Here is a 69652-nt window from a genome sequence, read left to right as displayed (position 1 = left end):
GAAAGCTTTGATGCGGTTCTTGGGGTTTACGAATTATTATAGAAAATGTATTTCAAATTATTCTACCATAGTAAAACCTCTCACTGATATGACCAAGAAGGGCGCTGATGTCTCTGTCTGGTCGGATGAGGCATTGCAGGCCTTTTCGGCTATTAAGGAGCGTTTTGCGTCTGCTCCCATTCTGGCTCAGCCGGATGTGTCTCAGCCATTCGTAGTGGAGGTTGATGTATCAGAGGTGGGGGTTGGAGCGGTGCTGTTACAGGGTTCATCTCCTGGCAAGTGGGTCCCGTGTGCCTTTTTCTCCAAGAAGCTCTCGGTCGCCGAGAGGAATTATGATGTTGGAGATAGAGAGTTGTTGGCTATCAAGTTGGCCTTTGAGGAATGGCGTCACTGGTTAGAGGGGGCGTCTCACCCCGTTACGGTATATACAGACCATAAGAATTTGGCTTACCTGCAATCTGCCAAGCGTCTGAACCCTAGGCAGGCCAGATGGTCACTGTTTTTTACCAGGTTCAATTTTGTGGTTACCTTTCGCCCAGGGGTCAAGAACGTCAAGGCAGATGCCTTGTCTCGCAGCTTTCCTGGGGGAGGTGATTCAGAGGATCCTGTGCCGATTTTAGAGGATGGGGTGGTGGTCTCCGCTCTGTACCGTGAATTGGAGATGGAGGTGTTGGGAGCCCAGGAGGGGGCTCCTGGTTCTTGTCCCCCAGGGAGGTTGTTTGTTCCTGAGGGCCTGTGATACAAGGTGTTCAAGGAACATCCAGATACTGTCCTCACTGGACATCCTGGTGGTAAGTCCACCTGTGATCTAGTATCCCGGAGGTTCTGGTGGCCAGGGTTACGTAAGAGCATTGAGAATTACGTGACAGCTTGTGAAACCTGCGCTCGGTCAAAGGTTGCTCATACTCGACCGGCTGGTTCACTTCTTCCATTGTCTATCCTGTCTCGTCCTTGGACGCATTTGTCTATGGACTTTATTACGGATCTGCCGAGTTCCTCCGGGAGAACAGTGGTTTTGGTGGTAGTTGACCGTTTTAGTAAAATGGCTCACTTTATACCACTAACTAGTCTGCCTAACGCTAAGACTCTTGCGCAGATTTTTTTGGATAATATTGTGAAATTGCATGGTATTCCTTCGGATGTGGTCTCTGATAGGGGCACACAGTTTGTCTCCAGGTTTTGGAGGGCGTTCTGCTCTCGGCTTGGCATTCAAATTTCATTCTCTTCGGCTTTTCATCCGCAGTCGACTGGTCAGATGGAGCGTACTAATCAAAACCTGGAGACCTACTTGAGGTGCTTTGTGGCTGATAATCAGGAGGACTGGTCCTCATTCTTGTCCTTAGCAGAATTTGCGTTGAATAACCGTAGGCAGGAGTCCACGGGTAAGTCGCCATTTATTTGGTACCTTTTCTGGGACTAGTTCCTCTGGGATGCCAGATTCTCTTCTGCCTTATCCTCCATCTAGCGGAGGATTCAAGGGAATTTGGAGAAGATGGGTGAGAGGTATAAAAGAAAGGCTGACAAGAGACATGTGACTGGTCCGGACTTGTGTGTGGGTGATCTGGTGTGGTTGTCCACTAAGAATATCAGATTGAGAGTGCCATCTTGGAAACTGGGTCCAAGATTTATTGGTCCGTATAAAATTTCTGCGGTGATCAATCCTGTAGCGTTTCGGTTGGATCTTCCTGCAGACTTGGAGGATCCATGATGTGTTCCACAGGTCTTTACTAAAAAAATACATGAGACCAGTGGAACCATCGCCATTGCCTCCTCCTCCTGTTCTAGTCGAGGGAAACTTGGAGTTTGAGATCTCCAGGATTCTCGACTTTAGAGTTCTTTGGGGTTCCCTTCAATACCTAGTGCACTGGATGGGATAAGGCCCTGAGGAGAGGATGTGGGTTCCGGCGTTGGATGTCAACGCCAGCCGACTGGTGAGGGCTTTTCATAGGTCCCATCCAGGTAGGGTTGGTCCGGGGTGTCCGGAGGTCACCCGTAGAAGAGGGGGTACTGTCATGCCCCACTCTGACGATGTGCGGAGGTCGGCTAGGATAGCAGCACGAGTTTAGTGTTTGTTTTGGAGCCGTGCTGGATCTGCCTCTCATCAGGTGCACTGGGTGGGGTCATTAGTTTAAATAGCACACCATCCCAGTGCTCTAAGCGGATTATAGGAATCATTGTGGTCTTGGAAGCTAGGAAGGAAGGTTGTCTGTTCCAGCTCAGAAAGATAAGTGTGATTTCAAGTTTGGTTGTTTTGTGTCTTCTCTCCCATCCAGGTTCTGTGCGAGCAGGCTGCTCCTATTTCCCCTCTTCACCATCTCAGGGATTTTAGGGTGTTTTCAGCCCAGGCACGGGGACACATCATACCTACCATAAAGGTCTGCATGTGGTCTGAGCAGTGCAGGGAAAGACGTCAGGTACTAGCTAGGAGGTGACCCTTCCCCTGTCTCTCGCCCAGAGCTTGGTTGGTGGGTTATCTGTGAGTCTGAGTGCACGCCCGCCGTGACACTATAGCTACTAGAGATGGGTTGTTGATCCAGGGAGTTATTCTGATTGCCTGATTGGAGCCGGGAAGGAATTTTTTATTCCCCTAAAGTGGGGAAAATTGGCTTCTAACTCACCGTTTATTTTTTTTTCCTTCCTCTGGATCAACTTCCAGGATAATAGGCCGAACTGGATGGACAAATGTCTTTTTTTAGCCTTATGTTTTATGTTACTATGTTACTATGTTAGTGCTAACCCTGCTACATCTGTAGCTTCTCTAGACAAATGTTAAACAAGACATACAATGCAACAGCTCACTGCAAACCAAATAAAGTACAAAATTGCGTCACAGTTGCAAATGCTATACTAATAAGTTAGAGATGGCTTGGCAAATCATTTTGTACAAAATTATTTGAGCCCGTCTGCCGCACGTCAAGGCGATCTCTAGTTAGATGGGTTCCTAACACTAAATTCTATCTGCTATGTGCCATAACGGCTATCATATAATTCAGCAAGTGTAGGTTCCACACGCATGTTGGCAGTGTCGGACTGGGGTACCTAGGGCCCACCAGTAAAATTTATTTTGTGGCCCACCGTACGGCTACATTCAAATATGATAAATAATCAAACACGTTTTTTATATGAACATAGGTTGGTTGAGGTGCTGTACATTGAATATATGTATGTAGTGCAGTATATCTAATGTGTTATGTGCCACTTGTGCAGGGGTTTGGAGACTAGGGGCCAACCTTGCTCAGGGGCCCACCGGGGGATTCCCCTGTACCCCTGTGGGCCAGTCCAAGCCTGCATGTTGGGCCCGCTTTAATTTCTGTCATTTTTTGGTGCCAAAATGGCCTCCATTATATCCTAGGAAAGCAGGTACCAACATGCATGCCGGGCCCACTCCACACCACTCCCGGCGCCAAATGGCCACCATGGACTGCAATGAGAGTCCACACACTATCTCTCTCCTGGTGCCAGATGGCTTCTGTGAGTGAGGGGGAGCAGGCCAAGCTATATACTCACACTAGTTTAAAACAGCCTATGGGGCAGACGAGCTGATCAGGAGTGCATGGCTGGGGAGGCAGCCACACCTCTAGTATAAACTGCAAAGGAAAAAGGGGGTCAGTCAGCACATCCCAAAGCGCAGGAGCACGTTGCTATGGCTGAGAACAAGACTGTTAAACAAGACATACAATGCAACAGCTCACTGCAAACCAAATAAAGTACAAAATTGCATCACAGTTGTCTAGACAAATGGTCCAAACAATGGTAACTGCAGTTCAATGTTTCCAAATGTAAAATAATACACTTGGGGAGAAGGAACCTCCTATCTGAAGAGAAGGATCCAGGGATTGTGATATCACAGCTTCAAAATGAGTGCGGCTGAGAAAGCCAGATGCTTGGCTATATAACTAGAGGTAACTAGAGGTATAACCAGTAGGATGAAAGAGATTACAATTCTGTTGTATAGACCACAGTGGCGTACATACAGGGGTCGCAGGGGTCGCAGTTGCGACCGGGCCCGGCACTCCAGGGGGCCCGGCCGCCTGTGGACTCCCCTGGCCCCTGCAGTCAGTGTTCCCTCTAACTAAGCTGCGCGGGTGGGCGGCCGCGCAGCAATTATTTGTGGCCCCCGCTGAAGCTGCTGGAAAAATCTCCTTTATGCGCCTCCTGCCCGTCTGCCTGCTCCTCCCACTTTATGAATGAAGCAAGGCAGGCGGGGCAGGAGGCGCATGACAGAGGGAGCTCAGGGAGAGATGCGGGCTCGTGGACCCCCCCCCCCCCCCGCAGTGCAGAATGGCCCATACCCGCCCCGCTGACTTGACAGCCGCCACCCCCCCGTGCTCTGGATCTCAGCAGCAGAAGAAGCGCGGGGAGGAGCTAGGCCATGATCGTGGAGCAAAATGTCCTGCAGGCTGCAGCAGAACTCCCAGAACTTCCAGAAGGTAGGAGCTGCTCCCGGTGTGTGCACAGCGCCGGGCACTGCACCGGCCCTGCCGCCAGTGTCCCCACCTCCTCCCTCCCCACTGATAAATTACTAGAAGCCAGGCACTTATGGGGGATCCGTGGAGGGCACTTATGGGGGATCCGTGGAGGGCACTTATGGGGGAATCCGTGGAGGACACTTATGGGGGACCTGTGAAGGGCACTCCACAGATATCCCATAACAGTGTCCTCCACAGACGGCAGTACAGCAGGATTGCCATCCAAAATCAGCCTATCCCGCACAAAGCGGTACTGTTGGGAGGCATGTTGGGTGAATGGTAGGGGAAGTAGTGGGGACGGGGTGGAGGCAGGTTGGGGGTGGCGGCAGCAGGTTGGGGGGGATGGAGGCAGGTTGGGGGGTAGCGGCAGCGGGTTGGGGGTGGGGACGGGGCCCCATGGATCAGTTTTGCACCGGGGCCCCATGGATTGTGTGTACGCCACTGATAGACCACATCTGGAATATTGCATCCCCTGGCTAAAATATCTGCTATAGGGATCTCTGACTAATAGCTGTACTATAAAGCATAAGGAGATGATCCCACAGCGCAAAGAACCAGCCTATGCCATCAAACAGGAACTTGATTTATTCTAATAGCAGATGTTACAACGCTTTTCGGGGTTAAAGAACCCCTTCATCAGGTCACAAGTCTGTACTTGATGAAGGGGTTCTTTTACCCCGAAATGCGTTGTACCCTCTGCTATTAGAATAAATTAAGTTCCTGTTTGACGACATAGGCTGGTTCTTTGCGCCATGGGATCATCTCCTTATCCTTTGGGTTTTCACACCCTCTACTAAGCCTACACTAGAGTTGTGCCTATCACTTACACAACCTGATAAGGTGAGCCTCCATTTTGGAGTCATTAATTTACCTTCTGTCTGACGTTATTACCTTATGGTGCGCCTGTCTCATTTTTCTTAGAGAAACACCGCCTAAATAAAGTTTTACACACACACTCCCCTATGGCCCGCCAGACGTTTTTGGCCAGGGAGGCATACGCCCTGCTTGCCTCCGACTCCGAGAGCCCCAGTGAGGATGAGGATCCGGTGGCTAGTCTGGTCAGTGCAGCTGAGATTAGGACGTTTTGGGGCCTCGTGCTGCACATGTGCTTAGTCAAAAAACCCAGTGTCAGGCTGTACTGGAGTGGGGACGTCCTCTACCAGACCCCACTCTACTGTATGGCCATGACAAGTTCCCGTTTAGAGGCCATCCGGAAATGCCTGCATTATGCAGATAATGCAGCATGTCCTGTCCCGTCCCCCCCCCCCCCCCCCCCCGAGGTGATCCTGCCTGTTACCGCCTGTACAAAATCAGGCCGGTCATCGATCACTTCAGGGCCAAATTTTTGGAGACCTATGTACCTGGAAGGGATCTCGCTGTTGATGAGTATCTCATTGCTTTCAAGGGGAGACTCATTTTCCGCCAGTATGTTCTCTCTAAGTGGGCGAGGTATGGCATGAAGCTGTACAAACTTTGTGAGAGTACCTCAGGGTACACTTACAAGTTTCGTGTGTACGAGAGGCAATATTCCCGTATTGAACCCCCAGAATGTCCCCCCACTATGGGTGTTAGCGGGAAACTTGTGTGGGACATTATGCACCCACTGCTAGATAAGGGTTACCACCTGTACGTGGATAACTTTTATACTAGTATCCCCTTGTTCCAGTCCCTCGCCGCCAGATCCACGTCCGCTTGTGGGACCGTGCGGAAAAATCAACGCGGCCTCCCTACCCACCCACTCCAGGTACCTATCCCCAGGAATGAGACCCATGCCCTTACCAGTGGAAACCTGTTGCTGGTCAGATATAAGGACAAGAGGGATGTCCTTGTACTGTCCACAATTCATGGTAACGGCATCACCCCTGTCCCTGTGCGAGGTACCGCGGCAACGGTACTCAAGCCCAACTACAATCAGTATATGGGAGGAGTTGATCTCTCTGATCAAGTCCTCAAGCCATATAACGCCATGCGCATAAGTGCATGGTACAAAAAAGTTGGGGTCTACTTGGTGCAGGTTGCCTTGTACAACTCTTTTGTGCTGTTCCAGAGTGCTGGCAGACCAGGAACGAGCAGGCCGAAGTACCTGGAGGCGCCCGGATCGTCCCTGTCCAACACTTTCCAGGTGTGGTCCCCTATACTGGAAAGAAGGGACGGTCCCAAAAGAAAGGGCAGAGTGTGTCACAGGAGGGGGATACGGAAGGACACCACCACTCAGTGTGACACGTGATCATCTGGGTCTTTGCATTGACGTTTGCTTCAGGGAGTAGCACAAATTTTCAATTTTAATTCATTTTTTTCCGTTAACAAAGCTAGGGTTAACAGTCAAACAAAACTCTATATTTATTGCCCTTATTCTGTAGTTTTCAGAAACACCCCATATGTGATCGTAAAATGCTGTATGGCCAAACGGCAGGGTGCGGAAGGAAAGGAGTGCTATATGGTTTTTGGAACGCAGATTTTGCTGGACTGGTTCTTTGACACCATGTCCCATTTGAAGCCCCGTGATGCACCCCTAGAGTAGAAACTCCATAAAAGTGACCCCATCTAAGAAACTACACCCCTCAAGGCATTAAAAACTAATTTTACAAACTTTTTTAACCCTTTAGGTGTTCCACAAGAGTTATTGGCAAATGGGGAGGAAATTTCAGAATTTCTATTTTTTGGCAAATTCTCAATTTTAATCCATTTTTTTCCAGTAACAAAGCAAGGGTTAACAGCCAAACAAAACTCAATATTTCTTTCCCTGATTCTGTAGTTTATATAAACACCCCATATGTGGTTGTAAACTACTGTACGGACACACGGCAGGGCACATAAGAAAATGAACACCATATGGTTTCTGGAAGGCAGATTTTGCTGGACTGGTTTATTTACACCCTGTCCCATTTGAAGCCCCCCTGATGCACCCCTAGAGTAGAAACTCCACAAAAGTGACCCCATTTTGGAAACTACACCCATCAAAGTATTCAAAACTGATTTTACTAACTCTGTTAACCTTTTAGGTGTTCCACAAGAGTTATTGGCAAATGGGGTCACTTTTGTGGAGTTTTTACTATATGAATTTTTTTGACTCCATTTTAGGCTACTTTCACACTTGCGTTCAGAGCGGATCCGTCTGAGACGGATCCGCTCATATAATGCAGACGGTGGCTCCGTTCAGAACAGATTCGTCTGCATTATATTGTTAAAACATTTCTAAGTGTGAAAGTAGCCTGAGACGGATCCGTCCAGACTTTACATTGAAAGTCAATGGGGGACGGATCCGTTTGAAGATTGAGCCATAGTGTGTCATATTCAAACGGATCCGTCCCTATTGACTTACATTGTAAGTCTGGACGGATCCGTTTGCCTCCGCACGGCCAGGCGGACCCCCGAACGCTGCAAGCTGCGTTCAGGTGTCCGCCTGCTGAGCGAAGCGGAGGCTGAACGCTGCCAGACTGATGCATTCTGAGCGGATCCGCATCCACTCAGAATGCATTAGAGCAGTACGGATCCGTTCGGGGCCGCTTGTGAGCCCCTTCAAACGGAGCTCACAAGCGGACACCCGAACGCTAGTGTGAAAGTAGCCTTACCAGTGTCATGAACATGTGATGAAAAAACAAACTCAGAATGGTCTGGATAAGTAAAAGCGTTTTAAAGTTATTCACACATAAAGTGACACTGGTCAGATTTGCAAAAAAATGGCCTGGTCCTTAAGGTGAAAATGAGTCCGGTGCTTAAAGGGTTAAGTGGGGTTACCTTGCTGTCTCTCTCTCTGGCAGAAGCAATTGCATGGGAGGTGCTTGAGGCTCCAGGGCCTGAAACATAGAGGAGAGGAGCACATGGGGACTGCTACTTCTTCCGTCCTCTCTACCCGATACCCTGAGATCTAGAGAGTGTTGGGCCAGGATAGCTATTCCTGGCCACACCTAGCTCATGCTGGAACACATTGCATATACATTGCATTATATTACATTAGTACTGTACATTACCAAACAATTTCAGATACTCCTAGCACTAGGGTACTGCATGGAGGACACAGCCGTACTGTGGAATCATCTCATTCCCCTGCCAAGGGGTACAGTTGCTGATAAAGTGATGCAGAGGTGCTAAATACATTCCCCTGGTGGTTGTGCATTGAAGATTTGATTTCAGACCAGGTCAAGAAGCACAAGGCGGAGGCCAGGACTGGAAGAAGGTCCCTGACAGAAAGCAATAGTGCTATAGTATACAGTTCTTTTCCCCAGCTACTGCAGAACTTATTTACGACAATAAAGCTTCATGTTAATAAATCATTCTTTCCTTTCAAAAGCTTCAAAAATGCTTCTGTGTATATTGATACACTAAGGTCAACAGTAGACACTCATCAATCATTAGGATAGGACTACACTCACAATGACTTTGCATTTCTGGTCTGAGCCATATAGAATTCAGTGTATTTCTTTTAGTACACCAGGAGTGCACAACTATTCTAGTCTGATGGTCACATTGTACCACTTCAAAGGGCCTCAATTAAATTGTAAAAGACATTGCCATCTGATACATTTATGGCATATCACCAGTACCTGCCTTAAAGGGGTTTTATATTGATGTAAGAGATCTGTGTGGCCCCAGCTCTCATCTTATTTATGGCAAATCCTGTAGATATGCCAAAAAAAGATGGAAATAGATGACAAAGATGGAAAAAGATGGAAAGAGATGACTGAGATTCAAAGATCGCCAGAGATTATACCAAATTGCTCCTTTAATTTGCTTAAAGAGTGCCTATCAGCAGGGTCAACCCAAGAAATGTAACTATACATAGTGCCTGGTAGGGCTAATCCTGCTGATTAAATTGCTACCTTTCTTATGAAAATGTAGCCAAGGAGGTGCGAGATACATATTTTATTCTAATGTACTGTATGTATCTCAGGTAGCATAGCAGCTAGAGATAACTGTGATAAAACCACTTTGGGAGTGAGAACTGCTAGTATGACTGCTCGTAATAACATAATGTCCCTAAATATACCATTTCCCCTAAACCATCACTTACTTTTAGGATGTGGCAAACATTAGGTAATCTGGTTGCCCCTAGTAGCCTGAAATCTATTTTATCTGTAACATATACCTCCAATGCAATCACAGGTAAATTCCAATGTGAGTCATTTACTTGGCTTTGTTGTACTTCTATTCAATTTTCACTATTTCGGGAAAATGTTTGATTTGAAACATCACTTTACTTATTCATGTAATTGTAGTGCCCTGGAGCAAGGGTTACTTTTAAGTCTAGACATTTGTGGACATTTAACTACTTCATCTATTCGATGTTATACACTTCTTGCTTTATTTCACTTGAAAGGGTTAACTTGTACTGTTTAATACTGTGTAACCACACTTTATATGTATGTTGTTATATATATTCTGTTCCTTTTCACTGTATTTGCAAGGCTCTTTGTAAAGGGTTAATAAATACTGAGAAACTTTTGAAACTTTGAATAAGAAGCTGGTAATTTTCCTCTGCTGCCATAGGGTTTAAAGATGAGCATGTTTTGGAGGGAAAGCCAGACTTGTTTACCACCAAAACCAGACAGACTGACCTTTTGAATATCTGGTTTAGCTATGCTATGATGTCTGGAAACTTGTTTTTGTCTGGAAAAAACTGCTGTGTCATTGCCATTCACAATCACTGGTAACTTTGTTGTTGTGCTGAGTTTCTCCTCTCCACCACTTCCACTAGAATGTTCCAGTCTAGCTAGAAATGGTATATAAGGAGAACAGTCAGAACCCCTAGTGTTCTGCAGTTAGGGACTAGTGCTTGGAGGGGAGGACTCTGTCAGTCAACATGAGTAACCAGAACAAGATGCTGAGATGGGGACCCTGAGCCACAAAACATGGGTCACCAGCCCTGGGACCAAGGAGCCACACAGATTACTGAACTACAGACCGAGGGCCTCCAGCCTTTGACCAGGGTACCAGCCTTCTGAAGTGAGCGGCAGCTAGCTAATGCATTTCCTCAGCATCAACCCCTTCTTCTGCCAGGGAGGAGACTGGAGAGGCCAGCCCTATGCCTTGCCTGTATTGATTTGCACCTGAATTCCCCCAGTAAAGAAGCACACAGGTTTAACTGCAGACCCTGACTCTCTGGACTTATTTCCCATTGGGGTTCACCATGCCTTACCATCCCTTTCAGAGAACAGCAACATGTGGTGACTAGTGTTGATCACGAATATTCGAATTGCAAATTTTTATCACGAATATAGGAATTTCTACCAGCTCCAACAGCTCCGACAGCGATGCTTCCTTCACAAGATCTGGCCAACTTTTTTTAGAGTTAGGCCGCCGACCAAACCGACGAGTAGGGGCTGCAAGAAACCAAGACGTCGATCCGGAGACTCGGATCCAGACCCGCTCACAGGTAGGACTTCCAGTTTAGTAATTAACATTTCATCTTACACGCTTACACCGACTTAACTTACAACATTACAGAAAGGTCTTACCTTCTAACCACACCCCAACTTAATGATTTCCTGTTAGAACAGGAACTCCAACGTTTCTTTCGGACATTAAGACCCAAAACTCACTTTGGTAATCCGCAGAACTCTGTAGCCAATTTTTCAACCACCAATATAGATACATCCACCCAGCAATCTATTTCCATTGAGCAACTTGGGCTCCGCAAACCAAGTAACTTTAATCCCCCTAAAACCTATCATGCTACAGAAACCGTGATTAGGTTTGAGCGAACCCGAACTGTAAAGTTCGGATTCGTACCGAACTTAAGATTTTTTGACCCCGGACCCGAATCCGAACATTTCAGTAAAAGTTTTGGTTCGACTTCGGTGTTCGGCGATTTAATGACGCTTTTTGAAAGGCTGCAGGGCCAATCAACAAGTGTTTAACAAGTGTGCCCTTAGAAGCCATCACAGCCATGCCTACTAATGACATGGCTGTGATTGGCCAGTGCAGCATGTGACCCAGCCTTATATAAGCTGGAGTCACATAGTGCCGCACGTCACTCAGCTCTTACTACTGTAGGGATAGGATGCTGCTGCTGTGAGGGAGAGAATAGGAAAGAATCTATCTGATAATCAGAACTTGTTGTTAACTCTGCGATCTACAGCAATTTTTTTTTGTGGGTGCAATGCAACATTTATGTACGCTGCCCTGAGCCCAGTGACACAGAAAAATATGTTTTATCCGTCTGTTTAGTTAGGTGGGCGTCGGTGGCCATTTTGTGCAAGTTCAGTGCACCAGCACTGCATTTGTGCCAGGGACAATAATTTAATCCTGTTCTTTTAGTTCAGTGGGCAACATATACCCATTATTTAAGTGCACCTGCACTGCATATGTGCCAGGGGAAGGGAAAATAATATAGGTAATCCGTCTGTGAGTTCAGGGACCCAGGGGGTGACATATTCACATTTTTTTCTGTAAAGTACCCCTGTGCTGCATATGTGAGTGTAATCAATTCAGTAAATCCATCTGTTAGATTCTGGGGGGACAAATACAATTTCATTTTTGCTAAAAAGTACTATTTGCGACCTGCACTGCATTTGTGATAGTGGAAGAAAATCAGTTAAATCCATCTCTTTCATTTGTGGGTGAAAAAATCATATATTTTTTTCCATAAAGTACCTTTGCGGCCTGCACTGCATTTCTGACAGTCCAATACAACCAATAAATACTGCTGTTATATTTTTCTTTGAAAAAAAACACCCTTTTTGTGCTACATTGTACATTTGCGACTTGCGCTGCATTTCTGACAGTCCAATACAACCAATAAATACTGCTGTTATATTTTTGTTTGAAAAAAACATCCTTTTTGTGCTACATCGTACATTTGCAATGAGCAGGACCGTGGTACGGTTACACGGACGCCAAATTATGCAGTGGGTCAGGATATTGGTATAATAGTCTATAGTTTAGTTTGTGACGCCAATTGCAGCATGCGCAGGGTACTGTCGCAGGGCCCTTTAAGGTGTTGTAACTCACGCACCAGGTTAGGAATGCCAGAGTGGTGTAATGTCTCTCTATGGTAGTGATAATGGTGTCAACGCTGTCTCCTACCTGAGTACGGCTGGACTCCTGGATCCTGGCTCACTTGCAATAAAATGAGTTTGGTGCTAGTAGGAGTAATAGAGGAATCTGCAGCAGTAATTGAGATCCAGACCCTTGGTAAAGTTCAAACTTGTCTTTACTGATGGTAACTTTCATCCAAGCAAGGTACAGCTTTAGTCTGAAGTCCCAGCAGGTATTGGCAATGGTTGACAGGAATTTATCTTCTGCTCATGTATCTGGAGCTTGCAGGAAAGGATGTCTGCTTTGCTAGCTCTAAACTGTGACAGGAATTTGGCTTCTGCACTTTCTATCTTCTGCTGTCTGGGGACTGACTAGCTGAGGAGGAATATAGCTTCTCCTAGGGTCTCTGCATTTTACTCACAGCTATACTCACAGGGTATGCTTCTTCCTGGAACTGGAGTTGTCTGCTTGCTTCTTCCAGCTGAGGCTGCAGAGCTTAGGCTGGGACATGCTGCGTGAAGTGTCCGTTTGATCGCATTCCGGAGGAGATGGGCGGGTTGGAGGGACGCGCTGGGCGGCAGCATCTTGTAGACGGTAGACCGATCCTCTAGGTGCTAATGACGCCCCCATAGCACCTAGAGGGTAATTAGCATATTAATATAAGTTCTTTTTTTAGGTAAATGGCTGCCCCAAAAGCTATTATAGCAGGATTGTTTGGCAGAGCAGACACTAGCGGAGCGCTAGTGTCTGACACCTAATTATGTGAAATCAAAGTGGTAGAAACCCTTTAAGTCCTTGCCAGAATATTGCTGCCACCTGCTGGTGAACATGAAAATTGCAACAATTATACATTTGACAAGGTTTAGAATGCACAGTTGGGAGGATATTATGTGAAATTACATGAGATGACAAGGTTAAGGCTCTTAACAGATTGTAGCGGGGTAAAAGAGTTAGTAACACAACTCTGGGGTGTTACACATTGCGGCCTGCGCTGCATTTCTGACAGTCCAATACAACCGTTAAATACTGCTGTTATATTTGGTTTGAAAAAAACACCCATTTTGTGCTACCTTGTACATTTGTGGCCTGCGCTGCATTTCTTGGCTGTTGTATACCCCTGCTCTACATAGCAGACAGGGAAATAATTTTAAAAGATTCGTCTGTTACAATGGTTGGTGACATTAACCCATTTTTGCAGTTTAAAAACCCCTGCTCTGCATAGGTAACAGGGACTGAAATTTCAAAAATTCGTCTGTTCCCTTGGTGGGTGACATTAACCCATTTTTGCCGTTTAAAACCCCCTGCTCTGCATAGGTGACAGAGATTTAAATTTCTAAAATGCGTCTGTTCCATTGGTGGGTGACATTAACCAATTTTTGCCCTTAAAAAAACCCTGCTCTGCATAGGTGATAGGGACCAAAATTTCTAAAAATAGTCTGTTTCATTGGTGGGTGACATTAACCCATTTTTGCCGTTGAAAAAAACCCTGCTCTGCATTGCAAAATGAGGCGAGCATCAAATAAGGGACGTGGCCCTGGTTGTGGTGCTGCTGGCGTTGGAGGAGCTCCTGTTGCAGGGAGAAGACGTGGTCGATCTGTGCCAGCTACAGGCCCAAATAAAACACCTCAGGTGCGCGTAGGCAACAGAGCCTACAACGGTATTTAGTAGGTCCAAATGCTGCTCTACGAATGGTGAGGCCAGAACAAGTACAGGCGCTAGTAGGTTGGGTGGCTGACAGTGCCTCCAGTTCCTTCACATTGTCTCCCACCCAGTCCCCTGCTGAAAGATCAAAGTTGGCACCTGCATCCCATGGCCATCAGTCTTTCACCTCACCCACTTGCAAATCAGCCAAGCAGTCTGAGCCCCAAGTCATGCAGCAGTCTCTTCTGTTTTTTGATGACTCTGCTAGCAGGGTTTCCCAGGGCCATCCACATAGCCCTGTCCTAGAAGTGGAAGAGATTGAGTGCACCGATGCCCAAACACTTATGTTTCAAGATGAGTACATAGGAGGACCAACGCAGCACGTCTTGGATGATGACGAAACGCAGGTGCCAACTGCTGTGGCTTTCTGCAGTGTGCAGACCGACATGGAGGGCAGGGGGGAAGACTGAGTGGAAGATGATGTGGAGGTCGATGAGGTCCTCGACCCCACATGGAATCAAGATCATGCGAGTTACCTGTGTAGTTTGGAGGAAGAGGCGGTGGTCTCACAGAGCCACCAGCACAGCAAAAGAGGGAGCAGGGTGCAAAAGCGGAGTGGCCATCCCCTAGACGTACTGCTACTGCCCACCGCACCAAGGGACCAAGCACACCAAAGCCTACTCCAAGGAGTTCCCTGATGTGGCAGTTCTTCAGACAATGTGCTGACGACAAGTCACCCTCACGCAGACCAGGGAATGAACCAGCTCCCGCTTGCTGACCGCAATTGTTCAGCCAAGCAACAATCAAAATGACCTTTCTCACACAAAATGATAGCGTTACTCTCTTCAGAGACAGGATTCGTTAATTGCTTTGCTTAAAACACGGAAGAATTAGCAAATAAGAATTTTCAATCTTTTAATAAAAGGTGAAAGGAAAAACAGTGCATATATATATTTACAGAAAAATTACAATTCTAGATAATAATAATTCAAGGTAATAATAATTCACAACAGTTAAAATAAAAGGGATAATGGATGAAAAGTATACTTAAGTTCCTCTGTTTCAGTCCTTGAAGCCGTTGAGCAATCCGTGGTATAATATCAGTGGACCCTGAGCACTGACATTCAGAATGTGATACAAATCCAGGTGTTAAGGCAAGGCAGAGTTTCCATACAGTGCCCGACAGCATCTCATAACAGTTCTAAAACAAAAGGTGCCAGCAGCTCTGCCCACCAATGGTACAAACGTGTGGGCAGGGTCGAGGAGGTGTCAGCAAGGTTTATGACCCAGCTAAGGTCAGCCCAGAATGTCCTTATTCTGGCTGAGCCCACAGTTCTGTGGAACCACTAAATACAGCTATGACATTCATGTATTAATGACCCTTATTACAAGACCAAACTTGACTCTGCTGGGGCTTGTGGTTCTCCAGGACGGCTTAAAGCTGGCTTTTCAGCCTTCCAAGAGCACAAGAACATACTATTTGATATCACTGTGATCGCACTGGTCCACAGAGGTTGAATCCGGCCTTAGCCAGTACAGAATATGCCTACAAAAAGAGATATGAAAAATGACTATGTTTGAGTCCCTCAAAGGTTCAATAGGTCGCTTTCCCATCTCTCTCTGGTCCCTTGCTGGGACTGTAGTCAGACTGCTGGCTAATGTTATCCCAGGATCCAGTAGTTTACAATGAGCCTTGGCAGGGGTGCTTTTGAAGCTCCCATCCTTATATTTATGACGGGGTTATGTAATTTTTAAATACTAGAACACAGCTCCAAGCAAGGGAATATTTCTCTTTTAAATCAGAATAAAGGGAATATACTAAAGATGGGAGGGGTGAGGGAGAGTAGGTAGGAAGAATACCGGAAGGTAGAAAACATACCTTAAGGAGTCTTTATAGCCTACTGAAGATAGCTCTAGTTTATTGGAACAGAACTTAGTATTTCATTAGTCGGTATAAGCTGGAGTGGAACCTTCAGTTTAGCCTTCGTTCTAGGTGACGAGGAAACTTAGGTTTAATCTTGGAGAGTCAAGTAGGCAGGACTTAGTTATTTATTTCTTTTTTCCTTATTCATACTTAAATGTGTGAGTGTTTTGTAGTTATGTTTTATGTCTCTCTCTTGCTTTTCTATGCAAACATATGGAGATAAACTGAACTGCTTGAGTCGACTGTATTTGCTCACCAGCATGTGTTGTCAGGCCGATGCCTAAGAGCCTAGATTACCAGATTGTCATTGTGAGCCGATACGCTCGGCGATGTATGTAACTGTATAAGCAATGCTATGTGTTCTGTTTACACTGTATGTATCTGATGCTCTTTATTTTGTCAATAAAAACAGATTTGACACATAAATCAGAATAAAGGGGGCCGCTAGGCTTGTTAATGTGTGTATTTAAAAAGGGGACTCTACTTGGGGTACCCTTGTCACAGGGTAGACACCTCAAAAACAAAAAAAAGGTCTCTGGATCCTCCTGCTTCCTTATCTGCTGCAGTCTCTTCATACCCCTCTGGAGTGACAGTGGCACCTGCCACCCCTGCAAACAGAGGATGTGGCAGCAACGCCACCACCTTGGTCACCAAGCATCTCGACAATGTCCCATGGAAGCGTTCAGCTGTCTATCTCCCAAACACTGGAGCGAAAGAGGAAGTACCCCCCTTCCCACCTGGCCGTGAATGCCAGCATTCCGTCTGGTGGACAGGGACAGTTTTAAGAATCTGGCTGTCCCACAGTACGTTGTGCCCAGCCGCCTCTCCTTTTCCAGACGAGCCATCCCTTCCCTGCACAACCAAGCGGGGACAAAATCAGGTGTGCACTGCGCAACGCCATCTGTGGCAAGGTCCACCTACGGAAACGTGGACCAGTAAGCACGGTCAGAGACGTTATATCTCCCTAACATTAGGGTTGAGCGAACCCGAACTGCAAAGTTCGGGTTCGTACCGAACTTTAGGATTTTTGGATGCCGGACCCAAACACTTCTGGTTCAGGAGTTCCCTGGCGTGGAAGTTCTTCAGACAATGTGCTGATGACAGACATGAGTGGTTTGCACGCTGTGAAATCAGAGCCTGAAGTGAGGCATAAACATTCTCAACCTGAGCACAACCTGCATGTCCAGGAATCTAAGTGCAAAGCACGAGCTGCAGTGGAGTAGACACCTCAAAAACCAAGATAGGTCTCTAGCTCCTCCTGTTTCCTCTTCTGCTGCAGTCTCGGCCTCTTCACCCACCTCTGGAGTGACAGTGCCACCTGCCACTCCGCAAACAGAGGATCTGCCTGCAACACCACCATCTGGGTCACCAAGCATCTCTACAATGTCCCACGGAAGCATTCAGCTCTCCATCTCCCAAACACTGGAGCAGAAGAGGATGTACCCCCTACCAACCCACAATTCCCTGGCCCTGAATGCCAGCATTTCAAAATTACTGGCCTTTGAAATGCTGTCATGCCGTCTGGTGGAGATGGAGAGTTTTAAAGGCCTTATGGCGGTGGCTGTCCCACAGCACAGTACAATATGGGGAGCAGTGATCGCTAAAGCCATCGCTTTTCAAACGATCATATTACCGATGAATGAACATGTAGCCGGACATTTACACCGCAAGATAATCACTAATAAGTGTTCCTGTGAACGCTTGTTAGCAATTATCTAGATGACTGGATGAGAATTGGACCATGTAAAGCAGTCATAAGGTGGAAAACTCTACTCTGAGGGGGGCACTAAAAGTGGTCCTTTTTACTGTTCAGGGATGCTATTGGGGGCATAACTACTATGGGAGTGCTAAAGTGTTGGACTTCGCTAAAGCAGATTCTAGAGACATTTCTCTTTGAAAGGAATTTACATGTTTATTGTGAGATAAATGGCAGAGTAGGTTTAGGAGTCATACAAAATGTTAACAAAATAAAATGGAATGGAATCATTGAACGGCTAAATGGTGAAATGGTAACATCTCTCAAACAATATATTTCTATAAGATGACAAAGACATCATTAATACAGATTAAAATGCAGTACATTCACTTTAATGTCTTTTTCTTGTATACTTTTTTTTTTTTTAAGTACACAATGCAGATGCCATTTAAAGGGGTTGTCCCATAAAAAATATTCTACAGTTTTCAAACCAGCACCTGGATCTGAATACTTTTGTACTTCCAGCTTGGTATGAATCTAGCAGAGCAATGAATGTGGAGATCTCAAGATCCATCTGAGGTACAGAGATATCTCTAGATTTGTTAGAAAGAGGTTGTCATGTACTATATGATGGCTTATTTAAATTTTTTACATTACTCATGGGATAACCCCTTTAAGAAGGACATTTAAAAAAAAGCACTTTCAGGATGTAGTATAGGGGATGCAGAGGAAGCAGTCACACCAGAGCCCCGGAGTCCGGGTGGGCCCAAAATTACCATCTGTCCCATAAGGGGAGACCTGTCACGGTGCGGTTCACTGTGACAGTTTTGGCCGTGTAGGCTGGCTGCATGCTCTCTTGCGTACTGGCTAAATGAGGGCACCTGATAAGCCACACCCAGGAACAGACCAGGGGAAGTTAACTCCATCAGAACAGGAGTACAGGACCACAAAACACACAGCTGCAGTACAGGATGTTGCCCCTGGCAACCAACATACACAGAGTCCACCGCAGCCAGTATGCCAGAACACAAACAACCCATCTCACAGTGACAAACAGAAAAGCATCCATATTCAGACCCTGTTCACATGTACGGCTGCAGCCAGCACGCAGGCCCAAGCAAACAGCATACACATAAGTCAGCCTGCAGCCAGTATGCGAGGGAGCTTGCAGCCAGCCTACACGGCACCAGAGACAGGAACTGCACAGAGATACAGATACAGTGAGTACACACATTCACAGGCATAGTTCACACAAAACACTGCAGCCAGCATGCAGCCCCAAGCAACCAGCATACAGAGGTTTCGGCCTGCAGCCAGTACGCAAGAGCGCATACAGCCAGCCTACACGGCCAAAACTGTCACAGTGAACCGCACTGTGACAAGACCAATGCTCCATTTACAGTTGGGAGGATTTTGGGTATAGTTGAATCAGACTCCAGGAGCTTTAATGCACACCACTAGCTAGCGAGGAACCAACTGTATTTTATAAGGTTGATGGATTCCCCCATTGGTATTCGGTAGTGGGGAGAGGTCAATATAAGATGGATCTACATCAGATTTCAAATTGAAATTCTGCAGTATATAGGTAAGGAACAGAAACAACTCCATTTTTGCCATTCCTTCTCCAAGGCAGATTCTCTTTCCTGTAGAGAAAGCAGAAAAAAGTATTACAGTTTTTCGTAGATTGTATATCATAGTATCAGAAGAGGGAAATATTCTGCACCAAGTACAAAACAGCTTAGAATCATTTCACAATTACTATAGAGATCCTCAGATCGGACCACCCTAAAGGTTTGAGCAATGCATGTGTACTTAAACCATGGCCTTGATACTGTACCAGATCCAACAGACCCTGACACAAAAAATCTGACCCACCACTTCCCATTCTCAGCTTCTAATATCTTGCTTTCTAGATGTGGTTTTGCAGATTCCTGGTGAAAAGTTAACTCAACTGTCCAAAATATTTCAATATCCCGTAATATTTATGTCTAAACTTACAATATACATATTTAACCTAGTCTTCACAATCAGTTTTCTCAGCTTCATGAAAAGTCTTGGTCCCTACTTTTTCTTACTTATCAGTACCTGTGGAAAAAGGTATGAAAGCTTCATTCTTTTGAAACCCTCCATTTTTATCCAAAAAGCGACTGGGATCAAATTTCTCTGGGTTTTGAAAGTATTTTGGATCCTTCAGTGCTGAAGTCAAGAGAAGAAACACTGTGGTGCCCTAAAATCATATGGAGGACATTAAAAAAATGGGAAGATGTTAAAGGTACCATACCAACTCATCTTTGAATAATGTGAGACCTGAGGGCTCATGCACATGATCATATTATGTATGGTACAAGCTTAAATTATGTGAAAAGAACTCTACAGTATGTGGTCTGCTAGATGCCATACAGAGTTTCCTCTCTCCACAAGTATTTTCTCCTAGAAACAATTCTATATGGCATCACCCATGGTTCTGTAGTATGGAGGTGTACGTACTCCATCTGACACTGTACAGGCTCTGTACACATAACCTGTATTATACTATATATATATATATATATATATATATATATCAGAGTTTAAGTCTTTACAAACAAGTGGAGGTGCTCCCCTATTGCAGAAACCTAAGGACAACATCAGCACAGATAGACTGGTAAGGCTGGTAAAGGTTGTACGATCCAGGCACAACACTGGGATGTAGCGTAATCACCGCGATCAAGGTTACAGGTGGCTGCTCCATCCCTATTGTACATACAGTACAGACCAAAAGTTTGGACACACCTTCTCATTCAAAGAATTTTCTTTATTTTCATGACTATGAAAATTGTAGATTCACACTGAAGGCATCAAAACTATGAATTAACACATGTGGAATTATATACTTATCAAAAAAGTATTAAACAACTGAAAATATGTCATATTCTAGGTTCTTCAAAGTAGCCACCTTTTGCTTTGATTACTGCTTTGCACACTCTTGGCATTCTCTTGATGAGCTTCAAGAGGTAGTCACCTGAAATGGTTTTCACTTCACAGGTGTGCCCTGTCAGGTTTAATAAGTGGGATTTCTTGCCTTATAAATGGCGTTGGGACCATCAGTTGCATTGTGGAGAAGTCAGGTGGATACACAGCTGATAGTCCTACTGAATAGACTGTTAGAAATTGTATTATGGCAAGAAAAAAGCAGCTAAGTAAAGAAAAACTAGTGGCCATCATTACTTTAAGAAATGAAGGTCAGTCAGTCCGAAAAATTTGGAAAACTTTGAAAGTGTCCCCAAGTGCAGTCACAAAAACCATCAAGCGCTATAAAGAAACTGGCTCACATGCGGACCGCCCCAGGAAAGGAAGACCAAGAGTCACCTCTGCTGCGGAGGATAAGTTCATCCGAATCACAAGCCTCAGAAATTGCAGGTTAACAGCAGCTCAGATTAGAGACCAGGTCAATGCCACACAGAGTTCTAGCAGCAGACACATCTCTAGAACAACTGTTAAGAGGAGACGTTATGAATCAGGCCTTTATGGTAGAATATCTGCTAGGAAACCACTGCTAAGGACAGGCAACAAGCAGAAGAGACTTGTTTGGGCTAAAGAACACAAGGAATGGACATTAGACCAGTGGAAATCTGTGCTTTGGTCTGATGAGTCCAAATTTGAGATCTTTGGTTCCAACCACCGTGTCTTTGTGCGATGCAGAAAAGGTGAACGAATGGACTCTACATGCCTGGTTCCCACCGTGAAGCATGGAGGAGGAGGTGTGATGGTGTGGGGGTGCTTTGCTGGTGACACTGTTGTGGATTTATTCAAAATGGAAGGCATACTGAACCAGCATGGCTTCCACAGCATCTTGCAGCAGCATGCTATTCCATCCGGTTTGCGTTTAGTTGGACCATCATTTATTTTTCAACAGGACAATGACCCCAAACACACCTCCAGGCTGTGTAAGGGCTATTTGACCATGAAGGAGAGTGATGGGGTGCTGCAACAGATAACCTGGCCTCCACAGTCACCGGACCTGAACCCAATCGAGATGGTTTGGGGTGAGCTGGACCGCAGAGTGAAGGCAAAAGGGCCAACAAGTGCTAAGCATCTCTGGGAACTCCTTCAAGACTGTTGGAAGACCTTTTCAGGTGACTACCTCTTGAAGCTCATCAACAGAATGCCAAGAGTGTGCAAAGCAGTAATCAAAGCAAAAGGTGGCTACTTTGAAGAACCTAGAATATGACATATTTTCAGTTGTTTAATACTTTTTTGATAAGTATATAATTCCACATGTGTTAATTCATAGTTTTGATGCCTTCAGTGTGAATCTACAATTTTCATAGTCATGAAAATAAAGAAAACTCTTTGAATGAGAAGGTGTGTCCAAACTTTTGGTCTGTACTGTACCTCCGGTATTAAAACAGCAGCTAATGAGTAAAAAGGGACACTATGGGGCGCTGCTCTGTACAAATAAAAATTTAGTTTGTTAAAAGACACTAAAAAACTATAAAATAGAAGTTAATACAATCCAATAATACCTCCACAGAAACATGTTGTATAAACTTTCCAACGCATCCCTTTTCACTCATCAGCTGCTCCCCCTTCCCCATTGTGTCTTGTTAGAGACCAAGTTTAGTGTTTTCATATATGATCCTGTGTGTTTTAATACCTTGATCTCGAGTCTGTTATGTTGAGCAGTGTCATACAAATAAAAGAATGTCCAGTTACATAACATAATTAATGCATGGAAAAGATTGGGTTAAAAAAAACATTACTCGCTTCACAGATCCCCTGCTGCTGCTATTGTTCCAATGCTTACTTGGTTCCTACTAGTCTCTACTTCCTGGTCCCATCATGACATGCAGGAAATCTCTGAAGATGCCATCTTAGCAAATTACTGGATGAGGCAGGTCACTGCTATAACCAGTGATTGCCTGAGCAAGGATCTTCTGCCATTTCCTGTGTGTTGACTTGGGACCAAGAAGTGGAGACCAGCAGGAACCTAGTAAGTGTCGGAATGGCAGTGATGGTGGATCTACAAGAACAGTAAATTTATTTTAAAACATTTTGCCCCATATGTAATCCTGCCAGACAAACCCTTTAATGCTAATTTGTTCCAACCTTGGGGATTGTGTATCCTCTGAAGATGGTGGTTTCAGCTGTTGCGTGTGGAACACCCAGGGGCAAGATGTCTCCAAATCTCTGTATCTCATGAATAACAGCTTCCGTATAGGGCATTTTACTGCGGTCCTCCACAGATGGACAATGGTTTGGGCCAATGATGAGATCAATTTCTTTTTGAACTTTAGCTAAGGAGAATTAAGGTGGTTGTCATACATTTCCTAAATCGCAGTGCTTAAACCAAGAACAGGAACTTGTGCCATGATATAATACAATATCTCTACTATGATTTGTTGAATTAAGTAAATTAACTTTAAATATTTTTTAAAGTTAATAAGCAGAGGGAAATCCAAAACTACTTAACTGAATTAAAGTGTAGTACGACATCTTGACCACCAAAGATGGGTAGTGTAAAATTATATGGATAGAAGTCTATGGTACTTACCTGTTCTACTTACCTAACAATGTTGGGGGGAAAATAATAAATAGAAATACTAGTGTTTCATTTTCAAGGGAAAGAAGGAGATGAATAACTGACTTTTGTCAGATGTAGGGGTATTCAGAAACTGGGTTATTTCTAAACTACCACTTAATTTCTAAGCAGGGAGAATACTGGACATACCGGCATTCTCCACCATCTGATACAGAATTCTAATACCTCTTTAAACAACGGTCTTTTGTCTCACAGAGAACAAAGTTTTAGGTATGTTTATTGAGGATAAAAGTTTTACCGAGATAGTAGAGATCAAGAAAATTGAAATAAGTAGAAAATTTACTGCAGGGAGATCTATCAACCAGAGAGAGATAGTCAGGAGGTCTGGGTCATTGCCAAAACAAGAGGTTTATAAGCCATTTGGGCATTCTCCTTACAGTTTGCATACTAATACTAAGAGATAACATATAATAATAATAATAATAATAATAACAAGAATATGTTGGTTTCTAGAACACCGTTATTATTTCTGATACTCTAACCATCATCCCTGATATTAACCCAATTGCCCCCCTTCCCCAGGGGGAGCAGTGGATGTCACACCACAAATTCCTTTCTAGTACATCTAGATATGTGATAAAAAATGTCCTAAGGAGGTATAGTCAATATATAGTTTTCTGTAAACTTTTTGTCTTATCTGTATAATAAAAATTAATACGATTGTCTGTCTATCTGTCCATTGGTCCTCTATAGACATCCAAATGCCTGAACCATTGGACACCAAATTTGGCACATAGGTACATCGGGTGTCTGGGATTTACCAATGCTAGGGATGCTAGGGATGCTAGGGATGCTCGTCCCCATCCCCACCTGCCATTGGCTGCTCTCCCCCAACACAGAATGTTTTCATCCGTGTGCAGGGAGAAGCAGCAGCCGCGGTGCGGGGACCAGGAGCGGCGCCGTGAGCGGGGAGCGGGGTAAGTATATTACCTGTGAGGGGCCAGGCACATGGGGGGATGTTTAAGAAATCGGATAAACCCTTCAAAAATAAAACAAACAGTGTGTAACTGCTGGGGTATATCAGGCTACTGGCCATTTCCCCATTAAAAATAAATAAATGAGGGCATAGATTGGCCTCCTAGGCAACCTTAGAACAAAATCCAATAAATGCACAGACAGACCAATAGTTTATACTCAGGCAGGTACTTTTCCTCATGTTTTTATAAATACATAGAAGATTCCATAAACATGCTCAATCGGATTTCAGCTGGAAACTTACTCAACATATTACTTTAATAATACATTTCTAAAATAAGTAGTAACTATAATATCTACCTAGAACTTCAGGATACTTGAGCAATATCCTCAGACCGATCCTTAAAGTATTGCTTGTTGTTTCTGTTCCAGCAAAGAAAAGGTTTATCACAGTAACAATTAAGTTCTGGAAGTGGAACTCTGTGTTAGGGATTTCCTTTTCCTAGAAATGAACATGAGATAACATTACTTAATTTTTTACAGTGTTTATTTCCAATTTAATGTGGGCATGCTGCAATGGCTGGCCTGGTTGGACTTAAGTTTTTAGTAGAAATTATGAGACTGAGGACTCCCCTCTACATATGCAGAACATGGCCACATCTACATTTACCTACATTGTAAACTTTGCCCCCCCCCCCCCCTCAAACAGCAGATGGGGTTGTCTTTTGCTGGATCATTGGGGTACATTATTGTGTAATAGTATGAGCCTATGGTAAGATCTTCAAGTATTATGGTGAACCTGTCCATCCCAAAAGGCTAATGCAATATAATTTCTCCATGACAATCAACTGGGTACAAATGGCATATAAATGATTTGCAGGATTAGAAATGCATGGCTACCTACAGTACTTGAAAAAAACTGTGTCACATCTGACTACAGACTATGTCAATTTTATTGAAGTGAATAAAGCTGAGCTACAATACAATACACAACTTATGGACATGTAAGGTGCTCTTTTGGGATGTTGTTCTAACCCTCTACAACCCCCGTAAAGAACCCTTAGTCAGCTGACACATATAGACATTAAATATACATCTTACATGCCTCTTCCATCTTTATGAGAAAACAATCTATGAAATCTCTGGGGCAGTTCAGGTCCAATGTCTCCTGATGTTCCTTCACTTTGTCCATCACAAATTCTTTTATCGATGAGATATTCTTCAAAACTTTCTGCTGTGGTCCAGGGATACGGAGGAAAAGTTTTGGAAAAGAGTTGAGCAGCTAAAATGGGAAAATAGGGATATTTTAATGGGCAAATAATTTTGCCAATATTACTAAAGTATCACTGCGCAAAAACATAAATTACTATTGACAAATTGCGCACTTGACCAGAGGACCCCACCATCCCTCATTTAAAAGTAATTAAACAATTAAACATTGTCATTTACAAAAAGAAAAACACAGTTTGTCCTTGGCTGAAATCTCTGTTTGGGACAAGGTGCTACCTACATTTTCACCTTTTTACTTTCTTTCTTTGAAACAGGAGTCATCACCCTATATTTCGATGAGGGGAATCCATTGTCAATGTAGCCCCTCTGAAGTATAAAGAGCATGACCGCTATTAAGCTCTTGTGTCACTGCCATATGGCTATCTTTGATGACACTCTGTGTTTCCTTACATGCAAACGAGCGTGCTCAAGACATTTGTATGCTTTGTCTCTAGCTGAGTTCCGTAAACTGTGGCCTAGCAGTCACATCAAAGGAGGAGAGTATTTTTATATATTTTTTTGAACATATTAGCTAGAGATGAGCGAATAGAAGCTGACTAAGTGGAATTCGATCCGAATATCAGGAAAAATTCAATTCGCACCGAATGCTAATTTCCTCACGCTTCGTGGTAACAAATCAATTTTTTTTCCTAAAATGGCTGTTGCACGTGTGAGGACATGGGGTAAGGAACTCTGGGAAAGCGGGATCACCCATACTGACATGCATGCAGCCAATCAGCAGCCAGCCAGCCCTGTGATGTCACAGCCCTATAAATAGCGGCAACCATCTTAGATTCTGCCATTCACCAGTGTATGCAGGTGCTAGGGACAGTGGTAGAAAAGACTTGATTGTGGTGAAAAAAAGACAACGATTTACGAGTGCAGGGAAAGATTAATCAAGGTGTAGGGAAAGATAGGGAGGAATCATTCCACAGCATTTATGTTGAGTAGAGGAGGTGACAGCCTGGGTAATAGGAACAATATGATTATACCTTGCTGCACTGACTGAGCACTCAAGTTGCCATTATACAGCTCTGTAATTCCAGCAAACAGTTCTTATTAGGGTGCAAGTGCTGTTTGATACAGGCATTAGCAGGGTTTATTACTAGGAAATATTTATACATCTTATTTGCCCTTGTGCGGTGCAGTTATATGTTCTAAAGCATTTTTGGCTTGTATTAGTAGGGAAAAAAGGGCTTATTAGCCGTTGTGTAGTGAAGTGTGAAAATTACAGTCCTTTTTGCCGTGTATTAGTGGCAAAAGTAAAATATATTTGCCGCTCAGCGGTGCAGTCATCTGTTCTAAAGCCCTTTTTTTGTGTATTAGTGGAAAAAGAAAAAATATATTTGCCGCTCAGCGGTGCAGTTATCTGTTTTGAAGCCCTTTTTTGCATATATTAGTGGAAAAAGGAAAAATATATTTGCTGCTCAGCGGTGCAATTATCTGGTTTAAAGCCCTTTTTTGTCGTATATTAGTGGAAAAAGGAAAAATATTTTTGCCGCTCAGTGGTGCAGTTATCAAAAGGACTCCGTAGGCATAGACATCAGAGGAAGCTGAAGCTGGTTGCCCAAATTTTTAATTCAGGAGCAGTAAACAGCAGGAGGCAAATAGAGGTGGCTGAACTCCACTGCTCTGTATCTCTTGTGAAAGTCAATGTCTCCAGCAATGTCCCTGCTCGCGATTTACAGCAAATACATTATTTTAATGTAGAGATCCAAGAATTATGTTGGAGGCATGTAGTGTATCCAAGCCATGTGCGACCCCTCTCAATTAAGGGCCTACTTGCTGTTCAGCAGTGCAGTTATATGTGGTAAAGCCCGTTTTTGCAGTGACATATTTTATGTGACACTGGCTTTTTTTCAGAAAATGTATGGGTGAATGTACAACTCCTTTTGCGGTATGGAATGACTTACTTAGTGGTAAAATTCTTTATGCGACACAGTTTAAAAATAAATAAATTAGGGGTGATTGTACAGCTCTTTTTGCGGTATGGGCCGAATTACAAAGTGGTGAAATGTGTTATGTGAAACAGTTTTTTTTTTTTTTTTAATTGATGGGTGACTGTACACCTCCTTTTGCTGTGTGGGCTGAATTGTGCAGTGTTGAAATTTTTTATTTCAAAGTAAATGCCGCTGCTCTCTATCTCTTGTGAAGTCAATAGTCTCCAAATATGCCCCTCTCACAATTTACACCAAATATATTATTTTCATGTAGAGATCCAAGATGTATGTTGTAGGAGGTATGTAGTGTATGCAAGCCATGTGTGACCCCTCTCATCACTCTCACACTGTTCTGCACAGTGGTTTGACTGGGCGAACAGAGTCACACAGGAGAGCAACTGCTCCGTGTCCTTCATCAAGAAATCAAATCCTGGCATTCTCCGTGACAACTGAAAATCGGAACCATGGTGATCGACAACGGGAAGAACATGGTGTCGGCGCTGCGTCAAGGGCGCATGGCACACGTGTTCAATTTGGTTGTCAAGCGATCCCTGAAGTCTTCCATCCATCTGCAAGACATCTTAAAAAATTGCCAGGAAACTTTGCACCTGTTGGAATTCCACCCTCCATATGTTGGACCGACTATACGAACAGAGAAAGGCCATACACAATTTATTGATGATCCAAGAGGACAGGAGTACTCCCCTGTATAACTTCTATGTTAGCTAGTGGCAGCTCATGTGTGACACCTGACATTTGCTCAGGCCCTTTGAGGAGGCCACGTTATTTGTCAGTCGCCAGGACTACAGGATGAACAATGTCATTCCACAGCTTCATGTCCTGGAATAGATGCTGGTAAATCTGGCTGGTCAGGGGACTGGAGACGTGGCGCCTAGAAAGATGGCGGCAGAGTTTAATACGTTTTTCTCTCAATATCTCTGTTTACAGTCAGTGAACGGAAACATCATTTATCGCAAGGATATGCAAACACCAAGTGATGGGGTGTTAACCGCCAGAAGTAGGTCATCGGCACGAAGGAGCAGTCATTTTCACAACTCGAGGTATCCTCCCAGAAGCTTGACCTCTGCAAGTCGACAGTCTGCATTGCGAAGCTTGTCTAAAAGAAAAATCCCGCAGTGCACCCCCTTGGAGGAAACTCTTAATCTGGCATAGGCTGCTTTGCTCCTTCAAAAACAATTGACTTTGTACAGCGTGACACCGATGTATATTTACTCATACACCAGACTGAAAGAGTATTCCAAGCACCTCTCTGCCCACATAGCTGCCGAGAAGTAGAAGAGTCTTGCCATTGAAGTGGGCTCAGAGCTGAATCTAAAAGCCAAATTTTCCTGTTTACCTGGACCTAAATGAAAGGACAGAGATCCACTGGCTGTGCTCAGACAGATTTCCACTCACCAAGGCAAGCACAGAGGACTGGATTGTGTGGACAAGTTGGTTCTGCGGGACATACACAGAGGACAATCTATTGGATGTGTTACCAAAGACATTTACTTGCCTCCAGCTCATCCTGTAAAACGGCTCTGAGGCGATCACGGCTATTGTAGGGACGTGGTTCCAAAGAAACTTTGACTATTGTTTGGGTAAACTGGTGATCAGTTCTCAGGACCTTCTTTGGCTATATCACAGTACCTTCTGTGACAGAGGTTAGAAGATCGTAGAGAATGAATGCACGTGAGGTTAACTGACAGTCTCTTGATTCTCAGTGTTGTGGTTTGGTAATTACCACACCTCTTGTCAGGTGCAGCCCCTGGTCATTACTGCATTCCCTACTTAGTTTAGTCTCACACTTCATACCATGCGGTTGATATTCTCTGCCTGGATTTGGAAGAGTTTGCTGTGTGGACCTTACCTGTGTTCCTGCTCATCCATTTTCTATAAGATAAGTTGTACTGCTCTTTGTATTTGGTTGTTCCCTGTGCTTGTTGTTACTAGGCCTCAGGGAGATGCTAGTTCGTTCACCTGAAGGAACCAGAAGTCTCATTGCCTGCCAATACCTAGGGCATTTCAGAGCTCCTAGGGTCCAGGTTCCGGCATATGTATTCAGAAGATCCTGCTCCTATCTTGTATGAAGAGGTAGAAATATCTGCTCTTTATCCCGACCTTGAGGCAGAGGTGTTGGAGGCCCAGGGAGATGCACAGGATTCTTGTCCTCTGGGAAAGTTGTTTGTTCCTTCTGAATTACGACACAAGGTGTTCGAGGAACATCACTGTACATTTCTTACAGGACACCCTGGGAGCAGATCCACGGTCGATCTAATCTCTTGTAGATTCTGGTGGCCAGAGTTGCGTAAATGTGTGGAGGGCTATGTGTCAGCCTGTAGTACTTGTGCTAAGGTGACACATACTCGGCCTTCAGGATCTCTACTTCAGTTGTCCATCCCATCCAGACCTTGGACTCATTTGTCCATGTACTTTATCACAGAGTTGCCGAATTCCTCAGGAAAAACTGTGATTCTGGTGGTTGTTGATCACTTTAGTAAGATTTCGCACTTTAAAGCATTACCAGGGCTACCTAATGCTAAAACTCTCACACAAGTGTTTGTTGATGACATCGTGAAGCTACATGGTATTCCCTCTGATGTGGTGTCTGATAGGGAGACTCAGTTTGTTTCTAGATTAAGGAAGGCATTTTGCACTCACATGGGGGTACAATTGAGGAGGAGTTATCTTCTTTTTTGTCTTTGACCGAGTTTGCCATAAATAACCATAGGCAGGAGTCCACTGATAAGTCATAGTTTTTTGGGGTATATGGGTTCCATCGGCAGTTTGGCACATTTTCTGGTACTGAGACTTCTGGTATACCTGAAGAGGAAAGACTTTCCTTTTCTTTGTCATCTATTTGGCGGACAATTTTAAATAATCTTAAAAAGATAGGCGAGAAGTACAAACGAATGGCTGACAAGAGACGTATGAGTGGTCCGGACCTGAGAGTGGGTGATTCTGTGTGGCTGTCCACAAGAAACATTAAGTTGAAAGTACCTTCGTGGAAGTTGGGCCCAACTTTTATTGGTGCATATAAGATCTCTGCCATTATTAACTTGGTAGCCTTTCGTCTAGACCTTCCACAGGCTTTAAAGATTCATAATATTCGCCAGGATAGTGGACTCCCGAATTCTCCGTAGATCCCTCTAGTATCTCGCTCACTGGAAGGGTTACGGTCCAGAGGAGAGAATGTGGCTTCCAGTGGCCGACGTTAATGCTAGTCGCCTTGTGAAAGCCTTTCACAGGGCTAATCCAGATAAGGTCGGTCCTGAGTGTCCGGGGGTCACCCGTAGAAGAGGGGGTACTGTCACGGTACCTTCTGTAACAGAGGTTAGAAGATCGGAGAGACTGACTGCACGTGAGGTTAACTGACAGTCTCTTGATTCTCAGTGTTGTGGTTTGGTAATGACCACACCTCTTGTCAGGTGCAGCCCGTGGTCATTACTGAATTCCCTACTTAGTTTAGTCTCACACTTCATACCATGCGGTTGATATTCTCTGCTTGGATTTGGAAGAGTTGGTGTGTGGACCTTACCTGTGTTCCTGCTCATCCATTTTCTTTAAGATAAGTTGTTCTGCTCTCTGTATTTGGTTGTTCCCCTGTGCTTGTTGTTACTACGCCTCAGGGAGATGCTGGTTTATTCACCTGAAGTAACCAGTAGTCTCATTCCCTGGCACTACCTAGGGCATTTCAGGGCTCCTAGGGTCTAGGTTCCGGCTTATGTATTTTCCCACCTTCAGGGGTCAGGTCCAGGTTTAGGGGCTTCCTAGGAGGTGAACATTTTCTTCTCACTAGCCTTGAGGCCTAGTTCTGTGTCTCTCCCCTCCCCTGTATTCGTGACAGGCTAGCAGTGATGTGGACCGGGTATAACGTGTCTGGATCAGTGTCGGCCACAGAGCTTGTTTTCTCTGTGCACTTCAAACCTCGCATGAACATTTCTTATGCCATCCACGCAGAGGACTTCAAGACTTTATGGAATGATATTCATAAATCAAAGGACAAGGTCACGTTGGAGGAAGTGGACAGTTTATTCCAATGTCTTTACTCGCATTTCTTCAGACACTTTAGAATCCACTTATTAGCAACCCAGAGCTGGAGTCGGCTTGTGGACTGTCCTCCAGTTATCAGCCATAACACCATACATTTCTTAATCTGTATGCATTACCATCGTGGTCACCCCGACATTGGTCGTCAATCCATTCTTGTTGATAAAACACATTGTTTTTCCAGTTTGTCTTTTAAATCTTGTGGTTGTGCCCCTTCTGTGTTGTATTTTATGTGTGTTAATATCCTGTTTGTTAAATAAACATAGTTTTTTCTCCCCCGTTCAAAAAAAAATAAAAAATGAATTGGCTTGTGATTTGGTAGCCAAAAGCAGGAGTGGGTACAAAACACAGAAGATATGCAACTATTCCATTCACATGTCATCTCTGTATTATATACACTCCTGTTGTTTTTGGCATTAGCAATACTGATGAATTACTGACCAAATGCTGACTGAGTGAAGGCGGATGCTGAACAGACAGGATCCATTTTTGGGGGGGTTATTGTTCTGACGGATCAGAGGAAGAGCAAAATAATCAGTGATGTCAACACAAACTTACTGCTGATACCCCCTTCACTCTGTTAGGGGGCTCTACTTGTATAAGATTTTAATAGAACAGGGTCTGTAGACATCTATGTGGAATCAGCTGATGACGGTGTAAAAGGAGTGCGCTTCGTCTTGGATCTAACATTGACCTGTAAGGCTGAGTTCATATGGTGAACCAGCGCATCGAATTTTTGAAAAATTCACTCATCTCTAATATTAACCCAGACAGCCCTCAATGGAGATCTCAGGTGCCACAATCAGCGATAAACGCAGCATCTGAGGGGGTCAATGATGGGGTCGGCGCAATCACCGTTCCCCATAATTGCACCCACTACTCACAAAGTAATGCGATTTGTGATGAAGTAATTAATTACAAAGCAAATTTCTTTATGAAATTCGGCAAAGCAGCCGAATCGAAGTTATGAAAATGCTCATCTCTAGTCACATCTACAGTAGCTTCTAGTCCGCAGCAGGTGAAACATCTGATTCTTAGATTACCATATTTATTACCTGTCCAGTTGATGAGCTTCTTATCTTGAAGGCTTCTTTCAACATGGTCAAAAGATTAAGGAATTTTTCATCTTCATATTCAAAGCGCTCACCAAAGACAATTGAACAAATCACATTGGAAACCGCCAAAGTGAACAAGTAAGTGGGGTCAATAAAAGAGCCTTAAAAAAATAAAGTAGTGACAAATTTAATGAACAAAACTCCACGGCGACTTCTTCTATTTTATAATAAAAGAAAGACAACTGTGAAATTGAAGTAAAAAATGGATGAATGAAATCTTGTCTCCAGTATTTACAATGTTCAGCAAGACTCACAGATAGAGATGACGTTTTTTAAAATTCTATTCGACAACTTTGCCAAAGTTAGCCAAGAAATTTGATTTGTTATGAATTAATTAATCACAAATCGGTATAAATTAGGTATACCCAGGCCACTCCGCCTTAGATAACAGCCACATGAAGCGGCAATGCCACGGGCGGGTTGAGGCCATGCTGCGTTGAAGAATGCATGGCAAATTAGCCCGCTGCTGCCTTTCATTTAATAATGAAGACCGCATTGAATAGTCCTTCTTCATTGTTAATGGCCATGCGGCACCTTTAATGCACCTTTAAACAGGGGTTGTTGCTGGTATGGGGTTTGGCTGGTTAGGTGGGGGCACAATATGCATATCATTGTTGTTCTGGTCTGCAATCTCCTGAAGGTTATTTGACAGTATATTAATCAGCTCTGGCATATCCACTTCTCCAACCAAAGTGCTCTCCTTTCAACATTAAAGGGGTTGTCCGGGTTCAGAGCTGAACCCGGACAAACCTCTATTTTCACCCAGGCAGCCCCCTGACTTGAGCATCGGAGCAGTATATGCTCCGATGGTCTCCTTTGCCCTGCCCTAAATCGCGCAGGGCAAAGGCATAAACAAGAGTTCTGGTGATGTACCGGGCTCTCCATGGGGCTCCCAGGAAGCCCGGTAACATCACCGGCACTGATGGGCGGGCTTTAGCTAAAGAAAGCCTCCGCCCAGCAGTGTGTTATTAGAGCCTGTGGCCTGCGCGATCTAGCGCAGGGCAAGGGAGTGCATCGGAGCATGAGATTCTCCAATGCCAACATCAGGGGTGCTGTCTGGGTGAAAATAAGGGTATGTCCAGGTTCAGCTCTGAACCCGGACAACCCCCTTTAAGACCTGGCCCCCTAAGAGCTGTCAATTTGGCCATTTTCACTTAGGGGTGTACTCACTTTTGTTGCCAGCGGTTTAGACATTAATGGCTGTGTGTTAAGTTATTTTAAGGGGGAAGCCAAATTTAGGGCTCTTTCACACTTGCGTTGTCCGGATCCGGCGTGTACTCCACTTGCCGGAATTACACGCCGGATCCGGAAAAACGCAAGTGAACTGAAAGCATTTGAAGACGGATCCGTCTTCAAAATGCGTTCAGTGTTACTATGGCAGCCAGGATGCTATTAAAGTCCTGGTTGCCATAGTAGTAGTGGGGAGCGGGGGAGCGGTATACTTACAGTCCGTGCGGCTCCCGCGGCGCTCCAGAATGACGTCAGAGCGCCCAATGCGCATGGATGACGTGCCATGCGATCACGTCATCCATGCGCGTGGGGCGCCCTGACGTCACTCTGGAGCGCCCCGGGAGCCACACGGACGGTAAGTATACTGCTCCCCCGCTCCCCACTACTCTTTACCAAGGCTGCCAGGATTTTAGCGTCCCGGCAGCCATGGTAACCATTCAGAAAAAGCTAAACGTCGGATCCGGCAATGCGCGGAAACGACGTTTAGCTTAAGGCCGGATCCGGATTAATGCCTTTCAATGGGCATTAATTCCAAATGCGGCCTCGCGGCAAGTGTTCAGGATTTTTGGCCAGAGCAAAAAGCGCAGCATGCTGCGGTATTTTCTCCGGCCAAAAAACATTCCGGTCCTGAACTGAAGACATCCTGATGCATCCTGAACGGATTTCTCTCCATTCAGAATGCATTAGGATAAAACTGATCAGGATTCTTCCGGCATAGAGCCCCGACGACGGAACTCTATGCCGGAAGAAAAGAACGCAAGTGTGAAAGAGCCCTTACACTGTTATACAAGCTGTACACTGACTACTTTACATTGTATCAAAGTGTCATATCGTCAGTGTTGTCCCATGAAAAGCTATATAAATTATTTACAAAAATGTGAGGGTGTAACTCACTTTTGTGAGATACTGTATCTATAAATCACACCCTCCAAATAGCATCCTAGGTGACTGCCTACCCTGAGCTCCACACACAAGAATGAAGGTTAATCCTGACATCCTTGACATCAATTGGATCCACTTTCCACAATTTTCTCAATAAATGTACTGTATATTAAGCTGGCCACACATATAATAATCGGGCTGTTTTGAGGTTTAAACCTCAAAACGTTTATGATTTTGAAAAACCTTTAATTTCCTCATATAAAAGAAGATGAGCTGTGCTGTTGGTACCACAAGTATAGACAGTGTGCTGAAGAAAGGGCTAGTCTAGGTTAAAACCACTCAGACATGTGCACCTTGTTATATGATGCAAAAAAAAAAAAGTATGCACGCCTTTACTCTGGTTGGGAGTAGCGCTTCCAGTGATCCCCAATATTTATGGACCTCTTTTGGAATTGACTTGCAGATGTCTCGTCAGCTTTTGTACAGGCATTTAACCATGTTTAGTCCTTCATCTTGAATACTGAAACTTTATTTACTAAAACCTGGACAACTTCAAAGTAACAATCCAGTCAACTCTAATCGCCTCTATAGTACTCTGCTGTCGATCTACTAAACATATTGTGAACTGGTTATTTTTATACTGACCTGTATTTTTCTTAAGTTCATCTCTAAGACAGCGTGACTCCTCTAAGATCCTCTCTTCTACACTCCTCTTACCCATGCCAAAGTTTCTCATTGTGGTGAGGGAAAACCGACGAAGTTGCTTCCAACGTTCCCCATTACTGAGAAGAACTCCTGAAGACAAGAATCATACATCATGTATCAACACATGCAGTTTGGTTAATGACTTCCAAAAGAGATATATTGAACATGGAGCCAATTACTTTTTATCTCCAGCCCAGGCCATTATATACTCAGTCTCTTTATATTGAGCCTTAACAGCAAATATGATAGCTTACTTACCATAGTCCTTAAAGACAAATTCTGCTGCAGGAACTTTTGCTCTGTTGCTGAAGACATCTGCTCTGTCCACTAGAGCTTCCCTCACTGCATCGTATCCATTCAGGACGACTACCGTTCTTGGCCCAAAGTGAACAGTGAAAATATCTCCATAAACCTTTGCAAGCTATGGAAGTGTTAGCAAATAAACATGTAGTTAGATGAATTTGGTTTGCATTTAACCAGCTCAGCTCCCCTATCTTAAACCCCCTTAATGACCAGACCACTTTTTACAATTCTGCACTACACTACTTTCACGGTTTATTGCTCGGTCATACAACTTACCACCCAAATGAATTTTACCTCCTATTCTTCTCACTAATAGAGCTTTAATTTGGTGGTATTTCATTGCTGCTGACATTTTTAATTTTTTTATATTAATCGAAATTGACAGCAATTTTTCACTTTCTGTTGTAAAATTTTTCAAATAAAAATACATTTCTATATAAATTTTTCTCAAAATGTATTGTTCTTCATGTCTTTGATAAAAAAAGAAATGCAATAAGTGTATATTTATTGGTTTGGGTAAAAGTTATAGCGTTTACAAACTATGTACACACTATGGTGTAAAAAAATCAATTTACGCACTTTGACTTTCTGAGCACCTGTCATGTTTCCTGAGGTTCTACAATGATTTATTTTTTTTTCTTGCAAAGTCTCATATTCCACTAACTTGTGACAAAATATAAAATTTTACATGAACTCACCATACCCCTCACAGAATACCTTGGGGTGTCTTCTTTCCAAAATGGGGTCACATGTGGGGTATTTATACTGCCCTGGCATTTTAGGGGCCCTAAAGCGTGAGAAGTAGTTTGGAATCCAAATGCGTAAAAATGCCCTGTAAAATCCTAAAAGTACTTATTGGAATTTAGGCCCCCTTGCGCACCTAGGCTGCAAAAAAGTGTCACACATGTGGTATCGCCGTACTCAGAAGAAGTAGGGCAATGCATTTTGGGGTGTATTTTTACATATACCCATGCTGGGTGAGAGAAATATCTCTCTAAAAGACAACTTTTCCCATTTTTTTTATACAAAGTTGTCATTTTACAGAGATATTTCTCTCACCCAGCATGGGTATATGTAAAAATACACCCCAAACCACATTGCCCTACTTCTCCTGAGTACGGCAATACCACATGTGTGACACCTTTTTGCAGCCTAGGTGCGCAAAGGGGCCCAAATTCCAATGAGTACCTTTTGGGAGGGCATTTTTATTCCAAACTACTTCTCAAGCTTTAGGGCCCCTAAAATGCCATGGCAGTATAAATACTCCACAAGTAAACCCCATTTTGGAAAGAAGACACCCCAATGTATTCTGTGAGGGGCATGACGAGTTCATAGAAGTTTTTTTTTTGTTTTGGCACAAGTTAGCGGAAAATGTTTTTTTGTTTTTTTCTTACAAAGTCTCATATTCCACTAACTTGTGACAAAAAATAAAATTTTACATGAACTCACCATACCCCTCACAGAATACCTTGGGGTGTCTTCTTTCCAAAATGGGGTCACATGTGGGGTATTTATACTGCCCTGGCATTTTAGGGGCCCTAAAGCGTGAGAAGAAGTCTGGAATCCAAATGTCTAAAAATGCCTTTCTAAAAGGTACTCATTGTAATTTGGGCCCCTTTGCGCACCTAGGCTGCAAAAAAGTGTCACACATGTGGTATTGCTGTACTCAGGAGAAGTAGGGCAATGTGTTTTGGGGTGTCATTTTACATATACCCATACTGTGTGTGAGAAATATCTCTGTAAATGACAACTTTCTAAAAAAATTTATACAAAATTGTATATTTACTGAGATATTTCTCTCACCCAGCATGGGTATATGTAAAAATACACCCCAAAACACATTGCCCTACTTCTCCTGAGTACGGCTATACCACATGTGTGACACTTTTTTGCAGCTAAGATGCGCAAAGGGGCCCAAATTCCAATGAGTACCTTTAGGATTTCACTGGGCATTTTTACGCATTTGGATTCCGTGAGGGGTATGGCGAGTTCATGTAAGATTTTATTTTTAGTGAGATATGAGACTTTGTAGGAAAAAACAAAAAAACAATAATCAATTTCCGCTAACTTGTGCCAAAAAAAAATAATCTTCTATGAACTCGCCATGCCCCTCAAAAGTGATCTTTATAGCGCCGCAGCGATTTTACGGGTTTTTTGCAGTGATCATAAAAAAAAATTCTGTCACTGCGGTGAGGCGGACTGAACGCAAGTGTGCGCACAAGATCAGGCCTGATCGGGCGAACACTGCGTTTTTTGTAGAGCCTATAGAACATGTCCTATTCTTGTCCGCAATTGAGGACAAGAAAAGGCATTTTCTATATAGTTCTGGCAATGTGCAGATCCGCAAAATGCGGAAAGCACATTGCCGGTGTACGTGTCTTGCAGATCCGTGGATCCGCAAAACACATACGGACGTCTGAATGGAGCCTTACAGGGGGGTGATCAATGACAGGGGGGTGATCAGGGAGTCTATATGGGGTGATCAGGGCTTAATAAGGGGTTAATAAGTGACAGGGGGGGTGTAGTGTAGTGTGGTGATTGGTGCTACTTACAGAGCTGCCTGTGTCCTCTGGTGGTCGATCCAAGCAAAAGGGACCACCAGAGGACCAGGTAGCATGTATATTAGACGCTGTTAAAAAAACAGTGTCTAATATACTTTTTTAGGGTTAAAAAAATCACCTCTACAGCCTGCCAGCGAATGATCGCCGCTGGCAGGCTGTAGATAACTCGTTTACCTCACGATCCTGTGAACGCGCGCTTCTATTTCAAGTACAAGTAAGAAGGCCCCTACAAAAACAAACAAACAAAGACCTAGGACCCAATTGCAATGCACGTTTCAACAGACCACCATAGGGTAGGTCTCAAATTAGGCAAGAAAAAGTATGGATCTTACAGGTCTAGTTGAATCTCATCATGCGGATGTGGTGGAGGCAGGTACCAGAGCATAAATGGCTGTAAGATTTATATACTACACAATACTTGCTATCTTATCGCGGAGTAAGATATAAGAATGGGGTAGGGGATCTAATACTGACCCTAGTATGCCCTAATCAGGCTAGAATTCCCTAAGGACCTCATCCTAATACGGAGTCATCGCCCCAAAAGGGGCGACCCCGTCCGGAACCTTACCCTGTTAACCAGGCCCTAAAAAACCCTAATACTGATGGTTGTCCTGGCTATATATCCCCTAGAGGCTGATATATACTATTCCAAAGGATCACCCAGAGGAGAAACTATGTCCCGATGCATTTCATCAATTGTGAACAGACCCACGAATCATCTGGGGACATGGGGCTAAGATGTCATTCAAACGTAGAGAAGTGCGTATAAACTGAGAGGGAAATGTTCTGTGGGCAACTGCATCAAAATAATGCTTGCAAAGTCCAAGAAATGTGGTAGAATTTATTCTTACCTTCATGAATGACTCAGGCAGTTCCTTCATGTTCAGCTGTAGGATGTTACCTAGAACAGGCAGTGGAGCTGGTCCAGGAGGCATCCTCTTCCACTTACTGTTTCCTGGCCATTTAGTAATAAGAACGAGACATATGACACAAAGCGCCAAAATAATGGTCCCTGCTCCAATGATTTCCATTGTTACAGGAAGGTTTCACCAGAAAAACTGCAATTCAGAAAAAAATACAGTTAGTAATAGACCAACACACCTATATTTTATGGATTTGGGGTGACAATTTGTAAGCAAAAAGATTACATGTGATGTGGTTACTTTCCGAAGGATGGAATACTTCTCCCACCGGCTACAGCAACAGGAGAACCTGGTATCCCGCTACACTTCCAGGAATTAAACTTTCAAGAACACAGGTGAACGCACAACCAATAATATAGCTGACTACACAATAGAAGAATAAGAGAGTATGTTGAAACTGTTCAAGGGCCCTTACCACATATCCAAAAAACACAACCACCCGCCACCTGAGACTGAACAAGCATATCCGACACCTGATCACAGGAATCAATCCCAAAATAGAGAAAACATCAAAGCAAATATTAGGTTTATAACAAAGAACCCGACATATGAAGTCAGAAATAGAAACCGCACTTCCACTAACCATCCACTGAAAAACCTCAATCAAACCAAGACTCACCATTTGACACCCATACCACAAAACGTGGACCTAAGACCGGTCATTTTACCATCTGAATCCCCCAACAGTACTAACATTATCAAAAAAGACCTAGGTGACCAAAAAACGAATACTACACACAACCACCCACACACAACAATAAGACCACAAAACACTAATACGCATCACGAAAAAATCTATCAACCCAACACAACCACGACACAGATGCCAGAAACAGACTTCCCCACAACAAACACCCGGGAGCCCAACTCTAAAAAACAAGATCTTTCTACAGATTAATTCATGGATAAATTTCGGACACTCCGAAATACCATGAAATACAAGGCCTGACGGGAAGCAATATACGCGGATAGGGTCAACCAGACTAATCTCATTGACTTCAGTATGGATCAGAATCCACATATTAATACATCACAGGACGAACTTAACTTTTCTCTTCATCTATCACCTGACCCCACCAATGAGACCCCTATAAGTCTTGTATTAAGTGACAATACAGATCCCAACACGAGGGGTCTGGTAACCTTTCTAAATCCTGCCACAAAACCAACAAAAGCAGATGAACCAATTCCCTCAACTTCCCACCCTCCTTTTTTAGGGATAACAAGGAGCACAGGTGCCATTCCAAAAAAAAACAGAAATAACAAAATACTTCAGACCAACACCAACAAAAAGAAAACTAGATGGAGAGGGAAGAGAGGAGGAGTCCAAAAAAGAAAAAAGAAAATTACCAGGAAAAAGAAAAAACTCCAGAGACGAAAAATGCAACCAGAAAAATATTCAATCTATACTATACACCAATTTAACAAGCACAAGACCAGCCTACTTCAAAAAGGATTTTTCTTCTGCCCATATAATAAAGTTAACCCTTTTGAGCTTCTTAGCGATATCCAGAAGTTTAGGAGGAACTTGACAATAAAAAAGACACTTCACAATTGAAGCGCCCATATCACAGAAACAAAACACGAACCCAACAAAATCTAACTTTTTTTCCTCACACAGTCAAGGCAATTGCATTCCCACCTTTTTTTATTTAATTTCGGCTGATTTAAAGATGGTAACCAATGAACCAGTTACGCTCAACTATAAAGGCAATCTAACAAAATCAGAACAAATAGCCTTAAACACGCTAAAAAACAACCGAGACATAATCATCCGCCCCTCTGACAATTGGGGGGCAACAGTCATCCAGAACTACACCGAGTACGAAAACGAGGCCCAAAGAATACTAAGCGACACTGAATACTATTCAAATATATGCCATGATCCCTTCGCAGATATAAACACTAGGCTAACCAACCTAGTAAAAGAGGCCCTTAGTGAGGGTTACATAAACAAAAAAGAAAGAACTTCCTCTTACCTAAAACTCTGTGCAACCCCTATTTCTATCACCTCCCAAAGATCCACAAGAATAAAGATGACCTTCCCAGGCAGGCCCATCGTTTCCAACACCAAATGTGCGACAAGCAACTTATCCCAATATGTGGATCTTCACCTACAGCCATACGTCAAGAACCTACCCACTTACCTACATGATTCGAGTCAGCTCATCTGTGAATTTAAAAACTAAATTGGCAAGAAACATATGCCTTCTTAACTATGGATGTCACGTCATTGTATAGGAACATCAAGCACGATCTAGGGCTTAGGTGCATCCAATCAGTGTTAAAAAGAGACATCAGCCTAAAACCACCCCAAGTCACTTTTCTTTTGCAAAGTCTACAATTTATACTAAAGAATAATTATTTCATATATAATGGAGACATCTACCGCCAGTGTAAGGGGACCGCTATGGGGACACGGGTAGCGCCGTCTTTCGCAAACCTTTTCATGGGGGAATTTGAAGAGATACACAACCAATCATCCAACCTACAAAAATAAAACCATATTTTTTTAAGAGATATATCGACGATATATTTATCATATGGGATAGGGGCGAATCCTATGTCAAAATCTTCTGCCAATCCCTGAACGAAACAGACTGGGGTATAACTTTCAGTCTCAACTTCAATAGAACAGAGATCGAATTCCTAGATATAATCATCCAGAGCCACAATAATACCATATCTACAAAAACATACTTCAAACCTGTAGACAGCAACAGCTATATCCACTATTCTAGTTTTCATAATAAAAAATTACTACAGAATATACCATATAACCAGTTCAATTGAATAAGACGCAACTGCACACACAAAGAAGACTTCGTACAACAAACAGACACCATCCAAAAATGATTCTTTGCAAAAAAAACTATCCAGCTAAACTGATCAAAAATGCTTTGAAAAAGAGCTCCTCCATGTCCCAGGAGGAATGTCCTAACCACAACCTCCAAAAAACAAGATGGGCAAGATCGCCTTAACTTTATCACCCAGTATAGCACGTCAAACGGGTACATCAAGAAGATTTTAGCCAAACATTGGCACATATTACTTCAAGATCCATACCTCTCAAAATTCTTATCCCCTAAACCAATGATTACATATAGACGAGCCCCAACCATAAAAAGCATCCTGGCCCCGAGCAAACCTAGACAACATAATCAACCACAAAACAACCCCAGGAAAACTGCGGCACAAAATGCTGGCAGCTACAAATGCCAATCCAAGCGATGCCTATGCTGTAAAACAATCACCCACAATCAAACAACATTCATGTCAAACCATAACAAAATATCCTTCCGGATCAAACAACATATGACGTGTCAGTCCTCTTATGTCATATACCTAATCGAGTGTAGCTGCGGCCTGCAATATGTGGGGTGCAGGACACAGGAGCTACACTGCCGACTAAATCAACATAGATACAATATACAACGTTTATACCAGAAACATAGCCTGTCAAGACATTGTGCGCCAACCATAGAAAAACAAGAACACACAATAAAAATCACCCCCAAAGAACATATACCGGTAAACCCTTTTAACCGTTTTGACACCATACAAAAACGTGAGGTGTTCTGGATATACCAATTAGATACGCTAACACCTCACGGTCTCAATGAACTGAGCGAAACAATACTTTAATAGCATATCAGCCACTATTACTTTTTATTTTCTTTATAGCATAATGTGTACCTCCCCTTACACTTTTATCAACCAGTGTTAGCTCATGTCATTTTAGCTTGTTTTATCTTATTATATTCCGATTGGAAGCTCCTAATACACTAGAGGTTCCTGTGTGTCCTATTACCCCCACACTAACTAATTTTATCTGATATAATTTATTTGTGTGTCATATATCCCCTTTTTATGCTATTTCTCTTTATTCGTTTTACTCATCGTATCCCATTCCATATAATGTTTACTCACATTGCCGACATATGCATTTATTTATTTTATTTATTTAAATATCTGTGGTTATTCTTATGTTTTTATGTACTCATCTGTGTTCCACAACAGTTTTTAGCGCCCCCCCCCCCCTCTTGTTAATGTCATATACTTATAAACCATCACTACCATTTAACCACCCTGCACCAAGCTCACTGGCATTGATAAGGTGCCAGGGAGCGCTGCGCAAACCCTCTCCCCCCTCTCTGAGTCCACAGCATCCACCTCTATCTCTTCCTCATCCCCAGAGCGGTGACAAGAGCATACAGCGGGATCCCCTGAGGTCTGCCCCACCAGCTGACGTAGTCAGAAAGGGGTCATGTCCCATAAAGAGCTGACAGCCGAGTGCTCCTCAGCGCTCACTATACGGCATTGGTAGAACCCGGGGACTCCCTCTCCTTCAGCAGCGGGTGTGACGTCAGTCAAGGGGGCGGGTCATACTAATTCTGACAGCTGAGCACAATACAGCGCTCACCATACAGTATCAATAGAACCCGGGGACTCTCTCTCCTCCAGCAGTGGGCTGACATCAGTGAGGGGCGTGCCCTATTGAGCACTGGCAGGCACCTTACTGCGTCGGCACAATGCTAACCACTGGATCTGAACCTTTTGCCATTGAAATTAACCCTGCCTATGGCCACGGCCCCTGCAACCAAAAGAAGGCTCCAAAAAAGTGTATAAATAAACTGCTATTGTCTTGTATTCTGTAAATAGTGTGATTGTCCTGAGGTAGAGGGCCCTATGCCCTCGAAATGCATAGACAAAGTATAACCTTTTTACTGCACCACCTGCCTGATGTATCCAGCCTAGCAATGCCACAAGAGAAATAGGAGTTCCAGTTTTTTTCTTTTTACTTACCTGATATGTGGTTATTTTTCGAGATTTAACCGAAATGCTGACATTCACATTTACATTTATGTTTCCAATAAAGATTTCCTAGGCTAAAGAAGAGAAACCACCCTCTGTGTAGACACTATTGACAAGCAGAACTGATCTTGGACTTTTAAAATCTAATATCTCTACCAATAGTTTCAAGAAGAGAGGTTTTAAAGGGATGTTATAGAACAATTCTCGTCTATACAGTGTCTGGTTTTGCAACTCAGTCCTATCCATATCACATGTATAATAGAGATGAGATAATCTACAAACCGGATTCCAAAAAAGTTGGGACACTAAACAAATTGTGAATAAAAACTGAATGCAATGATGTGGAGATGGCAAATGTCAATATTTTATTTGTAATAGAACGTAGATGACAGATCAAACGTTTAATCAGAGTAAATGTATCATTTTAAAGGAAAAATACGTTGATTCAAATTTTCACGGTGTCAACAAATCCCCAAAAAGTTGGGACAAGTAGCAATAAGAGGCTGGAAAAAGTAAATTTGAGCATAACGAAGAGCTGGAAGACCAATTAACACTAATTAGGTCAATTGGCAACATGATTGGGTATAAAAAGAGCTTCTCAGAGTGGCAGTGTCTCTCAGAAGCCAAGATGGGTAGAGGATCACCAATTCCCACAATGTTGCGCAGAAAGATAGTGGAGCAATATCAGAAAGGTGTTACCCAGCGAAAAAATTGCAAAGACTTTGCATCTATCATCATCAACTGTGCATAACATCATCCGAAGATTCAGAGAATCTGGAACAATCTCTGTGCGTAAGGGTCAAGGCCGTAAAACCATACTGGATGCCCGTGATCTCCGGGCCCTTAAACGACACTGCACCACAAACAGGAATGCTACTGTAAAGGAAATCACAGAATGGGCTCAGGAATACTTCCAGAAACCATTGTCAGTGAACACAATCCACCGTGCCATCCGCCGTTGCCAGCTGAAACTCTACAGTGCAAAGAAGAAGCCATTTCTAAGCAAGATCCACAAGCTCAGGCGTTTTCACTGGGCCAGGGATCATTTAAAATGGAGTGTGGCAAAATGGAAGACTGTTCTGTGGTCAGACGAGTCACGATTCGAAGTTCTTTTTGGAAATCTGGGACGCCATGTCATCCGGACCAAAGAGGACAAGGACAACCCAAGTTGTTATCAACGCTCAGTTCAGAAGCCTGCATCTCTGATGGTATGGGGTTGCATGAGTGCGTGTGGCATGGGCAGCTTGCATGTCTGGAAAGGCACCATCAATGCAGAAAAATATATTCAGGTTCTAGAACAACATATGCTCCCATCCAGACGTCATCTCTTTCAGGGAAGACCCTGCATTTTTCAACAAGATAATGCCAGACCACATTCTGCATCAATCACAACATCATGGCTGCGTAGGAGAAGGATCCGGGTACTGAAATGGCCAGTCTGCAGTCCAGATCTTTCACCTATAGAGAACATTTGGCGCATCATAAAGAGGAAGGTGCAACAAAGAAGGCCCAAGACGATTGAACAGTTAGAGGCCTGTATTAGACAAGAATGGGAGAGCATTCCTATTTCTAAACTTGAGAAACTGGTCTCCTCGGTCCCCAGACGTCTGTTGAGTGTTGTAAGAAGGGGAGATGCCACACAGTGGTGAAAATGGCCTTGTCCCAACTTTTTGGGGATTTGTTGACACCATGAAATTCTGATTCAACATATTTTTCCCTTAAAATGGTACATTTTCTCAGTTTAAACTTTTGTTCCGTGATCTATGTTCTATTCTGAATAAAATATTAGAAGTTGGCACCTCCATATCATTGCATTCAGTTTTTATTCACGATTTGTATAGTGTCCCAACTTTTTTGGAATCCGGTTTGTATTTGAAACAAATTGGATTTGTTAAGCATTTTACAAAATCTACCAAACAAATGGGATTTGGTTGGGTCTCTTTTTAGTCTTGGCTGTATTAGACATTCAGTGGGTTGGAGCAGCAGAAGACTTTGAGTGTCAGGGCCCTGATATGAAAGCGGCCATTTGTACACCAAAATGTGTTAACCTAACAAATCTGAAGCTTTTGCGATTAGCTTCGAAAGAATCTTGTAAATACAACAACTAGTTCAATTTTACTGTGTAAACCAAACCTGTAATTTTAATTAATAGGTTTTATAATAAAAATGTTTACAAAATAGAAGAGTGGAAAACTAAAAGTGTGCGCATCCAAAAAATATCTGACATCCAGTGTCCTTTTTCCATAGACGGTGTCCGCTGTGGACAGTGAAATTAGCTGCGCCACATCTCCAGTGTAAAGTGTGCGCATCCAAAAAATATTTGTGGCATCCAGTGTACTTTTTCCGTAGACGGTGTCCACTAACAGTGACATTACCGGTGGTACCTCTTCTGTATAACATTTCCTCATCCCAAATACCCGTTACATTCCCTGTACTTTTTCATTAGCTGCTGGTGACAGCATTGACATTACCTGCGGGATATCTCCTGTGTGATGTTTCCACATCCCAAATACCTTTTTAAATTTGTTTGCGCATACACTTCGAAATCCTACGCTACTGTACGTGTGACAGACTTTAAATCATATATAACATTTAATATGAAGAAGGCGAGCAGTAAGGGACGTGGCAGTGGCCGTAATGCTGATGGTGCACGCAGAGGCCATGGCCCTGGACACGGTGAAACTGTGCCTGCTCCCAGAGCACAAGAAAAACAATCATCCACGATACCTAACTTCATGTCCCAGTTTGCAGGGCGGCGCAGGACACCACTCTTGACGTCAGACCAGTGCAACCAGGTGGTCGGCTGGATTGCAGCAGATAATGCTTCCAGTCAGTTAAGCATCACCCTGTCTTCCACCAAGTCCAGTCTCAGTAGCCAGGAGTCTGGTCAACACAATCCTCACTCTGATCCTCCTTCCTCCCACCATTTACAGTCTGGCCAAACAAGTGATCCCACACTTGGATATTCCGAGGACCTCTTTTCATCGCCATTACTTGATTTTGCCCTCTCACCAAGCACACTTGAAGAGGGACAGATCTTGTGCCCTGATTCCCAAACTCTTGAGCATTAACAATCACAAGAAGATGACAGTGGGGAACAGAAATTACTGTTTAATGAGGTCGATAATTATGAGAAACAGTTGCCAATAACTTAACGTCAATTATTGTCTCAAGAAATTGATGAGACACAGTTGTCAATCACTGAGGTAGTGGTTAGGTCAACAAGTCAGGAGGATGAGCAGAGTGAGGAAGTGAAAGAGGAGGTGGTGGACGATGAAGTCACTGACCCAACCTGGGAAGGTGGAAAGCGGAGCGAGGACAGCAGTACAGAGGGGGAGGGATCTGCTGCACCACAACAGGCTGAAAAAGACAGTGGGGTGGCAAAAGGGAGAAGGTGGGCCACACCAAACAGGCCGGCAACTGTTCCATGGAGCACCCTCTTGCGTAAATCTCCCTTGCCAAGGGGTAGGTGTTCCGCAGTATGGCGCTTTTTTGAGGAAGGTATGGACAACAAAAGAATAGTAGTTTGCAACCAGTGCCGTACCAAAATGAGCCAGGGTGTAAACACTAGCAACCGCACCACCACCAGCATGATCTGCCACATGGCATCAAAGCACCGTAATAAGTGGGACGAACGCCTGGGTCCACAATCTGTGTCTGCGGGTCACACCACTGCTTCCTCTTCCCCTGTGTTACGTGCTGGCCAATCCACTGTTGAAGGCGCAGGCCCAGATGCCTCCCACCCTGCACCTGGACCTTCGCAAGCACCATCAGTGACCACATCCACTTCCGTGTCCCAGCGCAGCATTCAACTGTTCTTACCCCAGGCATTTGAACACAAACGCAAATACCCAGCCACCCACCCACCCACAGGTCATAGCACTAAATGTGCAGCTTTCCAAATTAATGGCCCTTGAAATGTTGCCATTTAGGCTTGTGGACACTGAGGCCTTCCGCAGCCTGATGTCGGCGGCCGTCCCGCGTTACACAGTCCCCAGCCGTCACTATTTTTAAAGGTTTGCCATTCCCACCTTACACCAACATGTGTCCCGTAACATCACACATTCCCTGACCAAGGCAGTTACTGGAAAGGTCCACTTAACCACGGACACAAGTGCATTCAGCCAAGGATGCTACATTTCCCTGACGGCACACCAGGTCAATTTTGTGGAGGCCGGGAGTGAGTCGTACCCTGGGATGGCACAGGTGCTACCGACCCAAAGATTGCGGGCCCTAATTCAATCAGGGTTTCTGCCACCACCTACGTTAGTGGTTCCTACCCCCACTTCTCCTCCTCTACCTCCTCCTCCACTTCTACCTCCGAATTATCCGCGTGTACCACCAGTCAGTCATCAGTGGGTAGCTGGAAGCAGTGTAGCACTGCAGTAGGGAAGCAGCAACAGGCCGTGCTGAAGTTGATATGCTTAGGGGACAAACAGCACACCGCTGCAGAGCTGTGGGAGGTGATAAGAGACTAGACTGTTGTGTGGATCTCGCCACTCAACCTAGAACCAGGCAAGGTTGTGTCTGATAATGGCTGTAACTTGCTGGCAGCTTTGGAGCTTGGGAAGCTCACACACATCCCATGCCTAGCCCACGTCTTAAACTTATTGGTTTAGCAGTTTCTTAAAACCTACCCCAATTTGCCTGAGCTACTAGTGAAGGTGTGCCGCGTGGGTGACATTTCCAAATGTCATCGACAGCTTAGGTCTGTCAAAGCTGCAGCAGTGCCAGCTCACTGGCTGTTGTGCGACGTGAGCAAGCGCTGAAACTCGACGTTCCACATGTTGGCCAGGCTTTGTGAGCAGCATAGGGCAGTAGTGGAATACCAGCTGCAACATGGGTGTCGCCTTTCCAGTCAGCTTCCGCTATTCACAAGCGAGGAGTGGGCATGGATGTCTGATCTCTGTGAGGTTTTAAGAAACTTTGAGGAATCAACACAGATGCTGAGCGGCAATAACGCTATTATCAGTGTAACCATCCCACTTCTGTGTCTACTCAAACGCTCGCTGCTCACAATTAAGGACTACGCTTTGCATGTGGAAGAGGTGGAAATAGGGGAAGACATTACACAGGGTGATAGCCAGACCACCCTCAGTTCGTCTTCTCAGCACAAATTGGACGATGAAGAGAAGAAGGAGGAGGGGCAGGAGACGGTTGCCTCCGCTACAGAGGGTAGTACCCATAGAAGTTTAATTCCACCTGTTCTGCGTGGGTGGGCAGAAAAAGAGGAAGAGGATGAGGAGATTAAGATTCATCCTGCTGATGACGACAGCGAAGTCTTGCCTTTTGGTACTCTGGCACACATGGCTGACTTCATGTTAGGCTGTCTTTCCCGCGACCCGCGCGTTATAAACATTTTAGACAACACAGATTACTGGTTGTTCACCCTTCTCGACCCCCGCTACAAAGAGAACTTCTCATTTCTCATTCTTCTGGTGGAGATGATGAGCAAAACAGTGCAATACCAGAATATCCTTGTTGAAAAATTGCTCCAAAAATTTCCATCTGACAACCCTGGCGGCAGAGTCTGTAGTTCCATGGCCAACCGACAAGGGGAGACAATGGGAACACACAGCAGTTCCAACAGAGGCAGGGCAACACTCTCCAAAGCCTGGGACAGTGTCATGACACCCCGCCAGCACCCTGACTGATGCGCGGCCTAGTGTCACAAGGAGGGAAAAAGTTTGGAAGATGGTGAAGGAGTACATAGCAGACCGTATCAGCGCCCTCAATGATCCCTCAGTGCCTTACAAATAATGGCACAAACTGGCGCTTGGAGGTGCTGACCTGCCCTGCCGCCAGCGTTTTGTCTGAGCGGGTATTTAGTGCTGCTAGCGGCATTATAACAGATAAGTGTATCCACCCATCAACTGATAATGCTGATAGGTTGACTCTTATATAAATGAACAAGGCCTGGATTCGCTATGACTTCTTGACTCCACCAGAGGAAAGCTGATGAACATAAAGGCACTTTAAATGTGTTGTTTATAATGTACTTAAAACATATATTTAATGTACTTAAAGCATATATTTTACAGGGTCAGCTCAGCTGCAGACCCTCGTATATAATTTTTTACAAGGTCAGCTCACCACCAGGCCCTCACATATAATTTTTTAGAGGGTCAGCTCACCAGCAGTCCCTCGCATATAATGTTTTACAGGGTCAGCTTACCAGCAGGCCCTCTCATATAATATTTTACAGGGTCAGCTCACCAGCAGGCCTTCAACTACAATCTTTTACAGGGTCAGTTCGCCTGAAGGCCCTCGCATATAATTTTTTAAAGGGTCAGCTCACCAGCAAGCCCTCATTTACAATCCTTTACAGGGTCATCTCCCCAGCAGGCCTTCACCTACAATCTTTTAGAGGGTCAGCTCACCAGCAGGCCCTCGCCTACAATCTTTTATTGGGTCAGCTCACCAGCAGGCCCGCACCGTAAATATTTTACAGGGTTAGCTCACAAGCAGGTCCGCACCTCAAATCTTTTACAGGGTCAGCTCACCAGAAGGCCCGCACTTCAAATATTTTACAGTGTTAGCTCACCAGCAGGCCCTTGTATATAATGTTTTACAGGGTCAGCTCAGCAGCAGCCCCTCGCATATAATTTTTTAGAGGGTCAGCTCACCAGCAGGCCTTCACTTACAATCTTTCACAGGGTCAGCTCACCTGAAGGCCATTGCATATAATTTTTTTGAGGGTCAGCTCACCTGCAGACCCTCACCTACAACCTTTTAGAGGGTCAGCTCACCAGCAGGCCCGCACTGTAAATCTTTTACTGGGTCAGCTCACCAGCAGGCCCTCGCCTACAATCTTTTATGAGGTCAGCTCACCAGCAGGTCCACACCTCAAATCTTTTACAGGGTCAGCTCACCAGCAGGCCCTTGTATATAATGTTTTAGAGGGTCAGCTCAGCAGCAGCCCCTCGCATATAATTTTTTTAGAGGGTCAGCTCACCAGCAGGCCTTCACCTACAATCTTTCACAGGGTCATCTCACCTGAAGGTGAGCTCAGTAGCAGGCCCTCATCCATAATTTTTTCGATGATCAGCTCAGCAGCAGACCCTCACCCGTAATGTTTTAGAGGGTCATCTCAGCAGCAGGCCCTCGCCCCTAATGTTTTAGATGGTCATATCAGCAGGCCCTTGCTCCAAATGTTTTAGAGGTTCACCAGCAGGCTATCAATCATAATTTTTCAAGGGTGTGTATGATGCCCTCCTTTATGTGTAACAAAGGGTGTATCGGAGTGCCGGTTCCTTGTAATTTTTGGCAGCCCTTTCACTTAGAGCATAGGCTTTTTGAGTGTAGGAGTTCCACAAAATGAACAATTGTACCACAATGTGAATGTGGCCCTCCTTTATGTGTAACAAAGGGTGTATCGGAGTGCCTCTTCCTTGTAATTTTTGGCAGCACTTGCACTCTATATACGAGTAAATATACAGGAAAGAATGTTTCCTAACAATTTTTCCTCTAAAATTGATTTTATCTTTGGTTTTGTGCCTATTATTGTCAGTCTGTAAAAGTGGCGTACTACTCGGACAACATCATTTCCAGCAGCGACCTGGGACTCCAAGATGCATCCAGACATCCTCCCCATGCTGTTCCAGAACCATTTCATTGGTGTTTCCATCAATTTCTGACTTTTTCCTATGAACCAGGCACCCTCCCCTCTTCAGAGCAGGGGGTGCCTGGTTTAATGCTCGGGTTCTCCCATTGACTTCCATTATAAAAATAAAATATGAGACTTCTACTGTAGAGGAATACTTACTACTAGTAAGTATTCCTATACAGTAGAAGTCTCATTTATTTATTTTTTTAAGTGACCGGCTATGCAACTATATAGTGTAGTGGTTAAAGTTCTTGGCTGTGATGCAGAAGCTGTCAGTTCAAATCCTGTCACAAATTTTTTCAGAAATAGAGGCTAAACTTAATAAAAAAAATATATAAGTTTTTAGCCATAATATATTTACACATATTATTATATATTTAGAATATGTGGGGTGTTTATGTAAACCGCAGAATCAGGGTAATAAATATTGAGTTTTGTTTGGCTGTTAACCTTCGATGTGTTAAAGAAAAAAATGGATTAAAATAGAAAATCTGCCAGAAAAGTGAAATTTAGAAATTTGATCTCCATTTTCCTTTATTTCTTGTGGAGCACATAAAAGGGTTAACAAAGTTTGCAAAATCAGTTTTGAGTAACTTGAGGGGTGTAGTTTCTACAATGGGGTCATTTATGGGGTGTTTTCACAATGTAAGCCCCACAAAGGGACTTCAGACCTGAACTGGTCCTTTAGAAGTGGGTTTTGAAAATATTCTTTACAATTTTTAGAATTGCTTCTAAAATTCCAAGCCTTCTAACGTCCTAAAAAAATAAAATGACATTTACAAAATGATTCCAACATAAAGTAGACATATGGGGAATGTTAAGTAATAAATACAGTCCTGATCAAAAGTTTAAGAATACTTGAAAAATGGCAAAAAATCATATTTAGCATGGCTGGATCTTAACAAGGTTCCAAGTAGAGCTTCAACATGCAACAAGAAGAAATGGGAGTGAGACAAAACATTTTTGGAGCATTCAATTTAATGAAAACAATGAATAAACTGAAACAGGCTGTTTTTCAGCTGATCAAAAGTTTAGGACCACACCTCCAAAAAAAAAAAAAGAAGAAACCCCCCAAAACAGAAATCCAACTTCCAAACATGAACTCAGTAATGAGTAGCTCCGCCGTTATTGTTTATCACTTCAAAAATTTGTTTCGGCATGCTTGATGCAAGCGTTTCAATGAGGTGAGTGGAAACATTTCTCCAAGTGGTGAGGACGGCCGCATGAAGGTCATCTACTGTCTGGAACTGTTGTCCATTTTTGTAAACTTCCCTTGCCACCCATCGCCACACAAAAACAAAAACTAAAGTTTTAGATTTTAGAAAAACTGACTTTTCTAAAATTAGATTAGTGGTATACGAGTCCCTATCAGACTGGAACAGTTTCATTGGAGTCCAGGAGAAATGGAACTACTTAAAAGTGGCATGTCACAACCAGACAGCTGAGAAGCTCTGACAGAGGCCTTTCAGAACCTCCTCCTTGAGTTCTCTTTGTTGTACTGTTCAGTTCCTCATCTCGTTAGCCTCTCTCAGCTGTCATGGAGTTAGACTGATTGCTTCCCTTTAAATCCCTCCCCATGGTGCATTGCTGGGCGGCTTATACTTCCTCTTGGAGTGTGTGTGCATGCTGATCTTGTTTTCCTGTCTGCTACAAAGTTAAGTGCTGAACATTTATCTGTTATTTTCTGTTTGCTGGATCCCAGGTGACCCTGACTCCCTCCGTGTCTGGAGTAGGGAGCCGGTGGTCGTGTCCCCTCACTATTGTAGGGTGTTCAGGGGTTATATAGTCGAGGTACGTGGATATGCAAACCTCCACCTTTCGGATCTTTGCATAGGCTGAGCAGCCAGGGATAGTCTCAGGTCTTGTGCAGGGGTCTCCCTTTTGGTTCCTTAGCTTTGGATCCACTCAGTCATATATGCATGTTGCTTTGTCTTGTTTCCTGTACACCGTCCGTGACATTATAAGCCGCCAAAACCGTCTCAAGCATGGATCCGGTTTCACTTTTGGCTGAACGCTTCCAGGGTCTTTCATTGGAGGTAGCTGATCTCCGTAAGACTTTTTCTCAGCTTCAAGTGACCGGTTCAGCTTGCGTTCATGGAGTTTGTTCTGAGCCTAAGATCTCGCTCCCGGATACGTTCTCCGGGGGTAGTGAGAATTTTGTGCGTTTTAGAGAGGCTTGCAAACTCCATTTTCGCCTTCTTCCCCATTCCTCTGGTGATGAGGAACGGAGGGTGGGGATCATTATATCGCTGCTCAGAGGTAACGCTCAGTCCTGGGCCTTTTCGCTGCCGGAGGGGGCACGGCCTCTCCGTTCAGTGGATGAATTCTTTTTAGCCCTGGGTCAGATATATGATGATCCGGATCGTATTGCTCTGGCTGAGTCTAGACTACGTCTATTATGCCAGGGTAAACAATCCGCAGAAATATACTGCTCAGAATTTCGGAGATGGGCAGTTGATACTGGTTGGAATGATGCTGCACTCCGAAGTCAATTTTGCCATGGTCTTTCAGAGGGATTGAAAGATGCATTTGCCTTTCATGAGAGGCCTATTTCTTTGGACTCTGCTATGTCTCAGGCCGTTCGTATTGACAGGCGTCTTAGAGAGAGAGGAGAGATGTCCCCTTCCTGTCATACTCAGTCCCAGGACAGTGCAGCGGTCCCATTCTGTGCGCAGGGGTCTCAGTCGCTGTCAGCCCCTTCTGAGCAGGAGCCCATGCAGCTGGGGTTGATTGCTTCTGACAATAGAAGATTCAGCTCGCATGGGAGGGTTTGTTTTTGTTGTGGAGGTATAAATCATTTGGCAAATATTTGTCCCTCTAGGAGATTCAGGCAGTTTTCTGGGAGTAATAAAGAAACAAACAGGAAAAAATCTTTTAAAAATGTTCCGTCTGTTACTATTGGCAGGGTTGAGGCGGAAATTGAAGGTTTTCCGTTTGCTTGTAGTTCCCGTTTTGTCCTGCCGGCTAGGGTGGCGCTAGAGAGCAAGAACATTTTTTGTGAGATTTTTGTGGATAGTGGAGCAGCTGTCAATCTCATTGATAATCAATTTGCGATAACTCATGGTTTCCAGGTGCGCACTTTGGGAAAGGATATTCCTGTTTTTGCTATTGATTCCGCTCCACTTTCTCAGAAATCATTAAAGGGCATAGTTCACAATATCCGTTTAATTGTGAGTGATGCTCATGTTGAGGATGTGTCATGTTTCGTCCTTAGCGGATTACCTACCCCTCTAGTGTTGGGGCTACCCTGGCTCACTAAACATAACCCCACCATTGATTGGCAAGCGAGGCAAATAAATGGTTGGAGTGACTTTTGCAGAGAGAATTGCCTCACGACATCTGTTTCTGAGGTTGCTACTAAGACTGTACCATCTTTTCTCTCTGAATTTTCGGATGTCTTCTCTGAGAGTGGAGTTCAGGATTTGCCCCCGCACAGGGAGTACGATTGCCCTATTAATCTCATCCCAGGCGCCAAACTGCCTAAATCTCGTTTATACAATCTTTCCCAACCTGAGAGGATCGCTATGCGTGCTTATATCTCTGAGAGTCTGAGAAAAGGACACATACGACCCTCGAAGTCACCTGTTGCCGCTGTTTTTTTCTTTGTTAAGAAAAAAGATGGTTCTTTAAGACCTTGTCTGGATTTCAGGGAGCTGAACAGTATCACTATTCGTGACCCTTATCCGCTTCCTCTGATCCCGGACCTGTTTAACCAGGTTGTTGGGGCTAAAGTCTTTTCCAAATTAGATCTAAGAGGGGCATACAACCTGGTCAGGGTCAGAGAAGGAGACGAATGGAAGACGGCCTTCAATACTCCTGAGGGCCATTTTGAGAATTTGGTTATGCCTTTTGGTTTGATGAATGCCCCAGCCGTTTTTCAGCATTTCGTGAACAGCATTTTTTATCATTTGATGGGAAAATTTGTATTAGTGTATTTGGATGACATTTTGATTTTTTCTCCTGATTTCAAAACTCATAAGGAACATTTACGTCAGGTCTTGCTCATCCTGCGGGAGAATAAATTATATGCGAAACTGGAAAAATGTGTGTTTGCGGTTCCAGAAATTCAATTTCTGGGGTTTCTTCTCTCCGCTTCTGGTTTTCGCATGGACCCCGAGAAGGTCCGCGCTGTGCTTGAGTGGGAGCTTCCTGAGAATCAGAAGGCGCTGATGCGTTTTTTGGGCTTTGCCAATTATTACAGGAAGTTTATTTTGAATTATTCCTCTATTGTTAAACCACTCACTGATATGACCAGAAAGGGGGTAGATTTTTCTTCTTGGTCAGTAGAGGCGCGTAAGGCTTTTTCTAATATCAAGGAGAGTTTTGCTTCCGCTCCCATCTTGGTGCAACCTGATATTTCTTTACCCTTCATAGTTGAGGTTGATGCTTCTGAGGTGGGTGTGGGGGCGGTCTTGTCTCAGGGTTCCTCTCCTGCCAAATGGCGACCGTGTGCCTTTTTCTCGAAAAAACTCTCCTCCGCAGAGAGAAATTACGATGTGGGAGATAGGGAATTGTTGGCCATCAAGTTGGCTTTTGAGGAATGGCGCCATTGGCTAGAGGGAGCCAGACACCCTATTACCGTATTTACTGACCATAAAAATCTGGCCTACTTGGAGTCAGCCAAGCGTCTGAACCCGAGACAGGCCAGATGGTCTTTGTTCTTTTCTAGGTTTAATTTTGTGGTCACGTTCCGCCCTGGAGTTAAGAATGTGAAGGCAGATGCCCTGTCACGTTGTTTTCCGGGAGGCGGGAATTTTGAAGACCCGGGTCCCATTTTGGCTGAAGGTGTGGTGGTCTCTGCTCTTTTTTCTGAATTGGAGGCAGAGGTGCAGGCAGCCCAGTCAGAGGCTCCTGATCTTTGTCCTCCTGGGAGGTTGTTTGTGCCTCTCACTTTAAGACACAAGATTTTTAAGGAACACCACGATACGGTCCTTGCTGGGCACCCGGGGGCAAGAGCCACACTGGATCTCATCGCTCGGAGATTCTGGTGGCCTGCGCTTCGTAAGTCGGTTGAGGGTTTTGTGGCAGCCTGCGAGACTTGCGCTCGTGCTAAAGTCCCTCATTCACGGCCATCAGGTCCTCTCCTTCCCTTACCCATTCCTTCCCGTCCTTGGACACATCTGTCCATGGACTTTATCACGGACCTGCCTCGTTCCTCGGGGAAGACTGTGATTCTGGTGGTGGTGGACCGTTTTAGCAAAATGGTGCATTTCATCCCTTTTCCTGGTTTGCCCAATGCTAAGACGCTGGCGCAGGCATTTATTGATCACATTGTCAAATTGCACGGTATTCCTTCAGACATAGTCTCTGATAGGGGCACGCAGTTTGTTTCCAGATTCTGGAAGGCTTTCTGTTCTCGCTTGGGGGTTCGGTTGTCATTCTCTTCTGCTTTCCACCCGCAGTCGAATGGCCAGACAGAGCGCGTCAATCAGAATCTGGAGACATATCTGCGCTGTTTTGTGGCGGAGAATCAAGAGGATTGGTGTTCTTTTTTGTCCCTTGCTGAGTTTGCTTTAAATAACCGTCGTCAGGAGTCCTCTGATAAGTCACCATTTTTTGGTGCATATGGGTTTCATCCGCAGTTTGGGACTTTCTCGGGAGAGGGGTCTTCTGGTTTACCTGATGAGGACAGGATTCTCCTCGTCTTTGTCATCTATTTGGCAAAAGATTCAGGATAATCTAAAGAGCATGAGTGAGAGATATAAGCGTGTGGCAGATAAGAGACGTGTGCTTGGTCCGGACCTGAATGTTGGTGATCTGGTGTGGTTGTCTACCAAGAATATCAAATTGAAGGTTCCCTCCTGGAAGTTGGGTCCTAGGTTTATTGGGCCTTACAAAATCCTGTCTGTCATCAATCCTGTTGCCTACCGTCTTGATCTTCCTCAGACTTGGAAGATCCATAATGTTTTTCATAAGTCCTTATTGAAACCTTATGTTCAGCCCATTGTACCCTCGCCTTTGCCTCCTCCTCCGATTATGGTTGATGGGAATCTTGAATTTCAGGTCTCTAGGATTGTGGATTCTCGTCTTGTTCGCGGTTCTCTTCAGTACCTTGTTCATTGGGAGGGTTATGGTCCTGAGGAGAGGATGTGGGTCCCAGTGACGGACATTAAGGCCTCTCGTCTCATCAGGGCTTTCCATAGGTCCCATCCTGAGAAGGTGGGCTCTGAGTGTCCGGAGTCCACTCGTAGAGGGAGGGGTACTGTCACAACCAGACAGCTGAGAAGCTCTGACAGAGGCCTTTCAGAACCTCCTCCTTGAGTTCTCTTTGTTGTACTGTTCAGTTCCTCATCTCGTTAGCCTCTCTCAGCTGTCATGGAGTTAGACTGATTGCTTCCCTTTAAATCCCTCCCCATGGTGCATTGCTGGGCGGCTTATACTTCCTCTTGGAGTGTGTGTGCATGCTGATCTTGTTTTCCTGTCTGCTACAAAGTTAAGTGCTGAACATTTATCTGTTATTTTCTGTTTGCTGGATCCCAGGTGACCCTGACTCCCTCCGTGTCTGGAGTAGGGAGCCGGTGGTCGTGTCCCCTCACTATTGTAGGGTGTTCAGGGGTATATAGTCGAGGTACGTGGATATGCAAACCTCCACCTTTCGGATCTTTGCATAGGCTGAGCAGCCAGGGATAGTCTCAGGTCTTGTGCAGGGGTCTCCCTTTTGGTTCCTTAGCTTTGGATCCACTCAGTCATATATGCATGTTGCTTTGTCTTGTTTCCTGTACACCGTCCGTGACATGGCACTACACTACGTGCAGAATTATTAGGCAAATGAGTATTTTGACCACATCATCCTCTTTATGCATGTTGTCTTACTCCAAGCTGTATAGGCTCGAAAGCCTACTACCAATTAAGCATATTAGGTGATGTGCATCTCTGTAATGAGAAGGGGTGTGGTCTAATGACATCAACACCCTATATCAGGTGTGCATAATTATTAGGCAACTTCCTTTCCTTTGGCAAAATGGGTCAAAAGAAGGACTTGACAGGCTCAGAAAAGTCAAAAATAGTGAGATATCTTGCAGAGGGATGCAGCACTCTTAAAATTGCAATGCTTCTGAAGCGTGATCATCGAACAATCAAGCGTTTCATTCAAAATAGTCAACAGGGTCGCAAGAAGCGTGTGGAAAAACCAAGGCGCAAAATAACTGCCCATGAACTGAGAAAAGTCAAGCGTGCAGCTGCCAAGATGCCAATTGCCACCAGTTTGGCCATATTTCAGAGCTGCAACATCACTGGAGTGCCCAAAAGCACAAGGTGTGCAATACTCAGAGACATGGCCAAGGTAAGAAAGGCTGAAAGACGACCACCACTGAACAAGACACACAAGCTGAAACGTCAAGACTGGGCCAAGAAATATCTCAAGACTGATTTTTCTAAGGTTTTATGGACTGATGAAATGAGAGTGAGTCTTGATGGGCCAGATGGCTGGATTGGTAAAGGGCAGAGAGCTCCAGTCCGACTCAGACGCCAGCAAGGTGGAGGTGGAGTACTGGTTTGGGCTGGTATCATCAAAGATGAGCTTGTGGGGCCTTTTTGGGTTGAGGATGGAGTCAAGCTCAACTCCCAGTCCTACTGCCAGTTTCTGGAAGACACCTTCTTCAAGCAGTGGTACAGGAAGAAGTCTGCAAGGTAAGAAAAGCATGATTTTCATGCAGGACAATGCTCCATCACACGCGTCCAAGTACTCCACAACGTGGCTGGCAAGAAAGGGTATAAAAGAAGAAAATCTAATGACATGGCCTCCTTGTTCACCTGATCTGAACCCCATTGAGAACCTGTGGTCCATCATCAAATGTGAGATTTACAAGGAGGGAAAACAGTACACCTCTCTGAACAGTGTCTGGGAGGCTGTGGTTGCTGCTGCACGCAATGTTGATGGTGAACAGATCAAAACACTGACAGAATCCATGGATGGCAGGCTTTTGAGTGTCCTTGCAAAGAAAGGTGGCTATATTGGTCACTGATTTGTTTTTGTTTTGTTTTTGAATGTCAGAAATGTATATTTGTGAATGTTGAGATGTTATATTGGTTTCACTGGTAAAAATTAATAATTGAAATGGGTATATATTTGTTTTTTGTTAAGTTGCCTAATAATTATGTACAGTAATAGTCACCTGCACACACAGATATCCCCCTAAAATAGCTAAAACTAAAAACAAACTAAAAACTACTTCCAAAAATATTCAGCTTTGATATTAATGAGTTTTTTGGGTTCATTGAGAACATGGTTGTTGTTCAATAATAAAATTAATCCTCAAAAATACAACTTGCCTAATAATTCTGCACTCCCTGTATTGAAGGCAACAGAAAATTGCATTAGGCTTGTCAGTAAAAGCAAAAAAAGGAAGAGACCACGGTGGTACTCAGCAGAAGTGGCCAAAATCATTAAAAACAAAAAGATAGCATTTAGGAATTATAAAAAAAATAAAAAAAATAGGATGACAGGCAAATGTATAAGATTAGGCAGAGAGAGAGGCCAAACAAGTCATAAGAGCTTCTAAAGCACAGGCAGAAGAGAAATTAGCTCAGTCAGGGAAAAAAGGTGATAAGGCATTCTTAGGAAGGAAGGTATATGGAAGAAGATAAAGAACTAGCTGACTGCCTCAATGAATACTTCTGTTCAGTTTTTGCAAAGGAAAATGAAGGAGAAGGACCTCAGTTAGGAAAGAAGACTAATGAATCTTTTGATGCATGTGTCTTTACAGAGGAAGAGGTTCTAAGTCAACTGTCTAAAATTAATATAAATAAGTCACAGGGGCCTGATGGGATACACCCAAAGCTATTAAAAAAGCTCAGCGGTGAACTAGCAAAACCATTAACAGATTTATTTAACCAATAACTGGCAACAGGAGTCGTCCCAGAAGATTGGAATTTAGCAAATGTTGTGCCCATTCACAAGAAAGGTAGTAGGGAGTAATCGGGCAACTATAGGCCAGTAAGCCTGACATCAATAGTGGGAAAATTAATGGAAACCATACTTAAGGAGAGGATTGTGGAACATCTAAAATCCCATGGATTAAAAGATGAAAAACAGCATAGGTTTACTTAAGGGAGATCATGTCAAACTAATCTTATTGATTTTTTTGATTGGGTGACTAAAATAATAGATGGAGGAGGTGCAGTAGACATCGCTTATCTAGACTTTAGTAAGGCTTTTGATACTGTCCCACATATTATCAATAAAGTGCAGTCTTTGGGCTTGGATTCCCATATTGTTGAATGGATTAGGCAGTGGCTGAGGGACAGGCAACAGAGGGTTGTAGTTAATGGAGTATATTCAGACCAAGGTCTTGTTACCAGTGGGGTACCTCAGGAATCTGTTCTGGGACCCATATTGTTTAATATCTTTATCAGCGAAATTGCAGAAGGCCTTAATGGTAAGGTGTGTCTTTTTGCTGATGACACAATTATTTGTAACAGGGTTGATGTTCCTGGAGGGATACACCAAATGGAAAAGGACTTAGGAAAACTAGAGGAATGGTCAAAAATCTGGCAACTAAAATTTAATGTTGATAAGTGCAAGATAATGCACCTGGGACGTAAAAACCCAAGAGCAGAATATAAAATCAGTGATACAGTCCTAACCTTAGTATCTGAGGAAAGGGATTTAGGGATCATTATTTCAGAAGACTTAAAGGTAGGCAGACAATGTCATAGAGCAGCAGGAAATGCTAGCAGAATGCTTGGGTGTATAGGGAGAGGCATTATCAGTAGAAAGAGGGAGGTGCTCATGCCGCTCTACAGAGCACTTGTGAGATCTCATTTGGAGTATTGTGCTCAGTACTGGAGACCATATCTCCAGAAGGATATTGATACTTTGGAGAGAGTTCAGAGAAGAGCTACTAAACTGGTACATGGGTTGCAGGATAAAACTTACCAGGAAAGATTAAAGGACCTTAACATGTATAGCTTGGAAGAAAGACAAGACAGAGGGGATATGATAGAAACTTTTAAATACATAAAGGGAATCAACAAGGTAAAAGAGGAGATTATATTTAAAAGAAGAAAAACTGCTACAAGAGGACATAGTTTTAAATTAGAGGGGCAAAGGTTTAAAAGTAATATCAGGAAGTATTACTTTACTGAGAGAGTAGTGGATGCATGGAATAGCCTTCCTGCAGAAGTGGTAGCTGCAAATACAGTGGAGGAGTTTAAGCATGCATGGGATAGGCATAAGGCCATCCTTCATATAAGATAGGGCCAGGGGCTATCCATAGTATTTAGTATATTGGGCAGACTAGATGGGCCAAATGGTTCTTATCTGCCGACACATTCTATGTTTCTCAATTGAATTTAGATCAGGGGAACACGCAGGATGGGACAAAAGAGTGATGTTATTCTCCTGGAAGAAGTCCCCTGTCCTGCGGGCATTGTGCACTGTAGCGTTGTCCTGTTGAAAAACCCAGTTGTTACCACACAGACGAGGGCCCTCAGTCATGAGGAAAGCTCTCTGCAACATCTGGACATAGCCAGCGGCCGTTTGACGGCCCTGCACTTCCTGACGCTCCATTGTTCCACTGAAGGAAAAAGCACCACAGACCATTATGGCGCCCCCTCCACTGTGGCGCGTAGAAAACATCTCAGGTGGGATCTGCTTGTCATGCCAGTAACGTTGGAAACCATCAGGACCATCAAGGTTAAATTTTTTCTCATCAGAGAATAAAACTTTCTTTCACCTTTGAATGTCCCATGTTTAGTGCTCTCTTGCAAAGTCCAAACGAGCAGTTCTGTTGCGTTCAAGGAGACGAGGTCTTTGAAGACGTTTTTTGTTTTTGAAGCCCTTCAGTCTCAGATGCCATCTGATGGTTATGGGGCTGCAGTCAGCACCAGTAAGGGCCTTAATTTAGGTCGAGGATCGTCCAGTATCTTGACGGACAGCCAATTGGATCCTCCGGCTCAGTGCTGATTACATTTTTTTGGGTCTTTCACTTGACTTTTTTGTTCTATAACCCTCAGGATCATTTAAGAAATTCCAAATGACTGTCTTTCTGCGTCCCACCTCAGCAGCGATTGCGCGCTGTGAGAGACCCTGCTTATGGAGTTCAACAACCCGACCACATTCAAAAAGGGAGAGTATTTTTGCCTTTGCCATCACAATGTGTGACTACCTGACAGAAAATGACAATTAATTCACATCTTTGCACAGATTTGGCCTTTTAAAGGCATGTGGTCCTAAAATTTGGATCAGCTAAAAAACTGCCTGTTTCAGTTTAATCGTTATTTTCAATTAATTGAATGCTCGAAAAATGGTTTGTATCACTCTCATTTCTTCTTTTTGCATGTTGAAGCTCTACTTGGAACCTTCTTAAGATTCAACAATGTAACATATTATTTTTTGCCATTTTTCAAGTGGTCTTAAACTTTTGATCAGGACTGTATTTTATGAGGTATCACTTTCTGTTTTAAAAGCAGTGAAATAAAAATTTAGAAAATTTCTAATTTTTCAAAATTTTTGGTAAATTTGGTATTTTTTCATACATAAAGGTGAAATATATTGACTCAAATTTATGACTATCATGAAGTAAAATGTGTCATGAGAAAACAATCTCAGAATGGCTTGGATAAATAAAAGTGTTCCAAAGTTATTACCACATTAAGTGACACATGTCAGATTAGCAAAATTAGGCCTGGTCAGAAAGGGGGTAAATTGCCCGGTCTGGAAGTGGTTAACATGTGATCGTCTGATCACTTCTGCCATACACTGCAATGATTCACCATTTCACTCTACAGGACATTTATTGCAGATCACAGACAATGGTGCTGGGTATCTGCCCCAGCAAAACCAAATACCACAGTGCAGCACAATATACTGCCCCAGCAGAACTAAATACCACAGTGCAGCACAATATACTGCCCCAGCTAAACCAAATACCACAGTGCAGCACAATATACTGCCCCAGCTAAACCAAATACCACAGTGCAGCACAATATACTGCCCCAGCAGAACCAAATACCACAGTGCAGCACAATATACTGCCCCAGCTAAACCAAATACCACAGTGCAGCACAATATACTGCCCCAGCTAAACCAAATACCACAGTGCAGCACAATATACTGCCCCAGCAGAACTAGATACCACAGTGCAGAAGGAGAATTTGGGTGCCTACACACGCTGCAGATTTTTTATTGTTTTGCCAGCTAGGACATGGATTTCTTCACGCTGCATTACATTACTAGTAAATTACATATATATAGTATGGCATACATTTTATTCATATGTACTGTACTAGTAATGGAATATACTCGTCTACACACGACTATGTATATACTAGTACATTTCATAAATAAGGTATGTCATACATGTTATGGATATGTAATGTACTAGTTATGTAATAAATATACTGTGTTGCAAATATATATAAGACAGCTCTCACCTTTGTTGCTTTCGCAGAAGCACGGGGCCAGCCCAGACTTGACTGTGTACAAACGAAATCCAAAGAAAAAACTTGTGGTCCAGCTTCCCATAAAAAACTTGCAGCTTTATTAATAACAATAAAAAACTGTTATCAAAACACGAACCACATACAAGATCCACGATGTCTACCTGTTTTGGACTCCACAATCTTATTACTCATGACATACAGAAACATGTGGTGCATCACATTCGGCATCACATGCTCAAAAGGGGAGGAGAAATGATCAGACACCAAAAACCAACACCCAATGCATCAAAAAGAAAAAACAACATATACAGTGGATATAAAAAGTCTACACACACCTGTTAAAATGTCAGGTTTCTGTGCTGTAAAAAAATCATTTCAGAACTTTTTCCACCTTTAATGTGACCTATAAACTGTACAACTCAATTGAAAAACAAACTGAAATCTTTGGAGGGAAGAAAACAAAAAAAAAATTATAATGTCATTGCATAAGTGTGCAAAATCATGTTAAATAGGAGTCACCATACACCTGCCATCATTTAAAGTGCCTCTGATTAATCCCAAATAAAGTTCAGCTGCTCTAGTTGGTCTTTCCTGAAGATTTCTTGGCAAAAGCCATGGTCCACAGAAAGCTTCCAAAACATCAGAGGGATCTCGTTGTTAAAAGGTATCAATCAGGAGAAGGGTACAAAAGAATTTCAAAGGCATTAGATATACCATGGAACACAGTGAAGACAGTCATCATCAAGTGGAGAAAATATGGCACAACAGGGACATTACCAAGAACTGGACGTCCCTCCAAAATTGATGAAAAGACGAGAAGAAAACTGGTCTGGGAGGCTACCAAGAGGCCTACAGCAACATTAAAGGAGCTGCAGAAATATCTGGCAAGTACTGGCTGTGTGGTACATGTGACAACAATCTCCCGTATTCTTCACATGTCTGGGCTTTGGGGTAGAGTGGCAAGACGAAAGCCTTTTCTTACAAAGAAAAACATCCAAGCCAGGCTACATTTTGCAAAAACACATCTGAAGTCTCCCAAAAGAATTTTTGGGCGCAAAAACAACACTGCACATCACCAAAAGAACACCATCCCCACAATGAAGCATGGTGGTGGCAGCATCATGCTTTGGGGCTGTTTTTTTTAGCTGGAACTGGGGCCTTAGTTAAGCTAAAGGGAATTATGAACAGTTCCAAATACCAGTCAATATTGGCACAAAACTTTCAGGCTTCTGCTAGAAAGCTGAACATGAAGAGGAACTTCATCTTTCAGCATGACAACTAGCCAAAGCATACATCCAAATCAACAAAGGAATGGCTTCACCAGAAGAAGATTAAAGTTTTGGAATGGTCCAGCCAGAGGCCAGACCTGAATCCGATTGAAAATCTGTGGGGTGATCTGAAGAGGGCTGTGCACAGGAGATGCCCTCGCAATCTGACAGATTTGGAGTGTTTTTGCAAAGAAGAGTGGGCAAACTTTGCCAAGTCAAAATGTGCCATGCTGATAGACTCATACCCAAAAAGACTGAGTGCTGTAATAAAATCAAAAGGTCCTTCAACAAAAGTATTAGTTTAAGGGTGTGCACACTTATGCAACCATATTTTTGATTTTTATAATTTTTCTTCCCTCTACCTAAAAGATTTCAGTTTGTTTTTCCATTGAGTGGTACAGTTTATAGGTCACATTAAAGGTGGGAAATGTTCTGAAATGATTCATCTTTGTCTCATTTTTTTTACATTACAAAAAAAAAACTGACATTTTAACAGGGGACTTTTTATATCTACTGTATATATATAATACTGAAAAACTATAAAAAATATTGTAAAATCAGATAGTTTTTTCTGTTCAGACCTGTCGGAAAGCAACTTCCCAATTCAAACATTCATAATGCCTCGCAGCTAAGGAGTTTTTGTTTGTGTTTTCCGCCTCATAATTAGCATTCCACTCTAAACTGTTGCAAGCTTGCCATACAGTACGTGAATCTTTCAAATATCTGGGAATTAGCAATACCAAAGGTTGCAGGAGAGAATCCACCCACTCTGATAATTTCTCAGACTTAGGGCTCATGCACACAAATGTTTTTGCGTTCCGTATACGGGCCATATTTTGATTCTGTAAATGGTCCGTATACAGAACCATTCATTTCAATGGGTCCAGAAAAGATGCGGACAGCACTCTGTGTGCTGTCTGCATTCTTTGCTCCGTTCCGTGGCCCCGCACAAATTATAAGGCATGTCCTATTCTTGTCTGTTTTGCAGACAAGAATAGGCATGTCTATAATGGGCCTCCTGTTCCGTTCTGAAAATTGCGGAAGGCACACGGGCGGCATCCGTTTTTTGCGGACCACAAAAAACGGCATGGTTGTGTGCATGAGCCCTAAGAACCAATTCCAGAACTATTGGTCTCCTTTATGTATCTTATGTAAAGCATGAAAGATAGAAACGATGGGATGTTCCGCACATATATTCCATTTCTTTTTTGCTCAAAATACTCATGGCGAAACCACACTGCACCAAATCCTGCAATTTTTTTCTGATAGAGGGACAGAGGATTGCTCCTCAGTAGGAAGTAAGTTGCTGAATCTCCCAACATTTTCAAAATGTGTGATTCATACACATTACTATCTATTAGAACAACTGCTCCACCCTTATCATCTTCTTTAATTACTATATCCCATCTCTTTATTAATTCATTTAGTGCAATGTGTTCATCCATGGACATGTTGAAACCCTTCTTATGTGGAATTCCTTTCTTAGTATTAATTTATTATGTAACGCACATCAATTTTTTTCCACTAAATCCTGGAAATGATCCAGAGCAGGAGATCTCAATTGTAATGGATAAAAATCACAGTTTCATGTTTTTAAAAATTTTTGATGTATTTTGTTTGTGAGTCTCATCCTGCTCTTGCCGCATTTCCTGCAGAGAAGCTATTTGTACTAATTCCCTGAACTCTAAGGAAGAAATAGATGTGTCTGAAATATACTGTGTACTGACATCCAAAACATTATCAAAAGAATCATTCATGGTCTGGAAATGTTTTTTCAAAGTCAAAGTTCGTGCTAGTCTGTTGACATCTCTAATTGTTCGATATAGATCAAAATGAGATGTTGGAGCGAACGAAAAGGTATATCGAAAAGAATATGATATCATGTGTGAACAAGCCCCTATTTGAGGAGCTGGACAGCAAGTTGAAGGAGAATCTAACAAAATTGGAAGAGAATCTTGCAGAGATAAATACAACAGAGATCTCCTGGACTATAAATCAAATCAAATACTCCCCGCCCAATTTTAAGAAAAACAGCCCGCTCTAGCAGAAAGCGTTCAGCTAAGGTTTCCTTTAGCTCAACTGAGATTGAGTCATCTGATTCAGCACCAGAAATGAACAATTCTCCTACTAATGTTAGTGTGAATACCGCATATATACCAACAGAAAGAGGTGCAACAGGAAGGAAACCAATGGCAAAAAACGCCGGGCGGGGAGGAAACATCGCAGGAGGGCGGCGATATCCCTCTCGCCACAAGAAGGAATAAATGATCTCCAAGTGATAAATTTATCATCCACCATTTTGTCACAGACACAAGAGGATTTATTAACCACTACAGGACTGCCGTACGCAGGATTGCGTCTTTGCGGCGGCCCTGTTATTCCGAGTGGACACGCCGGGGCCTCATCTCGCGAGACGCGAGATTTCCTGTGAACGCGCGCACACAGGCGCACGCGTTCACAGGAACCGGAGGTAAACTAGCTGATCTACAGCCTGCCAGCGGCGATCGTTCGCTGGCAGGCTGTAGATGCGATTTTTTTAACCCCTAAAAGGTATATTAGACGCTGTTTTGATAACAGCGTCTAATATACCTGCTACCTGGTCCTATGGTGGTCCCTTTTGCTTGGATCGACCACCAGAGGACACAGGCAGCTCTGTAATAAGTAGCACCAAACACCACTACACTACACTACACCCCCCCCCCGTCACTTATTAACCCCTTATTAACCCCTGATCACCCCATATTAGACTCCCTGATCACCCCCTGTCATTGATCACCCCCCTGTCATTGATCGCCCCCCTGTCAGGCTCAATTCAGACGTCCGTATGTGTTTTGCGGATCCGATCCATGGATCCGCAAAACACATACGGACGTCTGAATGGAGACTTACACGGTGGTGATCAATGACATATAGCCCATATAGACTCCTTGATCACCACCCTGTCATTGATCACCTCCATGTAAGGCTGGCTCCATTCAGATGTCCGTATGTGTTTTGCGGATCCGATCCATGAATCCATTGGATCCGCAAAACACATACGGACCTCTGAATGGAGCCTTACAGGGGGGTGATCACCCCATATAGACTCCCTGATCACCCCCCTGTCATTAATCACCCCCCTGTAAAGCTCCATTCAGAGGTCCGTATGTGTTTTGCGGATCCACGGATCCATGGATCGGATCCGCAAAACACATACGGACGTCTGAATGGAGCCTTACAGGGGGGTGATCAATGACAGGGGGGTGATCAGGGAGTCTATATGGGGTAAGGCTCCATTCAGACGTCCGTATGTGTTTTGCGGATCCGATCCATGAATCCGAGGATCCGCAAAACACATACGGACCTCTGAATGGAGCCTTACAGGGGGGTGATCAATGACAGGGGGGTGATCATTGATAGGGTGGTGATCACCCCATATAGACTCCCTGATCACCCCCCTGTCATTGATCACCCCCCTGTAAGGCTCCATTCAGACATTTTTTTGGCACAAGTTAGCGGAAATTTATTTTCTTTTCTTTTTTCTTTTTTTCTTCTTACAAAGTCTCATATTCCACTAACTTGCGACAAAAAAATAAAATCTCACATGAACTCACCATACCCCTCACAGAATCCAAATGCGTAAAATGTTTTAGACATTTATATTCCAGACTTCTTCTCATGCTTTAGGGCCCCTAAAATGCCAGGGCAGTATAAATGCCCCACATGTGACCCCATTTTGGAAAGAAGACACCCCAAGGTATTTTGTGAGGGGCATGGCGAGTTCATGTAAAATTAAATTTTTGGTCACAAGTTAGCGGAAAGGGAGACTTTGTGAGAAAAAAAATATATATATATCAATTTCCGCTTAAAAAAAAAATATAATTCTATGAACTCGCCATGCCCCTCACGGAATACCTTGGGGTGTCTTCTTTCCAAAATGGGGTCACATGTGGGGTATTTATACTGCCCTGGCATTTTAGGGGCCCTAAAGCGTGAGAAGAAGTCTGGAATCCAAATGTCTAAAAATGCCCTCCTAAAAGGAATTTAGGCCCCTTTGCGCACCTACGTAGGCTGCAAAAAAGTATCACACATGTGGTATCGCCGTACTCAGGAGAAGTTGGGCAATGTGTTTTGGGGTGTATTTTTACATATAACCATGCTGGGTGAGAGAAATATCTCTCTATAATGACAACTTTGTATAAAAAATTTGGAAAAGTTGACTTTTAGAGAGATATTTCTCTCACCCAGCATGGGTATATGTAAAAAGACACCCCAAAACACTTTGCACAACTTCTCCTGAGTACGGCAATACCGCATGTGTGACACTTTTTTGCAGCCTAGGTAGGCAAAGGGGCACAAATTCTAAAGAGCACCTTTAGGATTTTACAGGACATTTTTTTACACATTTGAATTTCAAAC

General features: G+C 43.6%; 1 protein-coding gene across 1 annotated transcript; it reads right to left on the bottom strand.

Annotated features, from left to right (window-relative positions):
- Window positions 1-18962: 18962 nt before the first annotated feature.
- On the bottom strand, window positions 18963-39312 carry LOC122923881 (cytochrome P450 2C18-like). The gene is made up of 9 exons (XM_044274731.1): window positions 39110-39312; window positions 35653-35815; window positions 35335-35484; window positions 32518-32678; window positions 25309-25485; window positions 24564-24705; window positions 22796-22983; window positions 19793-19934; window positions 18963-19350 (listed from the first exon to the last, which is right to left on the bottom strand). The coding sequence occupies exons 1-9, from the start codon at window positions 39287-39289 to the stop codon at window positions 19169-19171; spliced, it is 1485 nt and encodes a 494-aa protein (XP_044130666.1). The 5' UTR covers window positions 39290-39312; the 3' UTR covers window positions 18963-19168.
- Between the last annotated feature and the right edge of the window lie 30340 nt (window positions 39313-69652).

This window comes from Bufo gargarizans, unplaced genomic scaffold (assembly GCF_014858855.1).
Source record: "Bufo gargarizans isolate SCDJY-AF-19 unplaced genomic scaffold, ASM1485885v1 original_scaffold_2032_pilon, whole genome shotgun sequence".
Taxonomy (NCBI): domain Eukaryota; kingdom Metazoa; phylum Chordata; class Amphibia; order Anura; family Bufonidae; genus Bufo; species Bufo gargarizans.
Note: the sequence above shows the minus strand (reverse complement) of the source record. Positions and strands in the feature narration are given on the sequence as shown.

Coding starts and splice junctions, on each gene's coding strand:
- LOC122923881 (XM_044274731.1), bottom strand. CDS start 39,289: ATGGAAATCATTGGAGCAGGGACCATTATTTTGGCGCTTTGTGTCATA. Junction 24,706..25,308: donor TTCTCATAAAGATGGAAGAG/GCATGTAAGATG, acceptor GTTCATTTCTAG/GAAAAGGAAATCCCTAACAC. Junction 22,984..24,563: donor CAAGTATCCTGAAGTTCTAG/GTAGATATTATA, acceptor AATTCTCCTTAG/CTAAAGTTCAAAAAGAAATT.